At 48.9% G+C, this 72,089-nt stretch overlaps 1 protein-coding gene and 1 long non-coding RNA gene across 2 annotated transcripts; both read right to left on the bottom strand.

Moving 5' to 3' along the window:
* Positions 1–20,949: 20,949 nt before the first annotated feature.
* On the bottom strand, positions 20,950–59,526 carry JCAD (junctional cadherin 5 associated). Its single transcript, XM_032474008.1, is given in 5 exon segments — positions 20,950–25,623; positions 30,435–31,980; positions 31,982–34,133; positions 45,953–46,303; positions 59,369–59,526. Coding segments are annotated over 4 exon segments (4,014 nt in total). The 5' UTR covers positions 46,234–46,303; positions 59,369–59,526; the 3' UTR covers positions 20,950–25,588.
* On the bottom strand, positions 37,664–40,058 carry LOC116661581. Its single transcript, XR_004317525.1, has 2 exons — positions 38,997–40,058; positions 37,664–38,782 (listed from the first exon to the last, which is right to left on the bottom strand). It is a non-coding gene; the product is annotated as an uncharacterized LOC116661581 (long non-coding RNA).
* Positions 59,527–72,089: the final 12,563 nt, after the last annotated feature.

Raw genomic sequence — 72,089 nt, 5'->3', positions numbered from 1 at the left:
AAAAGAAAAGCCACCTCCTATCAGAGCCCCGGGCCTCCAGTGGAACTTCCTTCTGTAACACTAACACACACACATACACACACACTCACACCCTGATGTTGTCTGTTTATCTGCATTTGTCAGAAAACTACAACTTACCCTTTTAGGGAGTTAAAACAACAAAAATCAAAATGATTTGTGCCACACTGAAGATGTACAGTGATGCAGAAGATTGAACAAATAAGCTGTGTGTGTGTGTGTGTGTGTGTGTCTGTGTGTGTTAAAGAAAACCCTTCCAGGAGCACCGCGGATCCTGACAAAGTCATCTGGGCCGTGGTTAAGGCAGTGCAGATGTGGCGTTTTGGAGCCAAATCCGTGGCCGCTGCCCCTGGCACCTGTCGGCAGTGAGCAGCCTCTGAGTGGATGCTGGCATTGTGAATGGCAGCTCTGTCTGTGACTCAGCCTGTGGGCCTAGCTCATCAGAAGGAGATTTATGGGTGTTCCTGTGCTCTGCTATAGATTTTGTTTCCAGGCGTGGAGCCTTCTCTGTTGTAGGAAGGAGAAAGGGAGGCGTGATGTGTGAAGTCCAAGTTGAGCCCTATGAGGATGAAAGACATTCAGGCAGGGGAGGGTACAAGGAAAGGAAGCCTCAGCTCATCCCCCTTCCCAGGGATTGAAAAGTACACCTTAGAAATCAGTAGGCGGCACCCCAATGTTCACAGCAGCACTATGTACAGTAGCCAAGACATACAGGCAACCTAAATGTCCATCGACAGATGCCTGGATAAAGAGGCTGTGATATATTTATACACTGGAATACTACTCAGCCATTAAAAAGAATGAAATAATGCCATCTGCAGCAACATGGATGGACCTGGAGATTATCATGCTAAGTGAAGTAAGCCAGAAAGAGAAAGACAAATATCATACAATATCACTTACATGTGGAATCTAAAAAAAAAAAAATACAAATAAAGTTATCTACAAAACAGAAACAGACTCATGGACATAGAAAACAAACTATGGTTACCAAAGGGGAAAGAAAGGAGGGGAGGGATAAATTAGGAGTATGGGATTAACAGACACACACTATTATATATAAAAAAGATAAACAATAAGGATTTACTGTATAGCACAGGGAACTACATTCATATCTTCTAATAACACAGAATGGGAAAGAATCTGAAAAAATATATACATATAATTGAATCACTTTGCTGTATACTTGAAACTAACACAGTACTGTAAATCAATTATATTTTTAAAAAAATAACAATTGTCACCAATGCAAAGCATTAAGCTTAAAACAGCAATTTTTGGCAATGATTAGGGCATTCTACTTCAGGAGTGGTCTTCATCATAGAAAGTATCCAAGAAGTGCCTCCCGTACAAGACCATATTTTAAACACCCACCTCGCAATAAAACCATCACTCATCCTCAGCAGGGCTGATTCAGTGGCTCAGCGCCTGCAGCATCTGGAGTGGAACTGATTCCACATCTTCAGATGCAAAGGCCCTGCAGGGGTGGGCGCCAGGCCAGGTCGCTTCAGGCCAGACAGGTTGGAACATTTTTCTTCAGAGTTCCTAAGAAGGGAGTGGTAATGAACCCAAGAAAGGAATATTCAGGATGGCTTAAGAAAATTACTCTATCACCTTAGAGACAGATTAAATATACTATGGCAAACAGAAGAAAGAAGCTTGCTTTTTGTAAGACACTGGGGAAAAGATGACGTAGCCGTTTCACAGTAAACCATCGGCACCATTAAAAAGCCAGAGATTAAATCGACAGACACAGTGGAGTATTAAACAAAAAAAGGGAATTTTATGATAGACAGTCCCAAACTGATCAAATACTCTCTGTAATATCAATTTCTCATATGATAGTATTTTTACTGTTTTATTGTGGCAAAATATATGTAACATAACATTTACCACCGTAACCATTTTAAGTGTACAGTTCTGTGGCATTAAGCACATGCACATTATTATGCAACCATCAACACCATCCACCATCAGAACTTTTTCATCTTCTCCATCTCAAATCTGTATCCACTAAATGCTGACCCTTCCCCAGTCCCCGGTAACAACCATTCTACTTTCTGTCTCTGTGAATTTGACTATGAATTTGACTAGTCTAGCTACCTCACTGAAGAGGAATCATGCAACATTTGTCTTTTTGTGACTGGCTTATTTCACGTAGAATAATGTCTTCAGGTTCATCCAGATTGTAGAGTGTATATTATGTCAGGATGGCCTTCCTTTTTTTAAGATTGAAAAATATTCCACTATAGGCCTATTCTGCATTTTGTTTATCCATTCACTTATTGAAGGAAAGCATTCTGACTTTCAGTCTCCTATATGCTAACTACCTGAAAAGGTGGAAAATAAATGAGGTCTGTGAAACACTTGGCACAGCTAGATGGGGAGTCGTTACCCCAGGCGGTTAGTCAGCAGGCAAGCTCATCCAAGACATCACTGCTCAGGGCCAGCTTGAGAAATGGGTGGAAAATGTGACCTAAATATTCATTCATAGAAAAACAGATATGATCAGGGTTATGTGAATGGCGATGTGAACTCTTGTGTTAAGCTCCCAGCAACAGCATTTTGAAATACCAGAAATAACGGTGCTGTGGTATTCACTTATCTGGCAAATGCTTGCATGCATAAGCCTGTGTCCATGGATAGTGATGACAGGGATATTTGGTGTCAATGTTGATGATTCTATTCTCAAATTCATAGTTATGTTTATTTAAGAAGAGGTACCATCTTTATAAATGGTATATAAATGCTTTTAGGATAAAAATGTTCAAAGTGCTAAATCATGGGAGAAGGGAACAGTGCATTTTTGCTCTCTTTTGTTCCGAAGGCTGCCTGATTAGGGCTCTAGTTAAGAGTTAAATTTGTGTTCAACTAAAAGGGAAGTAGCAAGGAGGCGGGCTACAAACAGGCTGTCAGTGGGCGATGGTTTGAATGTGTGTTGATCAATAAACAAGAAGCATCACTATCTCAAGACCTGCCATCCTGTTCAGGGAAAAATCCCAGCTCCCTCCCTTGATAGGAAGCAGAGGGAGAGAGGCTGCTGCCCCCATGCCTCAGTCCCCCGGCCCCTCACACACCAGCTACGCTACCCTTTGGCTCGGGCTGCTGAGTGAATAGGATGCAGGTGTTGTTATTCAGGGTCTGCTTACTAAGCAGAATGAAAGAGAAGAAAAGTTCAGCTCCACATGTGCAAGGAAGCAAATGGCTCTCCAGGGGGAGAGAAAACCCCAGCCAGATTTTGTGTAGGCAGAGCTATGTGCTGGGGGAATATTTCATTACCATGAGCTCGTGAGGCAGCAAGAGAGCAATTAACATAATATTCACCTTAAATTAGGAACCTAAGGAAACCAAGAGAGGCAAATCCCTTTCCATCCCTGATGGGATCCCTGAAAAGATAGGTCTTTTGATTTTTCTTTCTGCATCTATGCTTTATTAATAAATAGCTGGACAGAGATTTCCAGTCAAGATGGTGGAGTAGTAGGACCACGAGCTCGCCTCCCTTCATGACTACAGCAAAACCACAACCGACTGCTAAACAACCATCAAAAAAAAAAAAAAAAAAAAAAAAAAAAAGCCTGGAGCCTAGCAAAAAATATCTTCCAACTGGAAACATAAAGAGGGAACCACAATGGGGTGGCAGGATGGGGCATGCTTGCCATATAATCTGGCACCATAACCCCTGGGTGGGCAACCCACAAGTTGAAGGATAATTAAGTCACAGAGTCCTGAGCCACACGTCAGGCTCCCCAGCCCAGGGTCCCGGCATTGGGAGGAGGAGGAGACCCCAGGACAATCTGGTTTTGAAGGTCAGTGGGGCTTAACTCCAAAAGCCCCATGGGACTCAGGGAAACAGAGACTTCACTCTTGGGAAGCGCACACAGAATCTCATGTGCGCCAGGTCCAAGGGCAGAGTCAGTGATTTCATAGGAACCTGGGCCAGGCCTGCCTGCTGATTTGGAGTGTCTCCTGGGGAGGGAGGGGACGGCTAAATCTCACCCAGGGGACATAAAAGCTGGTGGCAGACATTCCAGGAGTGTTCATCTACAGGAGCTTTCCTGGGAGCTGACATCTTGCTTGGATCATTAGCACCAAGACCTAGCCCCACCCAACAGCCTGCAGGCTTAAGGGCTGGGAAGCCTGAGGCCAAACAACAGACTGAGTGGGAACAAAACCCCACCCATCAGCAGACTTTCTGAGCCACAAACATCTCTAGACGCCCTGCCCACCAGAGGGCCAGGACCAAGCTTCACCCAGCAGTGGGCAGATACTAGCTCCTCCTGCTGGAAACCCTGCATAAGCCTCTAGTCCAGCCTCACCCACCAGGGGCAGATACTAGAAACAAGAAAACAACAATCCCAAAGCCTGTGGAAGGAATCCACAAACACAGGCCAGACTCTACCCTGGGACCAGCTGGACCCTGGCCCTTGGGGGACAAGAGAGGAGTGTCCTGCTGGGACGCATAGCATGTCTCCCACAGAGGGCCACTTCTCCAAGGTCGAGCAATGTAACTAACCTACATAAAAATGCAAATAGAAATTTAGACAATACAAGACAACAGAGGAATATACTCCAGGCTGAGGCACAAGATAAAATCCCAGAAGTACGTAATGAGAAGATAGGCAATCTACCCGAGAAAGAGTTTAGAGTAATGATTGTGAAGATGTTCAGAGAACTCAGGAGAACAGATGCACAGAGTGAAGTTTTCAGTAAAGAGTCAGATAATACAAAGGACACCCAAACAGAACTGAAGAATAAAATCACTGAAATGAATAACCAGCTAGAAGAAAACAAGAATAGACTAAATGAGGCAGAAGAATGGATCACTGAGCTAGAGGACAGATTAGTGGAAATCACTACCACAGAACAGAAAGAAGAAAAATGAATGAAAAGAAATGAGGACAGTTTAAGAGGACTCTGGGACAACCAGAAACACACTAACACCTACATTATAGGGGTCCCAGAAAGAGAAGAGAGAGAGAAAGAATCTGAGAAAATATTTGAAGAGGTAACAGCTGAAAACTGCCCTAACTTGGGAAAGGAAACAGAAACTGAAGTCCCACACAGGATCAACACAAAGAGGAACACACCAGGGCACATAGTACTCAAACTGACAAAAATTAAGGATAAGGAGAAAATATTAAAATCAGCAAGAGAAAAGCAACAAATAGCATACAAGGGAGCTCCCATAAGGTTATCAGCTGTTTTTTAAGCAGAAACTCCACAGGCCAGAAGGGAATGGCATGATATATTTTAAGTGATGAAAGGGAAAAACTTACAGCCAAGAATACGCTATCCAGCAAGGCTCTCATTCAGATTTGATGGAGAAATCAAAAGCTTCACAGATAAATAAAAACTAAAAGAATTCAGCACCACCAAGCCAGCTTGACAACAAACATTAAAGGAGCCGCTCTAGTTGACGGATGCAGTCGCACACTTGGCAGGGAAGCCACACTGGTAGTTCCAAAACCACCTGGGCAAGACACACCTCCCAGGTGAAGCCCCTGGAGACCGCCCCTCTTGCAGAATGGACGGGAGGTGGCAGAACTGGGTCCAGAACACAGCCGTCCAACCTCCCTGGCCTGACCTGCTGTACCCCTCCTCTCTCCCGCACTCACTTCCTTCCACAGCTGGGCCTCCACCCCATGTCCGCTCCCGCCCTCCTCCAGCTTCCCTGGCAGGGCCTGCGGAGCGCAGAGCTGGGATCCAGGGAACCGTGAATGCAGGAGGAGACCTGCGCCTTCCTCCTGGATGCCCTCGAGTCAGATTCCCATTCCCACACACCCGCGTCCTCACTGCCCGCGGCCCCACGTCACACCTACAAGCATGGCTCCCAGCCAGGGCTCGGGTCAGTCACATGCAGGAGCCGGTTCAGAGGAGCCTCGGAAGTCGCCATCCAGCAGAGAAAGGGAGCTTGCGTTGGAAATCATGTCATAGCTAAAAAGCCGGGGCCCCACTGTTAGAGCAGGCAGATAGCTAGATATGAGCAGAGAAAGGGGGACACAGACCAAATGGCAGGGATTGGGCAGAAAGGAGGGGCACAGGCCAAATGCAGGGAACCACACATCATATAAGCAGCAGGGATCCTTGGGCAGAGAAAGAAAAGCAGGAACCTTGGGGCTGATAAAGGATCATGTTTTTTGGAGTGACAAGTGGCCTGGAGAAGAACAAAGAAAGGTGAGAAAAGGCAGGAATTTCCAGAGTCTGAATGTAACCTTTTGCTCATTGTGCCCTCATTTCAATAAAATTAGCCTTGCAGATCAGAAGTACCCATCATGCACTGACGCCATGACACTTCTGATCCAGACTAAATAAGGACAAAAATCCCTCCTCCCTTTGGGAAGGTGGAGTTGGGATGATAATCAGGGAATACGACCCCAAACCCTTCCCTCGCCAGTGAATATTCCGCCCATTCATTTTTACACCCTATGTAGCTAACTTGCCATAGAAACTCAGGGCAGCTGCTCACCTGAGCCTGTCCGCTCTCCCCTGAGAGTGGACTATCCATCCTTTAATAAATCCTCACTTTACCTTTTTAACCACTATGTCTTGTCACTGAATTCTTTCTGGGACAGGACAAGAACCTGGACCACTGGTTGCATCTATCGGCAACACCACTCGGTCCTCACACGCCAGGGCCAGCTGTCTCCTAAATGCTGAGGCGCATGCTGACGCACCCCCATGCACGCTGCTGCACTCCCGCGTATGCTGTCGCACTCCTGTGCATGCGTGCAAGCCGTGGGTGGAGTCCCCAGAAGCCCCCACAGCCCAAGTTTGTTAAGCTGACCAGGGGCGGGGTGGTGGCGGTTCCTCCACAGTCCCGCCCCTTTCCCAGCCCCCACCCACTTCATAGACCCGAGTCCCACCAGAATGAGGGCCCCAAAGGGCTGGCCATTATTAGGGCAGGTGGGCTAGGGGCGTGCTGGACTTTTATGGCTTCCTCCATCCCCATCCAGGAAAACCGGCCAAAATCTTCCTTACCTTCTCCCTGCCACCCACTGCCCTCCACCACTTTCCTGGAATCAGAAAACAGTGAAATAATTTCCAAAAAACACCATCTTGTGTATAACATGGTTTAATGTGGTTTTCTCTGGGGGAAAAAAAAGGATCCTTATAGTTTTAAAAATATAATGAAGCCAAAGCCTCTCCATGTGAAGTAATCATCCACTGAAGTCCACCAAAAATGAATTAACTGACTACTAAAATGAACTAAGTTTTAAATAACAAATAACTTTGACTCAGAATAAAACTTGAAGCCTATTACTAAGGAAAGTTGAGCAGTCTTGTTTATCTGGAGATAATAATAGCGTCCTGTATACAACAGGGGAATGATCATTTGTTATTTTCTATTTTCCCTATCTGTATTCCTTGCTTCTTGTTATGAATTGTAGGAAGCTGTGCCCTGCAAGCTAACATTGCCAGGCTTCCTGGAAATCTGGTTTCTAGGCAGAGTTAACTGGGTAGAGACTCTCAAGAGACTGGAAGACAAGGAGGAGTATCACAGGGAATTCCTTCCCCACTCTGGTTCTTCTCTTCGTGACTCTGCTCCCCTCTGAGTGATTCCAATCCTGGGCTCTGATTCTGTTTTCCTCCAACCCTAGGAAAAACTAGCTTTGTGGCATCGCTAATTCCAGGTTCCCTAACCTCCTCCTGTACGATTTGAAGGTTCTCTCAACATGTTTGTATGCTAATTCCCTTTATTAAATCCTCTCTATTGTTCTGCCCGGCCAAAAAAGGAAAACAAAAAACAAAAAAACGGCTGGAGAAGTGCAGACCTCTCAGGGGTCTTACCACATCTGGGCCGAGCAGGTGAAACTGTTCAGAGTTCTCTCCGATCTGGGACAATTTCAAGCACAGAAGTCAGAACAGTCTGCACCACTCACCAACTGACCCCGTGCAGATCCTAATGCGTTGTGGCAGGAGGGGTGAGTGTTGCCAAGGCAATGTCCTTGCCAAAATGTCTCACCTAGTCTAATGATCAGGGGTCACCACACAGATCCATAATGCGGACATGCCACAAGAAAACTGGCCCAGGCTCTTCAAGGAAATGTCATGGCATGACATTTGATGTCAAGAGAGACCCAAACCAATCAACATATAAAAACAACAAAATAAACCAAAAAAGAAGGCAAGGATGTCTCCACAAGAAAGACTGAAAAAGCAGTGTGGGAACTTTGATGAAACACCTGTAAAGGATATTTCTTAGGCTGTTGAGGATTTCCCTCCCCTCTTCTCTCCCTTCTTTCTTTTTCTCCCAGTTTTATTGAGACGTAGTGACATCCAGCACGGTATGAGTTTAAGGTGTACAGCATGATGATTTGACTTAGATACATCATGAAGTGATGCAGCATCTCCCGCCATATTTGTGGTACCCTGACTGCTCCATGCCTCACCATGACTGTTAAAAGACTTTTAATGGGAAGCTCAATTATAAAGCTTCTTCAGAAGTCTCACAGTTCAGCTTTGCACTGAGTCAAAACTCAAGTACTGGATGTCCCCACAAGTATGTGCAAAAATGAATGTTTAAGTGAGAGTTATTTATCTCTAAGAGTTACTCTTAGAGATGGTCTTTTTTGAGGAATGCCTGTGGTGCTAGTTCACAGTCTCAACCCCCAAAACTTCCAGGAAATTCCAACATTATTAAAGCAAGTGCATGGTTTCTTTTTAGGACAATACTCATTTGATTATATTGATCAAGAACTGATAACTTGATTTTTGAAAATCAGTTCTGCTTCTTTATGATGCTCTTTTCGTGGTTTCCAAGAAGTATTTTCCTGATTAGAGGCAGAAATAAAATGTAGGACAAAAAGAACTATTTGTCCTTTTTGAGCACAAATATTAGATGATTAAATGAATATTTATGTAAGGGAAAACACTGAAGAACTTGAATATGTTGAACTGTTTCCTTAAGAAGTTCAAAGTACTTTCTACATAAAAATGTCATAAATTCCTGAAAGTCTCCATATAGGCAAGAAGTATTATCATTTTATTTTCTGAAGTCTAGAGTTAAAATCATATTTTTAGCTATCCCAGAGAAAATCAAGATAGAATCCAGGCCTCACTCCCAAATCCCGTGACTCTGGGGCTTACAGCAGGGGTTCACACAAGCGGTGACAAGTGAGGGGAACTCACACGATGGCTCTCTGCTGACCCATAATCACTCTTCTTTTGGGGTATAAATCTTCTCTTTTATTCATGGGGAAGGATTAAAAACTCCTGGAGAACAAGTCGGAACCTTTATCGGGCATACAGAATTCATGATGGGTGAATCTATTAGAAACTTTACCATGGGGGGGGGGGCGGGTGTTGGTTTCTAAAGGAAAAGGACAGTCTAGTGGCCAGTGAGACACAGAGACAGGAAGACTGCAGGGAGGTCCCAGGACTCCGACATCCTAATTGTGCTAGCCCTTGACTCCAGATGGATTTCTCTTAATGACTTGTCCACTGATTTTTCCTAATCAAGGACCAGATGGGGTTGGGGCTGCTGAAGGTGGCACTGGGGTTACAGTGAAGAAAGCTGCATCTTACGAAGTGTGAGAGGCCCGGTGAGTCAGGCAGACCGTACACCAAAGCCAGGTTATGAGCACTTGAAGCCGGTCCTCTGCTTTATACAGCATGAATAATGGAGAGAAAGCAGCCTTTTAAAATGCCCATTAAAAATATTACATTGGTAATAGGTATACAGAGTAAAACACAGCTCCCACTTAAATGTACCCATGTATCTATGGAGACATATGTCCATTTCCCATTGTCTTGATTTTCCTAAATAGGATGCTATTATATGTATAGTAACAGCTGACATTTTTTATGAATTAGTCTGGTACAGTATCGTGCGTCCTCAACATGCAGAAGCTAGTTTTAGTCTCACAACTACCCTATAGATACTATTTGTAGCCCCATTATACAGATCAGAAACTGAGGCATGGGGAGGTTAAGGGGCTTGTCCAAGGTCACGGAGTTGGGAAATAGGGCCTGGTCCCCAGCTGTCTGGTTGTAGAACTGTTGCTCATGATTGAGTCAGACCGTCTCCCATTGGTTCTATAACTTAATTTTTATTTTTTCATTTTAAAAAATGTCTCTTGTACGTTGAAAACAAACTCATGGTTACCAAAAGGGGAACAGGGGAGAGGTAAATTAGGAGTTTGGGATTAACAGATATACACTACTATATATAAAATAGATAAATAACAAATACCTATTGTTTAGCACAGGGAACTACATTCACTGTCATGTAATAACCTATAATGGAAAAGAGTCTGAAAAAGAATATATGTGTGTGTGTGTGTGTGACTGAATCACTTTGGCGTACACCTGAAGTAACACAACATTGTAAAGCAACTATTACATTAATTTTAAAAAATGAAAAAAAAATTTACCTCTTGTAGATACATTTCCATGTCCATTCATCTCATTCTTTTTAATGGCTGCATCAGGCATAAAATTCCATCCTATGGATACTCGATATTTATCATTTCCTATTGACACTGAGACTGTTGCTTTTCCCCCTCTTTGATGCTGCAGTAAACACCCTTGGCCCCTGTACCAGGGTCTGTGTGCACAAGGACAAGTCCTGGAACTATAATGGCTGGGTCAGAAGTTACACATCTTAAAAGCTGTGATGGGTAACTGCTAACTTGTCCTCCAACTGACACTCTCACCAACTGTGCATGAGAGCTATCAGTTTGCCCCAGAAATAACCCTGGATGTGGTCAGTTGGAGAGTTCCCAGTTAGCAGAGCAATCTTTAGTCATCGCTGGGCTTCTATCCCTTCCCTCAAGGAGGAGCAGGGGAGGAAGTTGGGTCTGTGATGATCTGTTTCTGGCTTTCCCATTCCTTTCCTCTGATCTGTTTTCTCTTGGACCAATACCACATTTTCTTAATTACATAGCATTGTAATAAACTTGATATTTGATGGTGAATAAACCTTCCACATTGTTCTTCTTCATGACTGTCTTTGCTATTCTTGGCCCTTTGCACTTGCATATAAAATTTATAATGAGCTAGTTTCCACAAAAATGGCTGGTGTTTTAAACAGAATTACATTGAACCTACGGATTCAATTTGGAGGGGATTTGGGTTGACAACTGAAATCTTTATGATAGCCAGTCTTCCAAAACATGAATGTGAGATAGCCCTCCATTTATTTAAGTTTTCTTGGATTTCTCTAAATATTTTGCAGTTGTTAATGTAGAGATACTGAGCACCTTCACTTCCTAGATATTTCACTTTTTAATGCTATTGTAAACGGCATTTTAAATTGAATTTTCTAATTGTTTGTTTCTGTCATTACAACTGCTTTTTAAAAACTCGACCTTGAATCCAGTAACCATGACAAATTCACTTATTTATTCCAACAGTTTAATCTCCAAGTTCAAAACCATAGTACCTGGCAATAATAATAATAGCTTTGTTTCTTATAAACTTTGCTATTCAATTATCAAGTTATTTTTCTTGCCTTATTGCACTAGCTAGGACCTCTAGTACCAGAAGGAATAGAAGTGGTGAGAGCAGACCTCTTTGTTTCCTTCCTCCTCTAGATGCAAAGTCTTCAATATCTGATCAGAGTTACCCATTAGCATATTAAGAAAATTCTGTTCTATTCCTAATTTTCTATTTATCACAGATGGGTGTTGAATTAAAGGACTGTATATTTTCCTTCCCTGAAACACAGCCCCCCTGAGAGAAGGGACTTCTGTCTGCTTTGTTCTCTGTTGCTTCTCCAGTGCAACTCAATACCTGGATTAAGCCTCATAGGCCGAGGGGATAACTGAGATGATGTCCTTAAAGCAGCAGGCACAAAGGACAGGGGAACCCCAGGACCAGTAGCTGTTTTTGTCATCAGCATCCTGAATGTGGGACAGTGGAAGGTGACTTGCCTGTGGCTCACACCCTGTCGGGAGGCAGGCCTAGGGCTGTCCACCACCAAGGGCGCCCATGAGAATTGTGAAATGAGGTGCCTGTTTGAGCTCTTCAGGAACTAACGCTCTCGGGAGCCTCCGTTTTCACCCCCACACTGGCTGCTGTCCTGTGCGCTGCCCAGAACAGGGCTGGAAAGACGCCTTCCAATCGCACTGGGCGCTGTTCATTCACGCCCGGCACCTCATTACCAGGATGGTGCTGGCCCCCTGGAGGGGTTCGGAGAAGAGCCGCGGCTCCAGGAAGGACAGCCAACAGGATGGTTTACGAGGCAAGGCTGGAGGGAAGACCGTGGAGAGCAGAAGGCGCCGCCAGGGGATCTGCTCATTAATGTGGTGTGAGGCTGGTGTGAGGTGGGTGTTTCTTGAAACATTCCAGGATAAAACTCAGGCAAAGCTTTGAGACTGGCTGCTGTGGAGTGTTCCTGACAAAAAGCAGCTGGTCAGTGAGCTTTCTTTCAGCAGGAGAGTCTGAGCCTAAGTTGCTTTGGAAGTGAAAAATCAGACAAGATAAAGCTCTGTTGATGGATTATTGATGAATCTTCCTAAGCCAGCCCAAGAATGACCCAAAATAGGGCATCTTTGGTCTCTAAGACGTTAGAACATCAATTGCCAAGGATCCACGATCTTGACATCTTTATCCTGTCTGGTTTCAAGGAACAGCCACAGCGGTATATGTAACATAGTCACATTAAAATGAAAATATGAATATCTGCACATATATTCATGACTGGGACGTTGTGCTGTACACCAGAAATCGACACATTGCAACTGGTGTTACTTCAATTTTTAAAAATCTAAATAAAATAAAATAAGATAGACAAGGTGCATGTCTCACAACTTATCCAGACGTTCCCCTCAATAAGCCTAGGCCTCAGATAAGCGTGCTCTCCAGCCTCAGAACTACCGACGTTCGTGGGGGCCGCCCTGTGCACTGTAGGATGTTTAGTGACATTTCTGACTCTACCCACCAGAAGCAAGTAGCACCTCCTCCCCAATCATGACAAAAATGTCTCCAGACATTACTACATGTCCCCCTGGGGGGCAAAATCACCTCTGGCCGAGAAGCGGTGCCCTGGAGTGACCTGCTCATTGTTTTGACCATCTCAGAATCTAGCCCCTTACCGTGTTGCACCTTTCCAGGCTGAGTCTAATTCAAAGACATTTCATCTACTACACGGCTTGTGAAGGCAGCCCAGATGCTTTATCTCAGGTGGATGAAGAGCTGGCCCATGCCGGGCCCCTTGAGAGACATCCCTCACACGGTGACTTCCTAAAGGACTTCTCAAAGATTGCACTGACCCTCTGGGATTGTCTCCTTCTGCTCTAACTTTAGACCCAAACCTCTAAGTAAGATGCTACTCCATTGAACACCCCTCTGCCACTCCTGGCATTCCAAGCAAGACTGGGGAAGTTCAAGGGGTTATGAGAACAGAGGCACACAACTTCCATTCTTGACAAGATCATAGTTAATGGTCATTAGAGGAGTGAAACCATGATGGAGAGGATGTGGTCCATGAAACCTACATAGCAAATGAGTGTATTCGGGGAAGGGCTCAGCTGTTGTAACAAAGACACCAAAAATCAGTGCCTCAGGGAAGACGTCTATTTCCACTCATGTAACAGTCCCCACCACTGAGAGACTGGCTCTGGCCCTTACTGGTAAGGACCAGATCCCCATCCTGTGACCCTGCCGTTTCCTTGGGTGTTACCAGGCTAAACCCAGGTCCTGGGGTATCACCGAAGGGGAATATAGTCCAGGACAGTGAATTCCTTCCTTCCTTCCTGAGGCCGGAGTAGCACACAGCTCTCCTGTTCACAGTTCATGGTGAGAACTAGTTCTGTGGCCACACCCAGCCACAAGGAGGGCTGTGACACACAGCTGCGTGGCCGTGCACCCAGGAAGACAGGGACAGCAGATCAGGGCTGGTGGGAGACAGCAACCATTGTCTATCAAACAAGGAATTCAAGTTCAAATTCTTAAGAAGTGAATATCCTTCCAAAAAGGATTCATGTGTTTCTTATAACCTCTCTGGATTGTACTTGATCTCCTTAAATTTCCCACATGTTCCTTGATTTTGGACCAAAGACCATTTAAAGACAGGCATCTGCCATTCCCCGGAACCTCTGCCTGGGAGAAGAGGCGGCCGGGCATCTGAGGGTCTGGGTTCCCTGGGAGGAGCAGGGGCAAGCGTTTCTTACTGACAGCAGGTGATGGTTTCCCTGCATAGCAGGAGGCTGGGGTGTCAGGAATGCCAACCGTGGGCGGAAAGACATTTTCCCTACCTCCCTGAAGAGTTTCTCTGCCGAGGGAATAATCTTCCCAACCGCTCCATCTGCCACCTCTGACAGTTAGCTGGCGCTAACTGTGCATTAACCAAAAGGCCCATGGGAAAAAATTAAAAACACAGAGGTTGTCTTGGGCTTTTGGTCCAAGTACCTGAGCAAAGTCTTGAGGACTGTACAGAGCTGGGCTGGAAACGGGAAGAAAATCAACCCTCCTTACTCACCTTCTGAGCGACCCCAGGAAGAGTTACCCAAGGAAGGGGACCGTGAGGGGACAGGATGGACGGGAGGGAGGCGGAGGGCGGGGGCAGAACCTGCAAGTCCAGAGTGACCGAGGGCTACCTGCTCCAACCACAGGGCTTGTAATCCCATGGGGAGAGTTGGTCCCAATTTAACCCACAGCCAAGACTCCCCTAGACCAGGTTAAGGAAGCGGTCACTGAGCCCCCACCATTTTCTCAAAGCAGCCCCTCAGCCCATTGTCTGCCATTGGAAGTGCACACGAGGACAGGAGAGCAAGAGGTACGTCCACCATGTGATGGGCACAAGCCGGGCACAGCCGGAGCACCCCTGAGCTGGAGTATTTGGTCACTGGCTATTTCCATCCACAGAGAACCAGGTTCTCCTGTTCGGAGAGCTTGCCATGACCCTAGGGGGTGGTTTCACGTGCATACACACACAGTAGCATCACCCAGGAGAGTGTCTGTAAAAACACTGGTGTCTCATCCGACCCCCCCACCCGCGGAATTCTGATGTCTGGAGGGGGACACGGGCTACAGTCCTTCAAAACATGCAACCAGGGCTGAGAACCACTGATACACAGAATGTCAAGCCATCATCCCAGTGATCCCACTGAGAAAAGTAGGGTGTTTTCTGGATAAGGAAACAGTCTCAAAGGTAGGCTGATTTGTTAAGATCATCAACAGGCTAGTCATTAGATTCGTGTCCAGAAACCACAATTTAACTGCCCCCTGAAGGAAAAGGAGAACGCGTTTTAGAGAGGAGTCAGAGGCTATCCCTGCCTTGTGGTTTCCAGAGATGATGTGACTTCATTTTAGCCTCACAGAAGTGAAAGGAGGTAGGCACCCCAGTACCTGGGGTGGGGGGGTCCACTGCACTCTCCACGGACCACACTGGGCTGAGCCCCCGGGCAGGGGACTAAGGACAGTCAGTCACTGGTTTACACGTGTGCCCAACACTGGAACGTTTGCACCATGTGTTTTGGGGATCTCCAGGAAGCTGGGCCATCAGACTTCATGCCTCATTTTTTTCTTGTTGGTTCAAGAGGAGGGCTCCCTCCTCCAGCAACTCCCCATCACTCACGGCAGCCCTCACCGGGGCCTGGAAGCAAGCTGTTTAGTGCAGAGCAGGGAACGTCTGAGCTACACCAGGCTTGAACTAGGATTTCCAGGAACAGAATCCCTTTCGGGCCTTTCTTTGGTGCCAGCCCATTGCAGCAAAGCACCTCGACCCAGATCTTAGCTAGGTAGGTCTGGGGGTTCCGTTGGCAGGAAAAGCTGTCAGTTCTTCGCAGGACCAGGCGGGATCAGGCACTCTGGGCCAGCTCCTTCCTCAGCATGAACAGACGCTGCCCTCTAGTGTCCAAATGCCAGTAGGACACCTTCTCTTAGGATGCGCAGAGTGGTCTTCTCTGGAGGAAGAACAGAGCCCAGGTCTCCAGCTCTGAAGGTTGGGCCACTTCCCAGCGCCTCCCCACGCAGACAGCAAGGGCCTCTGCCTACCCGCCGAGTGCCACTCTGCTGAGCAGGGCTGCCAGCGACCTCCGCAAGCTCTGCTCCACGAGAAGGAATTTTCCCACCGGTGGGGACTTTTGGACACCCTTTGCCATGGCCATTCATCCCTGAAGCCATTTATCCCAAAGGCTAGTGGCCAGTGTTGATATTTGACTGGAATTCCAGCTGGGATTCCAACTGGACTCCACGCACCTCAGTTGTATTTCCTGGTCTCTCACACGTGACCATCTGTCTAGGAATCAAGTCTACTTTCAAAGACACGGGTCTGAACCCTGAGAAACAGTGTGAGGAATCTGGAGCAATATTTGAACGCACAAACAGCAGAGGCGGCCTCTGATGGTTTTTAGCCTTTGAAGAAGTGCAAGATGAAGAGTCTGAGGTCACCTTGACCCTCAGGTATAAACTGGGCAGGGTGAGAGGTGAGAAATCCAAGGCAGCCAGCCCAGGGCAATCAGCATCTGAAATGTTTTCAGGGCAAGCTTTTGAGGGGATCACCTTGAGACCAAGGCACCCACCTCGCTGGCCAGGTCAGGAAGCCGAAAGGGAGGCTTAAAGGATCAATGGGCGTTGTTGATGGAAGAGAAGGCTGAGACCGCTGGCCGGTGAGAGGGACCAGCATGGACAGGCGCTCGGAGCCTGCAGGGACCCAGCGAAGGTCTAGTGTCTGGACTACTGAGCCGCTTTCTGGAAACTACAGGATCTGCATTTGAAAAGGAGAGTCCTTGTTTTCATGCCAGACACCCTGAATCAGCCTCTTTCTCTTTTAACAAGTCCCAGGCATTGGGATCCACACCCAAGTTTGACAGCCACAGCCGGGATCTCCCGGAGCACAGGTCCTCCGGCATCATCCCAGAACCAGCACAGCAGCAGCCTCACCAGGGGAGCCCTGCCGTTGAGAAACCCAGAAAGTGAATGAAGGAAGGTTAGTTAACCGTATTTCACCAACTCTACAGGCACGTCACTTTCCCACCTTTTAACAACCCTGAAATTGGGATACATTTACAATCCAGGGCAAGTGATAATTTTAACTACTGGCATTTTCTTCCTATTTTAGGAAGTGTCTTCTAGGTTTCCTAAAATATGGTAGTTGTCTTCCTTCACTTTCCCCCCAGCCTCTCTGTCCTTGCTCAGCACAGCACACCTGCCCCTCCAATCAGATTTGAACTCTTCTGTTCCCTCTTAAAGAGACCCACCAGGGGCATATTTCCACCTTTCAGAACTTTTGATGCCATGCTAATTTATATTGCACGAACAATGCTACCTGCTGCAACTTTTTTCCCTTACACCTTTTCTTGTGGCTCCTGTTTCATTTTTGCCTTTAAGTCATGAAGTCTGACAAAAAGATTTTAAAAGTTTCTGGGCTGCATCTTCTTCCAGAGATGCCTCTGTAAGTAAAATTCTCAGTAACCAGGAAAGAGGGTTGGAACCCTCCCTTGTAACTGACACCGGCTGAAAGAATCAGAAAGAATGCTCAGCGGTAAAACCTGCCCTCTGAATTGCTCTGAGTCCTGCTCTGATGCCTTTGTGGAAACCACAGGACTTCTGCTGCTGAAGGAGTCCATCTTGGGCAGGAGGGTGCCTGCCTTAGCCCTTCTTGGAGGTTTTCCAGCAAGCTGGAAGAGGCAGGAGGCTGTGCTGCTCGATCCATCCCCGCGGCCCCTGGCGCTCTCCTCCCTCCCCCATCTCATCCACCCTGGGGCTCCTCCTGAAGACTGTTGGGACCCTCAATGCAGACACCCCGAGTTCACAGCCTCTGCTCTGCAAAAGGAGGTATTAGTGTCCCCAAGAGAGTGGGCCAGGGTGAACAAGCCTGTTATTTCCAGAACCCAGAAACTTGGCATCTAGACTCTGTGTTTTCCATCCACCCCTCCTTACCTGTTGTAAGTACCAAGGACATCCCATTCCCTCACCTGAAGGGGCATCTCCCAGGACCCCAAAGGTAGCTGCTTACAGATGGCCCTACTGCCCCCTGGGGTTGTTCCCCCACCGGATTGAAGGCACTATTAAAAACTCCCCTTCCTCTGGGGCAGCATCTTTGGTCTTTGGAGAGTCAAGATCTTCGCTGCTGCCTGAGAGGTTCCTGTCATGGAGGCAACTCAAAGGCTCTACATCCAGCCCGTGAGCATCCCTCTGCCCTGGAGCTGACGCCTGTGGGCGGTTCTAGTGTGACACAGGCTGCTGGTTGCCAGTCCATAACTATTGTCACTTTCTTTATTAGTAACAGAACTCTGATCACATTCAGACCCATGGTGGTGCCCAATTTAAAGGACATTTCCCAGCCTCCCTTTGGTCGTGTGCTAAGTTCCAGCAAATGGCATATAAGCAGGAGTGTAGGACTTCCTGGAACTCTCTTTAAAGGAGGCTAACTCATTGGAGAGGAGAATTCTCCCTCCCATCAGCTACCTGGAAAGTGTCCAAGATGGCTTGCACTCTAGCAGCCATCTTGGACCATGAGATTACCCTGGGGATGGAAGCCACCATGTGAGGATGCTGGAACAGGAAGATACAGGAGCCTGGCTCCCCAGTTGCCACTGACATGCTAGCCCTGGACTCCTTTGAAGTTTGGCATAGGCTTTTATCTCTTTTAAGCCCCTGTTGCTTTCAATTTTCTTATGTAAAGGGCTAAAAACTGATTCTAACAGATGCATTTAGTATTGTAAGATATTTGAATTTCCTGTCTAGCTGGAGGATCGTTCTCTCGTCCTCCCAGGATGCAGTAAGCTGAGATGACCAGCATGCACTTCGGGGTAGAGAAATTGGTTTGAACCCCTGCCCTGCTGCTCCCTGCTTCTGTAAGCAATTATTTGTCTTCCCTGTGCCTGTCTGTCTTTCATAAAGTGGTGTGCATTAAATTAATGCCTATAACATACCTGGCACCCAGCAGGGACCTCTCCCCCTACATTGAGCATCTCATTTTAAATACTCAAAAGAAATGCTAGGTAAACACACATTTGGGTTTATTTCTACCCAAGCTGATGCTGCTATGATAACCTCTGAAACGCCAGCGGGGTCAGGCTGGGCAAAAACACCCACAGCTAATGCAGCAGGAAACACAGGACAGAGGAAGGAGCCGCGAGAAGCAGCAGCAGCAGACGGAGCCTGGTGGGATCCAGGCACCAGCCTCCTGGAGCTCGGAGAAGAGCCGGGCTCTCCTGCTGAATCCAGACCAGACCCCACCAGGCCCCAGAGAGCGGTCGCTCTGTTTTCCTGGGAGCCGTGGTCTCTCAGGGGCTGAGAAAGGGGGTGACCAAGAGCACTTCCATCCTGGGAAGTACAAGCCAGCCGCCTTGGGGATGGCGGCGGGGGGTGGATTTCTGCACCGGGGAGAAGCAGAAAGGCCGACTTGGCTGGGGAGACACATCTCCAACTCTGAGAGCATTTCAATTGTGAGAAAAGCAGTCCACACAGACACCGCAGATGAATGTCTTGGACTGACTGCCAGGCTCACAAACACCCCGGCGCCCGGCTCTAACCTATGGGAAATGTTTGGGAGAATTCCATATTGTCGGTCTCGTGGCTGGTCCGTAACCATCGCAGCGGGGGAGAAGCATGCTAAGTTATTGGAACCGGGGAGCGGACCACCCTGGTGAAAGATTAAATAATGGCAGACCTCCCTACCCCGGCGATGACTCGGCCCTCAGTCATGTACAGCCACAGTTTTCAAATTATTTTGCTTTTGGACCATTCTGGCAGGGCAAAAGATAGTATGGACTTCTGATTGTGCCAAAAAGTAGTTATATAACCTTAGAGTTGGAAGAAACCCTGCCAACTGAGTCCAGTCCCTCTTCTCCACTTGGGAAGTGGTCCAGAGAGGGTAGCGGAGGGGGCCTCGGTCCCAGCGAGTTAAAGGGTCCTCTGATTCCTGGGCTGTTTCATCTTAGTGCATTAATTTGGCCAAGGGACTTTTTTTCAGCTATATTCTAACATGTGGACACAATGACCAAGCCACTGGGAAGGGCTCTGACTTTCAAACCTGCATCTTCACACGATCTGAAATTTCAGACAACTGAGAAGGCCCCGGAACACTCAGCTCCGAGACCCACACACATGGAGCTAGGAAAGAACGAGGGTGACGGTCTGCAAAAGCTAATGGGAAAAAGGACCACACTGTTTTTTACCCCTTTGATTTCTAAGACAGTTTCTGATGACAGCCAGGTTCTCTTGGTCACTGTGAAATGGTATATTACACCAGTATCTTTAGAGGACAGTCTACAATGATTTTTAAATTCTCTTTTTTTGGGGGGGTAATTAGGTTTGTTTATTTATATTTCTTTATTAATTTTTTAATGGAGGTACTGGGGGTTGAACCCAGGACCTTGTGCATGCTAGGCATGCGCTTTACCACTGTCCCCTTGCCTGAGGACCAAATTTTTTTAAAACTCAGAAACAACAGCTTGTAAGTTTCCTGGGCTACAGGAAGCAGACAGAGACCCTGACTGGGGTACAGAATTTGCATCTGCTTCCAACAATGCAATACTGGAAACGAGGAGGTAAACCCCTCAAAGAAGACCAAGGCCTGGATGTTAAAACCTGCAAGATGCCGGGCAGGCCTGCTCCCCTTAAGGGGCAGGACTACGTTCATTCTCTAGGCGGTGAAAACCCACGATGCACTGGCTGGAGGGTGGGTGGGGGGGCGCTTTTCTGTATATTATGTTCAAGGGCTAAGAGATGCACATGGGGAAACAGAATTCAGAGAAGGGATGTCTGCGTGGTGAGGGATGGAGCCCAAACTCAAACTCAGCCCCCAGATTGACTCTTGTCCTCTGTCCACCACGTGGGAGATGCAGAGAGGAGCTCTGACACCCAGGAAGTGCTCGGTGGAGACTGAAGGCGCCAGAACTCCTTGGACTGCCGGTCCATGCATCACCGACACCATTGGAGCTGTGCCCACCTCATGCAGCCCGCTACCCTCCAGGGACCAGCCTGTAAGGCTCACAGGGCAGCCCTGCCCCCACCGCCAAAGACAAGGGACACAGACACTTTCAGGCAAAATCTTTATTTGGAAGACGTGTGCTACTGAGTGGGTCAACCATCCCGAAATAACAATTCTTTACGTTGTGCAGAGATACACCAGAGCCCCTCGAAGACAGTCATCTGAGCCCGGCTGGTGTCCCTAGTCTCCCCTTCACCTCTCCTCACTCAGGGTCTCCCCTTCACCTCTGCTCGCTCAGGGTCTCCGGGGCCAGATACAGAGTTTCTGTGGGGTTACAGGGCCTTGCCTTCACCAAGTTTCCCAAGTTTTTTTGTTTGTTTGTTTCTGGGTTTTTGTTTTTGTTTTTTTGAGATGATTCTGCCTGGCCATCCTGAGGGGTCCCAGGGTGAGAGCTCGGATTCCAGCCGGCCCGGTCGAGAGGGCCTGGCTGATGTTCCTAACCTGTAGGTTACTGCTCCTCTCCACGGCGGGGACCTCTGGTTTTCATGTCTAACTTCTGCCACGTGCGTCTCAGCTCGGACGGGCCCTTGCTTCCTCAGCCCCGTGCTAGTGAACAGTGCACGTCGCGGCCCTGCTGTGCACAGGGTGTAGGGCAGGAGGAAACAGGGTGCTGCCCCCTCCTCGGGCCGAGCTGCAAGCCCGAGGAGGGGGGTCATCTCACGGGGAGAGCGTCTTCCTTACCCCCGGTCAAGGCAATGGGATGAACAGCTCGACAGTCTGGGCTGGCCTGTGGGCTCAAGTTCAGTCGCTGAGCAGGGGCCACAGAGCAAGGGCCTGCCTGTCCTCTGCAATACACACGCTGTGACAGGGGCTCTCAGAGCCAAGGGCAGGGATCTGCAGACACTCCGTCCACCTCCCCACGCTGACCACAAAGCCCAGACCGACCCAGTGGGACAGTTAGCTACACCCTGCCAAACTTTTCAAGAGGCCACAATCTGAATGACAGTCTTCAGCACTCCCATTTTTTTTTTTTTTTTAACAAAACACGCAGGCTGGGGACCCTTCCATCTTTAACGTTATTGTATCACCTCCCTTTCTGCACTTGGTGGGTCCCGGAGAGGACCAACCCACACTCCTGGAAAAGGACCTCCCACCAGGCTGACTCTTAAAGGTCGCTGGGAATTGTCTCTTAAGTCCTGTCTTAAGTGGCCACCCTCCTCCCACAAACAGATGTACAGAATCTGCAGTTCAAAACAAAACGGAAAGAAAATGCGAAAATCCCCCAGGCCTGCAAGGGGTTCAGCTTTAGAAACACCCTCCCACCCTTCCCTCCATTCCTCAAGCTGCATCCCCCAACCCCGCCACACACACAGACGGAGCCGCGGAGCAGGGATGGTCAGAACAAGGGAGCTGCTTACAAGCCCTAAGCTCAGATGTTCAGAGAGAGGGAATTCTGCTGTGCTGGTCAGTTTCTAAGAGATTGCGAACCTGACACTTACTTGTGGATTATTTAGTCATTTGAAACAAAAGAAAAGAATAGCCAAAACACATAGACATAACCTAACCTTTGGTGGTGGGTTGATCTTATCTACCAGCCGCCCTTTCTGCTGGGAGCTGGGAGGCACTTGTGTCAACAGAGGATCCACTTCATCCCTTTCCTCAGAAGCCCTAAACCACGCCTGCTATCGGAGCTGGAAAAGGCGGTCAGGGTCCTGTTTCAGAGTCATTTGAGTTTAAACGCTTGAACTTCAAAACAACAGCCCTTTACCAACTGTCAGATGGAACAGAAAAAAAGATCTACTTAGAATTTCCACGTGAATCAAAACCTAAGCCTCAGATGGGAACCAGGATCTCAGAAGGCACGTACATTTTTAAGGGACGTTTTTAAAAAGGAACCCAAATTGTTATGAACAACGTGGAAAAGAACCCTGAAGGTGTCAGGAGCTGCACATCCTCAGACAGTTCTCTGTGCTTTGCAGAAATGTAAAGTTCAAAACAACAATAAAGACATTGAGTTTTCAGTGGAGGGGGGTGCAGCTCAGGGGCAGAGGCGCACGCTCAGTGTGAGTGAGGTCCTGAGTTCCAGCCCTAGCACCTCCACTGGAAAAAAAAAAAAGATACCTGGTTTTCAATCATTCAGGAATCTTCTTCACAGGAAGGTAATTAGAGCTATATTACCAACATTTCCCCCTTCTTTTGCAAATCAAGAAACACAAACACATCTCAAATGTGATTCCTCATATAATTTTTTAGTCCAAATAGTCAAAATTAGAACTTTTAATTGATTTTTTATAATTATGAAACACTAACAGTAAGTCATATGAATGAGAAAAAGAAGGACAAACACAAAATCTGAGAACTTCTGTTCTAGCCACAAATGAAGAGAGAGTTGTGTATGTATGAACAACAAAATAGTCAGAGAATTATTAGCATTAAGTTCTAAACCTCTGGGAAGGCCACTTTTGATTAGAGACAACAATATTATTTATCTCAGAATATGCAAGTTTAAAAGTTTAAAAGTCAAAATTTCCAACTTACCCCCTCCAAAAAAGGGGCTGGAATCCAGACATTAAGGGTAAAGGTATAAATACTGATCACGTCCATGAAGTTTTCAGAATAGTTTCAGGGATGGACAATACAGCCATTTTGGAAAAAATGAGAATGCCATGTTTTGGTTAGTGATACACACCAGGTACTATAATTTCTTCCCTTTAGTGTCCTTCTCTTTCTCTTGAGGAATAAGCTATAACTTAGTTCTTTTGATGAAAAGACGTTTTAGACGGGATCAAGGAAATCTGAGAGGAAGTCAGAACGTTCATATGCATGTACGTCCTTAGCTCTACTAGGGCACACCAACCACAACAGAGCAAGTGACCTCTTCCCTACTGAATTTTTCCTGGGAAAAACTGTTTCCGCCATTGCTGGCAGAGACCTGGCCCATCTCAGCGGGCTGTGAAAAGCAGAGAGTATTCTAACTTCGCAGGAGCCAAAATCTGGGAAGGAGTGACTGTGAGTAATAGGTAAGAACCAAGACCACAGACAAGAGGGTTTGAAAAGATTGTTCAGAACTGCTTAGATTCTGTGTTGTTTATTACAGTCCAAATACATGAAGTTCTGATGAAATAAAATCATATGGTACAGATAAAAACAGGCCATGAAAGCCCAGAGTCGTTTTAGGGCCAAAATGCAGACCATCCAACAGTTCACATTTTAGGAATTTGAAACGCCTAAAAATAGCTAAGGTGGTTGAGAGAGAGAGAGAGAGAGAGGAAGAAAAACTAAAAGGAGAGGAAAAGGAGGGAGACCAGAAACCATTCAGGAAACGTTAGCTCACAAGAATGCCTTACTTGGAAAGAAGGGACAAATGCATACAAAATGCATAAACTTTGCACAGGTTAATGCAATAGTAAACACAGTAGAATACACAGGCCTCATAGTACTTTTGTATTGGCATACACATCATGTCTAGCACTTCCAAAAATATGCGGACACTAATTAAGGATCATTCTAGATAAAAATACATATTTCTTTAAAGTGGGTGGATATAGTATGGTCTTAGGGCAGACTGCCATAGACGTACAAAGATGAAACTGTTTTTGGTAATTCTAGGGGATATGGCAGCGAAAATTTGTCGTGAGGATGTTGGCTGGTTTTAAGAGGGTTATTTTCAGATATAACCTTAACAGCTACATTTGTTAAAAAAAAAATTTTTTTTTTCTTTCTGAAAAGTTAGTTTTATTAACCCTGAAAAATGTCTGTATTGACATCTCTTTCTCAAATAAAAGTAGCAGAGTTGTGAATGGGTCAGGCGGATATGCTTTACAGCAAATGTGAACCCTCTCTGGGTTCTTCTCACACAAAGGGACACAGACTCTTAAATACAATAAACTTCCTTAAAAATCTGCCACCTAACAACTGTTTACATCATAGAAAAATAGCATTTTTTTGTAAAAAGAAATATAGTTACTTTGTTAAAATGGTTTCTTTTAAACCGGCAATTATTTTTCATATAAAGAATTTCTAAACATCCATACAGGAAATAAAAATAGATAATACTGAGTGCAAAGCAGACGATGGCATGTTTGCAAACGATCAAAGTACTTCACTGCCAGATAAATAACACTCTTAGTATGTTACAGCACAAGGCTGAATCCTTCAGGAACTTAAAAGCTATCGCTTTTATTCTCTGATGGCAAGTGACTTATGAGTAAAGTGACTTCCAGCAGCAGAAGGCCAGATGGATTAGAAGTGGGTCATATATATGCATTCACATTTCCCCGAAACTCAAAAGTGCTGAAACTCCAGCAGCGGCCTACGTGCCAAGCTCCTGAACACGAGTGTAGACCGCGGGCATGGGGCTGCGAGGGGGAACTTCTGACATTCAGTCCTTCCAATATCATTCACTACATTGTCGGCATTTGAATTTTTCACACACAGCCAAGTTAACACCAAACTACTTACCAGCTTGGCTAAACCCACCACTAAGGAGAGTCTCTGTGACTCTTCCCTAAATACAGGTATTAACTCTTCGTGCTATGGAAACAGATGGTTTCAGTGGACTACTGCTTTATTTCCATAAAGCGATTCTGGAGGCCTGTGAGCTTCCTGGCAGCCGTGGGAAAGGATGTTGCAGCGCAGGAAAAGCCAGCGGCTCCCAGCTCTTACAGGGCAAGAGGGGCTGAGGGGCGGACTCAGACCTCATGCCATCGGCCAACCACGGGGGCCCCGCGTTTCACTGGCATCTCGTCACACCCTCTCCACCCTGCTAGGGTCGTACGAATCTGCAAAAAGAGAACACAATGGAAAGAAAATTAGCTGGTCTGTTGTCTGTTTAATCCTCAGCCCATACATAAAGATGTTTAGAGAACAAAGTCCACAAGTCTATAAATGTTAATTTTCTGACATTTCAACAATCTATTTTTCACTAAGGAATAAAAAGCTATCGTCAAAAGTCTGTTTTTAAGGGACATGTGTGACCATTCCTGAATCACAGATGGAAATACGAGAGTCACTTAGTATGTTGCTGGTCCCTTCCTGTTGTTCTTAGTGGAACATAATTAACTTTAAACTCAACTCTTGTAAACCAGCGGTGACGTGCTTAGCTGACGCGAGAGAAGATATTCTGTGTGTGTAAATTACAACTCTGATGACGGACAGCCTGCTTTACAATCCGTATCTTTGTGATCAAGGATGTCCCAGAAGGGCGTGAGGACCCTGAAATCCTGAGTGCTAGGCTGACAGTGAGAGCCTCCTGTCTCTGACCCCTACACGGGGAGGCCCAGGGCTGGAGGCACGCCCGTTGGCACAAATCTGCCGGGCTTTCCACACTCAGGGATGTGTGAAGCTGGGCGGCCACACTGACCCAATCTATAGCCCACACACACTGGGCCCAGGTGGCCTGGGTTTCCAAAATGGGACCGCATACAACAGAACAGTAGTCCTAGATTGTCACCAGGGCTGTCACTGGGTGGTGCTGAATCTGGTCCCCCCCCGGGAGCCTCAGGGGTCTGGGATCCAGGCAAACCTGAAGCTCACACGTGTGCCTCCTACGGCCAGAACTTCCTGCCACGGCAGCTGCAAGGTTTCCTAACGTCTTTAGAGGGAACATGTAAGAAATCTGGAAGGAAGGTACAACTTGATAGTTACTAAAACTGCTACAGGACCATCTATTTCGAAATCCAGCTGGACAACAGTATATTCTGAGGGCCACACGGATTCCGATTTCTCTGGAGCAGAATGTTTTACCGCATTCTCCTCACACCTTCTCAACTCCCCACGGTGTATTTACAACATGATACTGCAACCGTAGCTACTAAGACAGCGTCTGTCGCACTCGGGTCAGATGTTAAAAGCCACACAGGACAGGCTGTGCTCTGAGGAAGCGGCAGCTCCCCACACGTGACCAACCACGCCAGGTGCCCACCTGGACACAGCAAGCAGCGTGCACGGGAGCCAGGACCTTCTGTGGGTTCACCCTTCGCAACACCCACTGTGACAACACGGGCTCCTGGGGGCTGAGCGCTACATTTTTTGTACTCAGTGGGCCTCATTTGGTGCTGATTCCAAGGGACCTCCCATGAGCCAAGATGTCCTTTGCTCAAGGCTGGTGGTCACCAATGGAGGGCTCTGTGGAAAGGGCACACTGTCACCTGGAGAAAGGCCTGGAAGGGGCTGAGTGTCTGTTAAGCCCCAAATCACACAGACACTGGGCACTGACCAGTCCACCGGGGGCAGGTCCCTGGAGACACCTCTGCAGAACATGCCTGCGGCCCAAGCCCCCTGTTGAAGCTAAGGGCCCAGGACCGGGAGCCATGGGGAGGATTCTGGACACAATGGGCTCCTTCTGCAGATCATGGTGGGTCCAGGTCCAATAAAAATGGAACATGCCACATTCTATTATTTTAAATTCTTCAGTACCCATGTGAAAGCAAACAAAAGGAAGCAAGTGAAATTAATTTTCATGATATATCTTGTTTCACCAAATATATCTGAAACTGTACCATTTCAACTGGTAATCAACATAAAAATGATTGAGAAATTTTACTTTTTTTTTTTTTTTTTTGATAATGTCTTTGAACTCTGGTGGGCATTTTACACTAACAGCCCATCTCAATTTGGATACACCACGTTTCAAGTGCTCAGAAACCCTGTGTGACAAGGGCCACTACACTGGCCGGCAGAGGCCTGGAGAACAGAGAGGTTAGTACCCTGAGTCTCTGGAATCCTGGTTCCTGGGGGCAACAGTTCAGGTGAAGACAAATCACTAGAACCCGCCCTGGTGGGTATTTCGTGTACAAACACCCACAAGAACTGCTGCCCCTGAGGCTGTGCTGACGTACAGCCTTCCAGTGGCACGATCTGGCATCATCAAACCGTCCCAGACAGGCTCCCCCTCCTCGTCAGGGACTGGATTACGAGAGCGTGCGGCGGAGGCTGACGGGACCAGCAGGTTCTGACACTCGGCACCCGGGTTCCACTTAAGCTGGAACATTACCCACCCAGCAGCGACGTGATTCCACGACCTGTTCTGAGATACTGATTTCTTAGCCAGAGCCCCAAAAAGACCACTAAAAACACCCTTAGCTGAAGGGACCATCTTTAAGCTGAAGGAAAGACTTCATGATATGAGGGGGACGTGACACAGATACTCACTTTCTAGAAGGGGGCCTGTGTGCACGCATGTGTGTGTGCCTGCATGTGCGCTGGTGCTGGTGGTAGAGAGAGCGTGGTCACAGACATACACAGTATGGTATAATCCTCCGTTAAAATCCCAGAACAAAACCTGAATTTAAGTGGGCTGTCGATTCAGGAGCAGTGGGGTCGGTCCAGCACCCTGGGGTGACAGGGGTGGTTTCCTCCTTACTGCAAAAGGTCGGGCAGGGACAGAGATAATAATTCTTGTGTTTAAAATGATAGAATGTATCCAAAGGAAAAAGTCCAAATGCTTATGAGCAACAAGGCAACACAGCTTTCTTCTTATTGGTGAAGAAACAGTGAGGGGGGAGGCTGACACATGTCAAAAGTCCTACTCCCTCAAGGGAAGACCTCTCAGAGGACTGGCTTTGCGTCCTGAGGCCTGGTGACCAGCACACGGAAGGTCGGTGCAGGGTCCCGTGAGCCGCTGTGTGTGTCAGAAACTATCCAATGTGTCCTGCTGTGTGACTGCTTAAGACAGCCTGAGGCAGCTGTCACTGCGAGGAGCTCTCTGCCTTCAATTTTGGTCATTTTATTGTGTATTAATAATAGAAGCATCAGAGAGGCAAAAACAAACTAAATTTTCGAATTGTTAGAAACTACAGCTAAAAAAAATGGTAAAGTCTCGGGGCAGGGTGGTTTAACGGCTGGCTAAAGGTAAAATCGACATCATGGAGGTGTTTTCAAATCCCATTTCCGTGCCAAACGGTCAGAGCTAGAAACTGAGGGGGTGCTTTGCTGAACTAGAAATTTTGTCACATGTTCCCTCCAATATGTGGCCGTGGACTGAGGCACAGAAATCTGTACAAACTGGTGTTTTTATTGTAACAGGAGGGGTCTTTAAAATCCTTTTAATTTTCAGAACTGATAAAATCATTTTGATTTTATAGATTAAAAAACTCACTTTAAAAGACTATGGTGTCTTTTTAACCAGCACTTAAAAGCCACTGAACAGATTTTTGGTGGGAAGGCTTGTGGAAACCATGCTGCCTCTTAATGAACCCCAACAACTCAAAAAATGGGCCAGGTAGCACTTTGCTGCCGTAACGGCGGAGGCTCCCCGTCCCCAGCATCCTCCTCCTCGGGAGAGACCAAATTTGTCAGCTCAGATGATCCAAGAGGGCCCTGACGAGGGGGTTATTTCAGTAATGTATTCTGCATGAGGGATGGGGCAACGCTGGCTGACGCTCCTAAGAATCGCACTGCATTTGCGGGAAACCTTACAAAGTGCCAAGAATGACTTTTTTGTTAAACAAAAATTTCTGGATTCTTTTCCGTCTACTTTTAAATCCTTGGACTTCAAAATAGGAGGCAGCTGGGGCACTAGTGAGATGGCGGGGTCCGGCTGAGGAGGCCGGACGGGGGTCTGGGGGCAGCGCTGGGGCACTCAGGAGGGGCGGTTTCTGCCTTACTGCAAAGTCGGAGTTCGCGATCAGGTTCCCTTCCAGTCTGTGTTTATGATGCGGACCCTTTGACACCCACCCTCAACTCTTCTCATCACTTCTGGGATACATGATAATCCCCAGCGCCTGAAAGAGGGACGCCAAGAGCCCTCTCGCCTGTCTGTGTCAGCGCTGAGCCGGTGAGCCGGTGTTGGGGGAACCACCGTCACCGTCATGGGAAACTGTTTTGTTTTTGTAAGGTGGAGAAGACTCTGAAGACACATGGATGTGAGAGGGTGCAGGGGGCCCGCAGGGTGCTGCTGCCGGAACTGCCCCCCCCCACCCCACCCTGGGATCTAGCAATCAGAGCTCAGGGGCTGCAAGACACAGAGCTGGCAGGTGAACTTTCAGGGGTGGCCACGGAGAAAGTGCAGGCTGTTGATTCTGTCCACGGAACTGCTCAAGTCTCATGAATGGTGTGGTGGTGAAAACAGCCACGAATGGGGGACAGAGGACTCTGGAAGGTGAAAATGTTAAGACAGCACGAGGGGCAGGCAGTTTACTTAACCAGCCAGGTGTAACTTTTCTCATCTGGTTAATAGAGCAATGAGGGTTATCTGGGTGAATGCTTATTTTGGGAGCAGGTACAGAGCACAAATGCTGTGGTCTCCTACGGGACTGACCAAGGTGCCTGCACTGAAGTTAGAATACTCTGTGGATGCACCTCCTCACAGCAAGAGGCCCCAGGGTTGTTTATACAGGTAATTTTACCTGGTAACTGACACAAATAAGTTCTGTAAAGACAGGATCATTTAAAGTACACTGCAAGATCCTGCTTTCTAAGGAAAACTTCTGGATAGTTCTTGGTAAAATGAAAAGTCTTTGGTACCCTAACTCACAGGCTCAATTTTACCTTTTCTGAGTCTGCAGGTTTCACCATCCACCAACCTGGTATTTTTATGCTCTAAGGACATCAAATGACCTCGGAACGGCCGCCCACCTGCCCGCCTCCTCACCTGGGCACCAGAAGTCCTGCCCGCCGTTCTCCTCCCGTCGTGCCGCCTGGTGCCCGTCTTCTCCCAGCGGGAAGGCGCCCCTGGACTCAGAGAGCAGGTGCCTGGCGTTGAGAGGTCGCACCCTGGAGCTCTTCTCGGCCGTCGGCTCCTCGGCCTCCTCTGCAGACTCAGTGCCACGGGAGGTCAGGAGCCTCAACCGAGACACGGAGCTCACCTCCTTCATCCTCATCAGACGGTCAGGGTCTGCCCTCCTCGGGGGGGAAGCCAGTTTCTCTTGTAAACTTTCAATCACTTTGGAAGTGCTTCGGAGCCTCTTCTCGGAGGCTGCCAAGCTGGGGGTCCTCTCTATGAAATGGAACAAGGTGGACCTGAAGGGTGGCTTTGTCCCCACGTCCTTGGGATGGAAGGGCTGGGGCTCCTGGAGGCTGGGCTGAGGCTCGGGGGCCTGGCTGGGGATGAGGGTGTCCCCGTCCACCCCTTTGGGCTCAGAAGCCTGGGGAGCCCGTCGGGGGACGTCCCTCTCTCCTACGAAGAGAGGGCTTGTGGTCCAGCCGCACTTCCTCCTGCCGTGAAAGGCGTCGGTGGATGCCGAGGGCTCATCCCGGCAGGCCGGGCTGGACACAGACTCCTGCCCAGGGGACTCGGGGCCATGGGTGCCTCCATCAGGTTCGGGGTGCTGGCTCTGCCCCACCCTCCCGGCGCCCGGCAGCAGGGACTCCATAGCCACCTCGATGCCCAGGATCCTGGCAGCCCTGGCTTGGAGGGACTCATTCGGGGGGATTTCTATTGCACTGGCTTCCCCCGAGGACCCTGCTACCGTGCTGGCGCTCCGCTCCTGCGCCAGTGTCAGCCCCACAGATCTCAAGTCCGGTGCTGAGAGGCCTCGGAGTTTGCCAGTAAGAGAGAGGGAGACCAGGACCCCAGAGCTCCCCTGCTCCCCACCACCAGCTCTTGAAGGGCTGGCCTCGCTCAGCTCCGGGGCACTTAAACCACCAGGGGGTTCCTGACTCAGCAGGGGCTCCCTTGCTTCGGCTGGATCCACTGGGGACACTGGCATTGCATCACTTAATCTAGAAGACGTCACTTGTTTCGCAGGTCCTGGGCTGACTGCTGGCTCGGTCACTCCATCCTCCACCTCCTGGTCCCCCTCCCCTGCGATGGAGCTTCCTGGTGGTGGCAGCCATGCGGCTCCTCTGCTGCCCTCCACCTGCAATGGGCTGCGGCAGCGAGGCTGCTGCTCCTCGCTCCAGCTCTCGGACTTACTCGTGACACTTCCCCACCAGGGCCCGGGGTCCTCAGCCACCAGCCTCCTCGGCGCTTCCTCAACTCTGTCCTCGCAGCAGCCCGCGTGCTGGGCTGCAGGGCCGGCACGGCCTTCCCAGGGCTGCCCCGTCTCACCATCCTCACTGCTGCTGCTGCTACGGCTGCTTGCTTCCTCCTCCTGAAGCTCCTTGTTAAAACTCTCCAGCTGGCTGATCAGGTCCCAGGGACGGCGGCTGACAGGTTTCAGGAGGAACTGCCCGAAGAGCTGCTGACTATTGCAGGGGACCCGTGGTCTCCCCCTTGACCACCTCACCCCTGGGCACGGGGCTGGTGCCACGCCCACGGCTGTCCACGCCGGGGTGTGCCTGGCCGGCTCTAGGCACAGGTGCCTGGCTGACACACGAGGAAGCCCTGGAGAAAGCACTGTTGTTGGATGGGCTGAGGGATCCCTGACTTTTCAGGGGATGAGCCCCAGGCCTGTGGGTCAGGTCGCTGGAAGCCAATGCCACCTGCATCTGCACTTCGAAGGGTACAGGGTTCAGACATTTTAGAGTTAGCACTGGGTCAGGCGACCCGCCTGGCTTCTCCCCGGGGAGGGGCCGCGGGCTTCGGGATTCTTCGGGGAAGCTGGTCTGTGTTTGCTGGTCTCTGTACTGGTGCCCAGGCCACGAGCCAGGACACGTGAGCTCTCTGTGTTTTGCAGGGTGAGTGAACCTGAGGTCGTCTGTGTGTCTGTCTCCTCTGGGCCACCCCAGGTCTTGTTTCTGGGGCTCTGTTCTCCCAGCCAGGCCTCCCATGAGCGCCTGCAGCTCCAGGTCAGTGGAGGACAAGCTGAGTAGACTCTGTTCTTGCAAAGCCGCGCTCTTATCAGGCCCGTTCTTTTTATCCATGCTCGGTTTTAAGTCATTGTTGTTCGTATCTGTATCTGGCAGATATGATTCTGATTTGACTGGGACAGAAACCAAACAAAATATCGTCTCGTTCATTTTTTTCTTTGAACTTTTCTTGATCTGCATCCCAGTTTCAAACTTTCTGAGCTGGGTTTGAGTTTCACAGGTACTCTCGCCTGCAGGGTTTAGGGAGGAAACGTGGCTTTCAGGGAGTCCTAGTGGGCCGTCCCCCACATCGGACCGCTGTCTCTGTGTGATAACACAGTGGTCTCTTTGGTCAGGAAAGCCACCATTTTCTCCATCCCTGAGAGGCTGGCCCCACAGCCATGGGGGGCTGGGAGTGGCAGGGGCGGGGTCCCTCTCATTCCCTGATGGGTTCCAACTGGCACCCTCACACCGCAGGCTCCCCAACGCTGGCTCTGGGGCAGGGGCAGGACCAGATGGGCAGGGCTGACCATCAGGCTTCACTTCTTCCCAGAAACCCTGGGGTCGGGCTAGTTTAATGTGTCGTATCCGAGGGTCGTCAAAGGGAATGTAAAGGACGGAGCCATAAGCAGTGGTAGGGTGGGGTTGCGGAGGGACCCCGCAAGGTGAGTGGGGGCCTGGGCTGCACTCAGGCCCAGCACCGAGGGAGCCCGGAGGGAGCCGACCGCCGGCACCAGCTTTCTCCCCAGAATGTGGCTGTGCCCGGCAGCCACCACCGTCATGCAGGGGCGCCGCATCCTCCGAGCAGGGGTATGTGCCAGGCTGGGGCGGGGACCGGTATGAGGGCGGAGGCACATACCCCGGGGGCTCCAGGCCGGGGTCAGGTACCCCCAGCTCCTGCCTGGTGTCTTTAGTCTTCGCTGGGTGGGACGCGCGTGGGTCAGGCGGCTGGCTGGCTGTGAGGTCACTGATCTCCGCTCCGGCCCTGGAGTATTGGTGGGAGTCATAGGATGGAGGCTTGATGGGTCTCCCAAACTTAGGCCGGGGTGAGGGGGCCGAGGAGCCACCCTTCTCAGGGTTCCTGGCGGCTTCCAAGTCAGGCGCACGATTTGGAGAATGAAATGGCCCTTTAGGAACAGCCGCTAAAGGCCCATCGCTTAACGGGATGGGAATGTCGATGCAGCTCAGGCTCTCAGGGGAAAGAACTCGAGGCAAAGACTGGGATTTCCCTTTGCTCAACATGTGCTCCCCACGCACGAAAGGGTGCAGGTCTTGAAACAGCTTCTCCCCAATACCATCAGACATCTGCCTCCCTAATTTCCGCGGCTGGTTCCAGCTTCCGGGGCCTACGTTCTGCCACTTGGCAGGACCCGCCATTCCCAGCTCTTCTTCCCAGACCGCCTTCCTCATCACATCCTCTGTCCTTCCTCCGACTTCCCGGGGCCCCTCCCTCATGCGCTCCGGAAGGCTGTGGGCCTGGGCCATGCCTCGGACCTTGGCGTCTTCCCGGTCCCGTGGGCCCAGCAAGCCGCTGCCCTCCTGATCTCTCCTCCGCCAGTAGGCGTGGCTGCGACCGGCCAGGGGCTGGGAGGACCACGCTAGCACGGGCTGATGATAAAACCTGCAAAACAGAGGCACAGAGGTTACACCAAGGGAGGACCCGCGCAGAACAAACGTGTACTTCTCTGCCTCTGTGACCAGACTTCCAGTCAAACTCCGGCTGGGAATTTTGAAAAAGAGTTCCAACCACAGTGCTCGTCAACTTTAAAGAAAACACAGACCACTAATTACGGCTGGGAGGCGGCCAAGTGTTTAGCCACTGAGAGCCTAGGAGTGGCAGCCACAGGCTGCCCACAAGTACAGCAGGACGCTGGTTGTACTTGAGTGATGTACAAGGGAATGAGGGTGAGCCCAGGAGCCGTGCTTCCCAAGTGCGGTCCTGGGCCCCTGGGGGTCCAGCCCCAGCTCAGGCCAGACCACCGGGCAACCTCTGGGAGTGAGTGCAGGAGTCACTAGAGGGAGGGCCGCTGATGCAGCAGGACCCCAGGACCCCACACTGAGGACCATCGCTGCTGATGGGTGTCAACCATGACTGCGCGTGAACCCGGAGGGACCTCACAACTCCCGAAGCCCAGGCAGCACCCTAGCTCCATCACGTCATTGTCACAGAGGCAGGCGGGGAGCCAGGCACCCTTGTTTCTCCAGGCTCCCAGCTATTCCCAGGGTGCGGCTGAGAAAGACCTGTGGTAAGAACCTCCTAGAGAAACATGGCCAAGTTTCTCTCCCTCTAAAAGTTCAGATTCAGTAGGTCTGGGTTAGGGTCCAGATGTGTGTATTTTTAACAAGCTCTCCAGGTGATAATGTCTTGTCCTCAGGTAGTGTCCGAAACACCACTCAGTTTGACGTTTCGAGACTGATCAGAGGAAGAGAGGGGCTCTGCTGACGGGGAAGAACTTTGCCAGTCTAGCTCCAGGCTGCTGTCCACCACCTGCCTGCACATTAGAACTTCCCCGTGAGCCGTTAAAAAATACCAGTGCCTGGAATTTGGATCTGACTGGCCTGGCCAGGAGCCCAGTACCGGTATGTTCCGAAACCTCCTCAAACGGTCCCAGCACACAACCAGAGTTTAGAATCACTGTTCTAGCTCTGAAGAATCTGAACAACACTGTCAAACTGTGCAGAAATACGAAGCTGGCTAGAAATGAGCAGAGACAGGACTGTAACACAGAAAGCCCACCGAGTGGCAGGAAGCTTGGGGAGGTCATCTACCTTGATTAACCATGGGCTAAGCGGAAAAGGTTTCAACTCGAAAAGTGCTGAGGTTTTTTTTTTTAATTATAAAAGTATTCGTTGTTGAGAATTTGGAAAAAATACAGGAAAAGCACAAAACCCAAAAATTGCTTGTAGTCTTCCTCCCCAGAGATCATCATTTTGATACGTATCTTCTGGTCTCCTGTGTGGTGAGACGTGGACTTCAGACAGCCTGACTGCTATTCTACAGGGGATCTGGTTTTATGTGAACACTCCCTGACGTCTGTGATGCAAACAGCCGAGGCTGACATAAAGGTTACTGTGCTCTAGGTCCCCGCTAAGCGCTTTCTATACGTGAACTCGTTTCAGCTTCACCAGCACCCTAGCCCTCGCCCCTTCCCTGAGGTATGAACTGCTGTCAGTCCCATTTTACAGAGCAGGAAACTGAGGCACAAAGAGGTTGAACAACTCTCCCAAGTCACACAGCTTGTAAGCAGTGGGAAAGGAACTCAAACCTGATGAGTGACCACAAAGCCCTGGTGGCCACTCTGTTTTACTGCTTCTGACATAATGAAAAATTCCTCATGTGCGGAGTTTCAGTGGGTGAGCTCTATCACGTATACAAGATTTATTTAACCATCATACCGCTGTTGGACATGGATGTAGCTTATATTCTAAAACACTCTGAGAAACACTATTGCTCACAAACACTAAGCTCATCTCACGTTATTTAGAATAAACCCTCAGAAAAGGCACTGGCAGATCAGGGAATCACGCTGTGCAGCCTGACCTCGGACCAACCACCCGCACTCCCACGCCGGCCAGGCTGGCGGCGCAGAGAAGAGCTGTTCCCGCTGAGCCGTTCCCGGCTCTGGTTATCTCAGTCCATTTCCCTCCTTATTAGATAAGTGAAAAGAACTTCTCACTGGTTTTCATTTGCATTTCTTTGGTTGCTGGTCATTTCTTCATGTGCTAAGGTGTCATGAAACCACATTTCGTGGTTTTGAACTGACTTCCACACCACAGCCCACTTTTTCGGCCGGGTGAGGATGGCAGAGGATGGGGCGGAGCTGCAGGCCCCTAGCCATGTGTGGCCACGGCAGGGAAGGGCCTGGGAACGGAGCAGCTGTGGGCACGGGCTGGAGGAGGACCATGCCCCACACACGGGCAGAAAGACGAGCTGTGCTTCCGGCACCAGGTGGTAGATCAACAGTAAAAATCTATTACTAATAATATTTCTATTATTATTATTTATTACTACTTGGGAATTCCTTCTTTGCCTTAAAAAGTGAGGGTAGCTCTTCAAATCCTGCCTCCCCCCACCCCCAGGAGCCTGTTAAGCAGCCACTGGAGCAAAGCTGGGCCACGGGCTGGAAAAGCAGGAAAGGTCTGATGTCCCTCTGCGGTCCAGCATCAGCCCCAGAGCAGCCCACGAGCGTCTGCACGACTCCTCGCACGCCGCGCAGCTGCCGTAACGCTGCGCGCGCGTGAAGGTCAAGTGCTTTGCTGCTTGTTGTCATCAAATCATTTAGGTTTTGAAGGCTGACAGAGCGCCCCTCGGGTCAGGCTCCTTCCGGCCCATCTCCCCCCGACCCCAGGTGAGCAGTGCAGCACCATCTGGAGCTCAGAAGCCGAGGTCCCTTCCGTCAGAGATGCCCCTGGGGCTGTCCCTCTGTAGCTGATACAGGCAATGAACCATTTAAGGGTCCTGAGCACCTGCTGGCTTCAGGGTCTTTGACTCGGTGCCAAGTCCGAGGGCAAGACTGCAAAAGTGGCGCTTAATAAGATGAGACAATTGCCACAGACCCAATTAAGAGAGGCCAAAATAAATCAGGAGGAAGCAGGTGGTCGATGCCCAGTGTCAGTGTCTCCTTCATGGCCTCTGTTCCGCAGCTGATGGTGAGCGGGCTGGATGCGGCCGAAGCGGCTTTAATAAGCACCGGCCTTACTCTGTACAGGCCCCTCAACGACCTTCGGGGCCCCTGACCCTACAGAAGAGATCACCCTGAGTGGCGGTGTTAGCTCACTCTCTCAATAGATGCTCTGGCTTCTCAGTAAAGCCTGGTGGGTTAAGTGCTGAAGTCCCAAGGTGCTCTCTGTCCCCGTACAAGCCATGCGCATCAACAGGGACAAAGACAGACAGAAACAGGCTGAGAATATAGACAGGCGGCAGCTACCTACGCAAGTGATGGTGTCAGTTTTCACCCCCCACCCCTGAAATCACATTATCACCTTAACTCTGTCAAAACTGCCATCTGTAACCAATTAAAACGGCTCAGCATTCTGGGCTAAACTTTTTTTCCACTTGCACAATACACCAAAAATCACAATTTAAGGAAAACTCAGATCCACCTAGGGAATTTTAAATACTCTCTCTCTTTTTTAAAAATCTGCATTACATAGAGAACTAGAAAGCATTTATTTCACAAGCATCCCTTTTGTCCCCAGAATGAGCCCGGCTGTGACAGGCACAAGTCAACCCACAGGGTGACGCTGTGGCGAATTTCTCCCTCGGACAAGTTGGACATTTACTGGCTTCCATGAAGATGTCTGTTATCAGCTAAAACGTGTGCTACCTCTTACGGCTTCAAAGCCAAGAATCTGTTTTCTAGGACCTCTGATGAAATAAGCTGAGATCAAATTTTTCTTTCTAAAAAATGAGACTGATAATTTACATTTTAAAAAAGTTAACAATGCGACATTTTACAGAAACGCACTGAGCACGCTGATACAGGGTGGGGAAGAGATAAGGAAAGCGAAGTGGAGGGTGACAGCCCACGTAAGCAGTGTCAACACGGTCACTGAAACAGGCAGGGTCTTTGTGCAGAACTCCTGGGAGAGCAGGTCGGAGAGGAGACAGAAGCTACACTTGGAACCACTCCTTGGCGAATCAGAAGAGACACATGATGACGACAAAAACAGCTGATAAACGGTGTCTGGAAAACATCTGAAATGTGAACATGTGAAAAACAGCATGTCTAAAGAAAAAGAGGCAAGTCTGTTTGCCAAATGTATAAAAGCAGATGATGAAAAACAGTAGGAGAACTTTCTGTTCGTTTAAGCGCCGCATTTTCAACTGCAACGGAAAATACCACCTTCCTTTTAGAAAGTAAAAGCCTACTTAGGAGGGTAATATCCACCACGCCTTTTAATCACAGTCACACATGCTGTAGGATTGTCCTCTCCGAGATCCCCAGGAGCTGCCCCAGTCTGCGACGGCCTGGGCCTAGCTTTGCACCTGACACCCCAAGGGCAGGAAGAGATGCCCTCCCCACTCCACCAACAAAACTCTGAACCCCGTCCCCAAGGCGGCCCCTGAAGTCTAGTCCTCCCCATGGAGGTCCGGGTGGAGGGTGGGAGCCCCACCGAAGTGGTCCCAGGTCCAGCAAGTTCTTCCTGCCGGCAGGGCCGCCAGCCAAGCAGAGGCTGGTGCTGTCCATCACCTTTAGACCCCGGCGTTGCATCCTTCAGAAGCCGCTCTCTCTTCCATAGGTCAGTCGGTCTTGCCCAGAAGCACATCTGAGCATAAAGGCAGAGCGTGTCACTTGAAGGAGCTTCCCCGTCCTTGAAGGAGAGGCTCTCTCTCCTGGTAGGGGCCCTGGGGCAGCATCTCGGGAGAGACACACTCACAGCCCGTGTTAGATGTCTGGTGTGTTTCTGGGATGGGGCCCGCCATCTCCTGCTATAGCATTTACCCTTGAAGCTCTTTGGGCCTGCAAGCCTGCAACTTTACCTTGTAGCGAGCCTTGGTGTATTCAATACACAACACTGTGTGAATAGCCCTCCGACACAGGCAACAGATAGGCTCACTGTGGAAAGGGGACGACAAGGTCAAGAGGAGATTAAGACTGAGGTTTGAGGTTAGCAAAAATTAAGGTCAGTTGGAAAAGATAAAGCTGTTCTGGGAACACAATGGATGAAGACCACTATTCGGCAAAGCTCCACGTGAACCAGGGTTGCGGGCCGCACTGGCACAGATGTAACCAGGGAACGCCCAACCGTCGGGTTGCACCACTAAGGGGCTGTCATGCCTGCCTTCCACAACGTCTCGATAAATGAGTACAAATAACAAATAAAATAGATTCAGCTGAAATAAATTCAGCGCGATCATCTCAGGATGTTACTGTTTTGTTATTTAAAAAAAAACCCACCCACAGCTAACAATGGTCCTTGGAAGAGGAAGCATAATAAATGACTGGGCTTATGAACGATGCTAACTTTAGACCCATGGAGGGGGCGGGGCAGGAAGACAGCTCAGGGCACTCAGGATACCCGCCCGCGCACAGGTAACTAGGCAGATCCACCTGGGGAACGCACCTGCTGATGCGTGGACGGGGTGGAAGCCCCTGAGTACCAGGCCTCCTCCACACAGGGGTTTTGAACACCAGAGCCTGGGTCCAGGCCCCAGGAAGGTTAGCTCGGAACGGAAAGCTTCAGCCTGGAGGCCCTCCCGCCCTGGTGCTGACCTGCCCTGCCACAGACTGTGATGTTAGCCCATATTCTTAGAAACAGACACAAATTGCTCTTTTGTGGTTGCCAGTGGTTTTCTGCACCATCTTTGGGGCAGGACTTCAACAGACTTTTGACTCTTGGTCCAAGTCTGGTAAGGACCTTTCCCTCCTGCAAGGTAAGTCAGAGGCCCTGCCTCAGGGAGGAGTGTCTGGGGTGTCCTTGCTTTTTACAAGTCAGTACCTGGCACTGCAGTTCTCAGGGACACAGGTGGGGCGGACGCCGTTCCCCCCTCCCAGATGTGGGGCCTCGCCTGTGACGGGCTGGCACCCGGCAACCACACGGCACTCACTCCAGGTTCCTGTGCACCTTCTGATCAATTTCCCAGCTGGAGGAAGGAAGGGCTTCCGGGGAGAACAGCACGGTGAGGAGACGGTGCCTGTGGGCAGGTCACCAGTGATCATGCAGCCGGTCCCCGAGGAGCAGGTGCGGGGTGGGGGTCCAGATGCCAGCGCCCTGGCTCTCTGCCCGTGTGTCTTCTGCGACATCCTTCCCTCCTTTTGCCCCGACTCCCCGTCCGGGTCGAGTGGATGGTAATGATTCCTTCCTTTCTAAGTTTGCTGGGGTGGGGGGATGAGATAATATGTTTAAACTGTTTGGCAGAGTGTTGAACACGTAACAAACCCTTGTTTTTAGCTATTGGTACTACTGGTAACCCAATCAAAATCAATTCTCAGTGGGGCGGGTACATTTCCAAACTCTTTCTTCACGATGTCCGGGGCAGGGGGTGAGGGGCGTGCAGGAAAGAGCACAGGAGTGAGCGTTTGTCTCGGCCGGGGGGTTATTTTAGGCCTGCATTGTCCTCTTCTAAGTTGTCACCGGCGGCCCTCACAATAACAGGAAGTAACGATGTCGCTGACTGTCATAACAGGCCCTGCCTTCTGGCGACCGCTGGGCCCTAGGGGAAGGAGCGATGCCCGTGGCCAGCAAATCAGCAGTGAGTTCCTCCCAGCAAAGCAGGAGGAGCAAGCGGGCCACAGAATCCAACAGGCAAGGCCGACTGTGTGGGTCTTTTCCTGTTATCTGTCTTAAAGACATATTCTATTTCCACCAAGGGACAGTCTCTCTCCCCTGGTGTGGTCCCTTCACCGCCACCATCGGCACCGAGAAAAACAACCAGCCCAAGCATCCGCCTCCCTCTCACACACCTCTGGCAGCCCCTCCCTTTCACTGTCGCTCATCTATTCAGCGAGCACTGGGGCTGCGCCACGTGTTCTTTGCAAGCTCAGCTTAGCGCCGCCGTGGAGAGGTGGGGAGGCAGCCGCCAAGGACGGTGATGGAGGGCCCGAAGGCACCAGGAGAACCAGTCCATTCTCTCCCGGGACAGGCCAGGACGCTCGCCCTTGGGAAGGGAGCAAGGGCCCCGAGTCCCACGGCCGGGACTCATCGGGACGTCAACCAGACTCCAGTCTTGGCTCGCTGCACTTCATCAAGATCCCAGAGGTGTATCCACCTTTGAAACAAAGTGACTGGAACTCAAGACCCACCCAGGTATTTTTTAGGCCCCCGTTTCACACCTGGGTATTTCCTAACTGACCTGACTCTCTAGCTAGAGAAGAAACTCATCACTAACAATTATCCTGTTGGTGATGACATGGCTGCCAAAACCAGTGAGGTTCCAGGCCGTGCTGCACCTCCCAGTCCCTCAGCACTGGCCCTCCTGCTGCCTCACGCACGAAGGGAACAAAGGCTCTCGGTAGAGCAACCCGGGAGTGTGTGCAGGAGAGACGGACGGTGTCCAGGCACTGCTGGGGAATGAGGACAAAGCACCTCAGAAGAAGGGGTGACAACAAGAAGATGGGAAACTAGGCCTCATCTCCACGTGTGCCCATGAGCACACCAGCTCACACGACTCCTCCTTCTTTCCGTGAAGAGGTCCAGGTAGCGATGCCTCACACTCGTGACAGGAGGCGAGCAGCTACAGGACACATGACGCTCGTGGAAGGTCTGATTCTGTGGAGCACGAGATACATGGAAACAGATGTCAAACTTGAAGAATTCCTCTTTTTAGAAAACCATTATAAGCAGGTTATGATTTGAGAGAAGCTTAAAAAGCCTCTGAAAATGAACTGTTTGCTGTGCCCAGTAGCACGATCCTGATCGATGTTTCCTGATCACATGTGAGCCTCCCAAGCTGGGGGACCCAGACCCCACATCAGAGATGCTCTTAGGCTGCTAGGTCTCTCATTAGTTACCACTGCACTGATGACAAGAGATGATTACAAGCTGTTGCCCAGTGAACTAGCACAAATTTCACCCAGGACTTCTGGGGCTAAGCAGAGAAGAGCCGACTACGGTATGACTTTCAGATTTGAACTGCTGCTGTGTTACACTATTTTACAGCTTCCTCTGATTATAACATTTCAAAGGAAACACACTAAGGAAACAGGGAACGCCTGATAACAGTGTTTCACATGTTTAATGGCAGCTGAGGACTGTTCAGTGATGGCTACTTGCATCCAAGCCTGCAGTTTCCTCCACGTAGAGATAACAGGGGAATCGCTCCCTGTTTCCCCTGGATCGTGTGTGTGCGCACATGTGTTTTCACAAGCAAACCTTGCAACAGGGCAGTGGTGCACAGACAGTTAAACCTGGCGCCATGGATGGACTGCAAGTCTCCTCCTCGCTATAACCTCTGAACACAGATGTAAATTTAACATTTTCACAGGTGTGCTTTTCACGTTGCCACGGGGAGGACAGAGATGCCACCTGGAAGGAGCACGCAATAGGTCCCTGTTGTTGGTGACACAGCCCAAATTGGGACGCAATAAACACCCAGCTTTAAATCATCTGATGCCTAGAATGCCGATTGTGTGCAGCTTCACGGACAGTCACGGTTTTCCCACTATAAACCTCCAAATGCAGCAGTGACACTGGACATGCCCTGTGAGCATTTTTTCTGTACCACGTGGGTGACTTTCATGCCAAGCCTACAGCCAGTTTCATCATCCCAGCCCATGACCTGAGACCCTTTAGAAGTGGTCGAGCACCTAGGTGAGCTCTGTGCGGAGTGAGTGGCTTAAGGGGGCAATGCCAAATCTTCAGGCTTCGTAAATGACCGGTCAGGGAAGAGAAAAGAAAGGATGTTTGGGATGCATGGTCAGCCCCTACCCTGGGCCTGGAAAGTGCCCTCCTCCAAAGCCCCTTTGCCCAGAGCAGTGGGGCTCAGACACCCCTGCCATCCAGCCTCCCTCCCCGCACCAACCGAGCAGGACTGACCCGCGAACCAAGCCAAAGCGCCTAGGGCTGCCCCAAACCACGGATTCTCTCTCAAAAATGTCAACTCAGACATAGGGTGGAAATCACAGGGGGTCTGGAGCTAAACTGCCACATAGAGGCGGCAGCATCACGCAAGCGCCCAAGCCAAAGATGCTGGGAAGTGGTGCCCACTGGGGGAGGGGGAAAGGCCAGCAGAGGAGCAACAGGGCCAGGAGGTGCCCTGACAAGTGACCATGTGGAGGGAGATCGGGAAGGTCCTGCAGGGGACAACCCAGGGCCCAGGCAGACATCGGCTGATCCATTCTGGGGCCCAGCTGCCTCATCCCTACCTGGGAGGAGACCCGCCAGTCTGCGTGTCCCACCCATGGACGGGCCACGAGACCCCCGCTATATCCGCACCACAACCTCCTCTTCTGTGCACCCAGAGGAGCCACAAGGAGGGAGACCCCCCCGCCCCGGGACCAGTCTGCCCCCTGGGAGCTCTGCTGTGTCTGTGCCGGTCCCCCACGCCTCCCACCCTGCTCGCCCCCCAAACTTAGCCCATTCAGATGCAGCTGCCAACACCACGACCTCAGTGGCCAGCTTGGAAGCCAAGCCTCCTCCTCACGCCAGAACCTTCCCAGACTCGCCTCCCACAGGTCCTTGCACTGGAAACTTCTCCACTTCCCACCGACCATGAGCCAGCGCTCCGGAATACTCCGCACTTGCACGGCCGCCTTGGCTCGTCAGTACTAGGTCTGATCCAATGAGTTCACATGTGTTTAATAAATGCCAAATTCTTTTACAGGATTTACCACAACCAGGGAGAGCTTTAATATTAGCACCTGCTGATTTCCTCTCAAAGCACTTTTTTTCTGAGGAGAAAAATAATTCTCCTCCCACCAACCTTTCCGTTTGCCTCTTGCTTTTAGTTCTCTGTGGCCACAAAAAAAAGAAAACATCTTTTCATTTCAACCCAGGAAGCCGGGCAGCTGGTCTGTGAGGCCCTGGGCACTGGCGTGGGTTTCTGCAGACACGTGTGCGTGTCCTCTTCCCAACCTACAAGGCAACCTTCTATCCAGCAGCCACTCTGCGCCTCCCAGGTCAACCAGCCAACCTCAGCGATGCCAGGATGCGGCCAGATCTGCTGAGAACTCTGCCCAGGGCTGCATGCGACCACTCATCTGAGCACGTCACTCAAGACAGAAAGCAAGCCTGCCGGCAGGTCTGATGGAGGCCAGGCTGGGGGCCCTCGCAGTCTTCAGGAACCTGTTACCACATAGAGGCTGGAAGGTCCTGAGCAAGATGTGGACAAGCTGGGAGCCTCACTGCCCACACAGAATTCTTCTGCCTCCCACTCGGGACCCAAATCTGATCTCCTTCAAGCCTGGGACAGACCCCACACAGCCTACGGGACGCGTTCGCCTGGTTCCACAGCCACCGTCTTCACCTCGTTAGACACTGAGCCTTCTGCTTCTCAGCAGCTGTTCCACGGGGGGAGAATGAACTGGATCCCTGGGTATGGTCACTGTATGCCCGGCAAGCTCTGCAGGAAACACGCAAGGAGGAGCAGTCAAGGCCCAGCCTCGGTGCCCTGTGATCTAAGGAGGAGGTAGGCGTCCTCGCACAAAACCAGGACCAAGGCAGGCGGGGTGACATCGAGCAGGGGTCTGTGTAGTGGCAGCCAGGCTGTCCCGACCCTCAGCCATCGTGTTCACAAGCACCTTCTTCCAAAGTCCTCGGCGGGGATGCTTTTCAGGGACTATGGTGGCAGACAGAGGCCCAAGACGGTGGTGGACACGAGTGTGAGATTAGAAGGCCAAGCTTAAATAAAAGTGGCATCAAGTCCTTCTCCACCCTGGGTTCCCTCCTGAACGTCTGCCCCTCGCCAGAAAGGTGGTCCTCACCTGGACACACAAACCTGCTTCTACTCCACCGGGCATGAGGAGGGGCCACCACCCCAGCTTGCACTCAGTCACCGAGTGCTGAATGCTCCAACTTAGAAGAGCAAAGTCCTTCCCATCTTCGCCTGAAAGCTACAGACCAGCGAGGAAGAGCCTTCCCGTGGACTGGCGACTTCTAACCCTGGAAGCCTGGTTCCTTCCCTCTGGGCTCGGTTCACTCCCCTTCTTGTTTGCTTGCTTGCTTGTTTCCCGTAAAGACAGGCCTCTGCTCTCATCCGTCTCCTTGGCCCGTCCTGGGCCGGTTACACGCAGCCTGTGGCACACTCTGCAGGGCAGAGCCCCTGCCCCGGTCTGAGCCTGGTCCCGACGCAGCACTGAAGACAGTTTTACAGTGATAGCAAAGGTTTCCTCCAGGTTGAAAGTGCCTGGCTGGGGGCCGTGGGTCCCCTCCTGTGCTGGCTCTGGGGCAAGCTGCCGAAATTCCTTTATTTACCTCCCTCCCCATCCCCCTGGCCAATCCCCCCTCTTTTTTCCGTTGTTGCTGTAAGAAAACACCCACAGACGCAGCTGTATTCAGATGGGATACCCACGCTGGGGCCAGTGTGAGTGTGGAAGGAAGAGCTGGGTTGGAAGCCAATGGAACTGTATGAACATATGAGAAGAAAGGTTTTCTTTTTTGAAAGGGGAGGGGAAGACATACCTCTTTCAACTCTGCAACGTACAAAACATTGAAACATGTTCATGAGAGAGCTTAATGTTCTAACAACATGTGCCTGACATAAACTGGCTTTTACAGAGTTTCTAAACAAGTCCTGGCTGAAAGATGTGAGAGATTATCAGGGAACAAAGAGGCTGAGTATTAAAAGGCGGTGCTGGTGGGACAGAGTTCGTTTACTCGCCGCTATTTCCTGAAGGTCTGTTGCTCTAAGTGCATGGAGCCTCCCAAACGCTCCATGGACAGAAGCATCCATGTCGCCCAGTCTCCCCTCCCCCGGGGCCCCAGCCAAATACAAGGTATTGCAGGATGTACTTACACACCCGAGTCAAAGGCAAACAGTGGGTCCACCACCAAGCTTACCCGGCCTCAGAGATCCTGGGAGCAGAAGCGTCCGGGGGCTCCCCGTGGACCCTCGGTCGGCGGCGACTGCTCTCAGGGTCGCTCACTCGCCCCTTTCCCAGCGACGTCTCGCCACGGGGGCGGCCGGCGGGGCCATCCTCACACCCGTTCAGCAGCCCGGGGCCGGCCTGCGCCCTGGCCCTTGCTGGCTGGCGGCCCTCGCAGTCACTCTCGTGCGGCGCGGGGGGCTTCCTCGGCAGCTTGTACCCGTGAGAAACCAGGAGGTCCTCCACGCTGTACATCGTGCACCGGCCGCATCAACACTCCGCCGCTGGGACTGTGGTGGTGGCGGTGGTGGTGGCAGGACCCACGCTGCAGGGACAACAGAGAGAGTCTGTGAGCAGTCGCCGAGTCCCCCTGTCCGACACCACCTCCCCCCACCCCCGGACCAAACCCGACCTTGGTTGTGGTGTCTGCAGAGAAAGGAAAGGAGCTGGACTCCCCATCCCATTCGAGCAGGGGGTCTGAGGGTGCTGGAGGGGCTTGGCAGAGTGTGGCACTAACTCTGGGGGCCCTGCCCTCCGATGGCCGCCTCTTTCAGGAGAGTCTGGAATCACGTTTAAGCCACGAAATGATTAACATTGTCCACCCACTCCCTGCCCCAGACGTCTGAAAACACCACACACAGGAGTGAGGACAAAATAAATACACACTCTGAAGCTGCAATCACTACTCCACGTTGCTAAACCGAGCAACTGCCAGCGTCCAGCTTAATCTGATTACACTTCCCTGCTTTCATCTTGTAGACACAGCTTTTGCTCCAGCAGAGCAGAGCGAGGTCTCTCATCAGCACAGGGATACACTTCAGTGGAAGCAATCTAGGTGGTTATCTAGCTGCTAAAAATAGATCTGAAGTCTTCAGGCTCATAATGAGAAAACCCACGACACACTGACCAAGTGTACACCCCCAGCCCACCACACAGTCCCAAATGTCTTTCCACGGGAAACTTTTGAGCGTCAAATTTCTCCCCAATATATCTTGGGTAAACAGTCTGTGTCTTTGAGCAAAGGGTGTTCACAGCCCAATCCTGCCATGGTACAAGAATTCAACAACAGCAACTTGCCAGCCAAACTGCCCTAAGGCAGCGGTACCAACCAAGACGGGTAAAGATGGACAGAAGCCTGCTGGAAAGCACATGTGTGCAAAGAGGTGGGGCTGTCTTGTTTATTTTTACACAAGAGCATCTTCTTTCCTGTGTCTTCTGGTTGTTAATAGGCAGTTTGATCATACAGATCTGCTGCTGCCTCCCCAGGGTCTGCAATGCTGGCCTGGATGACAGGCACACCGAAGGCCAGCCTGGAAGAGCCCGGCCAGCTCCAGCCCCGCTTGGCTGGTGGATGGAAATAGCACAGTGGCAGCCCCGGCAAACAATGGCCAGGAAATGCCTGCCGGCCCGTGTGCAGGTGAAAGGGAGACGCATGTGCTTCCTGCCGGCGGGAGTTCTCAGTGGGGCCCATCTCACAATCCTGCTGACCGTGCAGGACCTCGCCCTCATCACACGCCAGGCTGGGGCAGCAGCAGAATCTCCGCTGTCAGCACGGATTGCGGGGGGATATCCAACTCTGGAAGGTACCTGCACCGTATGGAAGACTCCCAAGCTCCGGCAGTTACTGTGCCGGTAGAACACTCTCTGTAGCAACTCCGCTGTTCCTGACGCCACCGCCCTTCGTCTTCCAGGAGCTTGTACAACACTGACATAGAAATGGAGGCACCAGAAAGGCAAGCATTTGTTCTTTGATGTGACTGAGCAAGTCACCAGGCTGGGGGCTGCAGAGGCAAGAGATTCATTCCAAACCCAGGGCTATGGGACATGGAGGCAAGGTCTTTGTTTTGCATCTGGCACATAGTAGGCTCTCAATAAATAACTGGATGTGGGAGAAAGGGACATTTGGGCTAGGTTTTGAAGGATGATTAGGAGTTCACTGCATAAACCACATGTGTAATGTGGATGAGAAGGGGAACTGGAAAATAGATGTGGGGTACCATTTATCCCAGGAGTAGAGAAATGACACAGCAGTGGATCCCTGGTAACCTGGACCAGGGTCCCCAGACTCTGGCTCAATGGCACACATCTGGTCAGCACCGCAGTTCAAGTTAGAGTTTAGGTTGAGGACACTGAGTTTCCCTCTGCTATTACGTCAGGCTCTTTAAAAACCAAGCAAAGTGCACTGCACCCAGCTGGCCACCCAACACACAGAGGAGCAGGCCGGTGTCCACCACAGGGGCCACTGTAGGGTGCTAAGCAGCGATGACCTTCAAGAAAAACATACAGGAGTCATGTCCCCTGGGGCTAGGAAAGTCAGCCGGCTATGGCTACGTCTGCGTGGGGGCAGATTCAGAGAACCCTTAAGTGGCATGACAATCAGGCCAAGCCATAAACAACTTTCAAAAAAGATTCAAACTCGTAAGTGCTGTAACTTGACGTCATAGGTCTGAGGTCCGAGGCGTACTGACTTGGGGGAGCTCCTAACTCGTCTGGTATCTCGGGGGCCAGCAGCTTGTGGGGAGCAGGAGAAAGGACACCAGCCTCAAGCTTCAACACATGGGCCGAGCAGCCCTACGGGAAGCGAGGGGAGCCCCACGGGCCCCACAACCCAGAGGGGTTCCCAGCCATCGTCTGACCCCCGGAGGACCCTTCTCCAGCAGACTTAGACTCCTGGCCTCCTCGACCCCAGCTCAGAGCCTGGGCTTCTCCCTCGCTCCACACCGAGGCTAAACATCACCTCTCCTCTCCCACAGAGTCCTCAACAGCCACACGGTCTTTCTAGCCCTTTGGATTGGACTGAACAGCCCCGCACAGTTCAAACCCATGTTGTTCAAGGGCGCCTCTTCGTAAAACAGCACGATATCACGCGTCGTCCTTTTAGTCCCGGCACCAAGCCTCAGTTTTCTGATCTGCAAAATGGCAACGCCACTATATTCCTGTCTCATCAGGCAGTGCTGAGGGCCAAACAAGCACACGTAAAAGCGTTAGTCGCCCCACGAATGTACGCCCATGGGTTTACCGTGCTACTCCGTCTCTGAGGGGCTACCTGCCCTCAAGAAAAGCTTTCATATTAGTTATTCACCGTGACCATTAGACCACGTCCTAACTTCTTCTGTGTCATTTGGGATGTAACTCTCTATTTCCAAAGTCATACACGCTTTGTATCACCCAGATACCTGTCTTTCATGAATGGCCACTTCAGTCACCACCCAAGTCACTTCCAACAGTGCATGTTACTTACATCAAAACACGATGCCTGGGTGCCTCTGATGCACCAGGCACTGAAACTCTAATAATGAATAAGACACATTCTTTACTCTTGAGAATCTTACTGGCTTGCTGTAGCGACAGCTAGAAACCAGGTCACTGAAACATAGCCCACGCGTCTATTAGTGACAGCAGCCTGCCACTTCTCCGGAGTGTCACGGCCCTGCGACCGGGATGAGGACAGGAGGATGCAGATGGGACCCGAACCCAGTCTCAAGGGGTCAGGAAGGCCTCTGGAAAACCGCTTCTAAGCCAAACAGATTGTCTCCCTCCGGGTGGAGCGGCACTGTGCGATCACTCTGCAGGTATGATTTTCCAGCCAGTTCACGTATGAATTCTTTCCCTCGCCCCTTTGCTCATTGTCTTGTATCAAATCCAGTGGAACATCTAGTGAAAGGGTCGAGTCCGTGCCGGCACCAGGTGCAACCCCAGGGAGGGAGGGACTTGGAGCCCCGGCTGCCGGAAGTCCAGGACACAAACGAGCCCACTTTCAGGATCTTTTTTCATTCTATGGGTATCTAACTACCAGTATGCAAAGGAGACATTTAAGATAAGAACATACATGTTAACAGAACAGTCCCTCACAGAGGGAGGCGCTGGGAGATGTCCTCGCTAGGAGAGTCTTAAGCAGGGGTTGAGGCAACGGGTTTAGAAGCTCTGTTGCTTTTCCAGGAACCCACTGAGGGTGTGTGCACACATCAATCAAAACTTGAAGGGAAAAATATTTACTTTCACAACCTGACAGGTGCTCCAATATTTTCTATTTGATTTCACTTTTTAAAAATGCTGGTCGCCACCCCCCTAAACGTCATGTCGCCCTCATCGGTCACAACCCACAGCCTGGAAAGCACTAGTGAAGAAGTCCATCCTGTGCTGGTCTGGATGCCAGACTAGATGGCCCCTGAGAATTCTGTCAAGTTCAAAGAGCCCATCAATCGATGAGAAATTGCTTCGTCCGACAAGTTCCTTGCTGTGTTCTCAACAGCACTGTGGCTCTTCCAGACTATCAAAAATCTCCTTTCCAAGAAAAGTCATGGCAACTAAGTGAAGCTACTTTCCTATTCCTCAGGGCATAAGATGAAAAGGAAGAAACCTTCCTAAGGGAAAGTCCTGTCTTCTGCTTCCTTCCTCACCCTACACCCGATCTACCTGGGACCTGACACCTGAGGCCTCGGCACACCGCATCACTGGTTGACAGATAAATCTGGCATCTCAGAAGTGAAGAGGGACAGGGACGCCAAACAGCCTTCAAAATGAACCGGGTCTGCGGTGCTGCTGCTTGGGAGAGCCATTCCTGGCGGGGTTTTTGTTTCTTTTGGGTTCACTATGGTTCTTTTCATCTTTCCCTACTATTTTCTAACCCACATATTCCTAGAGTAAGTCCAGCAATCCAAAGACAAAATTTATACAGCACTTTAAAAATTCTACCTTCCCCCATAAAAACCTGACAGTCTCGTAAAAGGGACTCGTGTCCTGGCGGGGCTCCTTCCCTGGGCAGCGTGTGCTCAGCTGTTTCTTCTCATCACAGGTGGGAGCGGCTGCAGACCTTCTACCCCGTCACCCCCACCCACCCCGACAGAGAGGGACCAGAAGCACAGTAGTAAGAAGAGAACGTGGGCTTTCAGGACAGAAGGGCCTGGCTTTCCAGCCTGGCTTCCGCTTGGTCGATGGCCTTTACCAAGTGACTTAACTTCCAAGCCTCAGTTTTCCAATCTGTAAAATAGATCTGCCAATTATTCCAAAGAAAAGTACATGGCCTCCAGGAGCCATTAGCGTGTCGGGATAGTCATTTCTACTGGACTTTGTGATGTTGCTCGATTTAACCAGAGAGAAATCCGGGCTCAACCTAGTCACCTGGACTCAGACATCTTCTCACCAGGCTGCAGCAAAACAAACCGTGTGATGAAAGCAAACTCTGTCAGGCAGCACACAGAAAGGGGAAAAACTGGATTTGTAACACACCAAAAAACGGTGAGGCTAAATGCAAACTTCTGGGGTTTACCCTCTGTTCTGTTATGAAACTGCATACTCACAAGTATCAAAACTCATAGTGTGACCAAGGAAATGGTGAAGGAAGACAAAAGGTAACACTGAGCTGGGTAAGAAGTCTGGGTTCAATCCACAATTCTCTTGTTCACCTCCACAGGACTGGTCTAAATTAAATTAAATTCATGAGATGAGACCCCAAAAGAAAAGCTGATAGCATGCAGGCTCTAATCCAGTGGGGTTAAAGGGGGCAGGGTTGGAGGAACAGCAGGGCTGAAGAGCCTGGCTTCCCAGGCTGGGCCTTTTGACAGACTCATGACATCGCCAGGTTTCTATGCTACGACTTTTTTCCGCTTGAGGATGCTTGTGGTAGGTGGTGAAACGCTCAAATACTCTCCAGCAGATGCATAACAAATTTACCAAGAATGTCTTCCAATTCGTGGTTAATTTATCCTCCAGCCACGCTGCCCGCCCCAATAAACTCTTCATACAAAGCAGAAGCTCAGAGAAGCAGCACAGGAAAAGAGAATTGCATCAACCATCCATCCACTGAGCACCTGCCATGTGCCAGCTACTCTGTTAGTTGCTTGGCACATCTTACTTCCTTTCCTATTCCCAGTAAACTTCCTGCTGTAGATACAAATGTCTCCATTTTACAGACGAGAAAAACCGAGGCTGAGAGTCCGAGGTCACACAGCTCATAAGTGCAGACCCCAGGGTCAAACCAGGCTCTGTCCAGCTTGCTACTATTTTAGGCTCTATATTTCCTTAATAGCAATGAAAGTTTCCTAATCTACTAAATAATGCATAAATATAAACCGAAAAAGACAAGAAGCCATGGTGGCATAAAAATTTTAAACTGCATATTTAAAAGGAAAAAATTTCTCCTTTATTCTCTGGGGTTAGGATGGCACTTCTAGGTGATTCTTTCCTGGTACCCACCAAGCACACACATACTCCATGCACGCATGTGTGCACGCACGCACACGCCCACACGATGGCTGATGCCTGGCTTGACTGTCTAGCAATGCTAGCATTGATTCCTAAATACTCGGTAATGGGATTCATTCCCAGATACAGCACTGAGGTGCTTTGTGACCTTCAGCAGACCTCATCAATCATTTTGGGTTTCAGGCTCTTGGTCAGTGACCTGGAGTTATCATAAAACCTTGAAAAGCAGACACACCGCATCTATGAGAAATGGAAGAGGATTGAGTTACTTTCAGGAAAAAAAAAAAAACTAAATTCTAAAAGAAAAAAAAAGATCTATATAGAAATAGCCACTTCTATCTGCAACATGATAGGAGTCTGGACTTAACTGAGCAAACAATGCGAAACCACAGAAGGGTCTGGGCAGGCAAAGGAGAGATGTTTTGACGGTGAATCGGGAAAGAGGGGGACTGACGTGGTTAGAACAAGGACAGATGTGGACAAGCAGTCACAAGTCCCCTCCACTGTAACACGGAGGGGTGGCAACAGGGGGGATAAGAAAAACAAAGGGATTAAGAGCCATTTTCAAGGGAAGAGGTGCAGTGGATCTCAGTCTTGGTGACTAAGGTGCTGGTCCTTTCATTATGAGAAACACAGAGATTGGAAATAACTCTTGGCTGAAGGTGACAGGTAATTTGATTTTGATTTAACTAGCTTATTCCTGCAAACGTTTCTTGTGCCCAAATCAGTTTCAAATGGGTTTTCATCAGAATTTTTGTCGTTTCCAAAGAACCTGAGTGAAACTACATAAAGTCATCTTTCTGTGTGGGAGACTTCTAAGTTCTTTAAATATTAGCTGTGTCCTTTGCATTCAGGCTGAAGGGCCGATAAAGTTAGGAAAGCACCAAGAATCCATTAGGATTTGAGCATGGAGTGAGTGGTCCACCCCACCCCCTCCCCCTAGGGATGATTTCTGTTTCCCCTCATCACTCAATACACATCGGCTGTGTGGGACTGAGGCTGAGACAATGCCTGAGAGAAAGGGGGAGAATCCATGGGTCTCAGTCTTCCCCGGAAACAGCAAAATGTGAAGGCTGAGCTGGAGGTTCGTCAGGTTCCTTCTCGCTCTAGAAATCGCCCCTTTCCCTCACCTGCTCTCCCCGGTGACCAACAAGCACGCACTTCCTAGTCAGCTGGCCCCAGTGAGGAGAACACAGCTTGTGGTTGTGCCACAGAACACAGCTAACTGGGTCATGTGAAGACGGACCCTCTGGCCTTGGCCTCGTTAGTAGCAGCCATACGAGGCCAACCAAGGGAGCAGAGCTGAAGAGCCATGCACTGATTGGAGGGGGAGGAGGGGGCGGGTCAGGCCAGGGAGACCATCCAGCAGCTGTCCCTCCCAGGACCCCCAGAGCGCAGGCGCCGCCCACTGACTCTGGGGACATAAAGACACAGGAGCGCCATCAACACCCGCCCCTGAGGATGGTGTCGTCTAGGCGGTCACTTCAGTCACAGGCATCCTCAACACTAGAGGTTGAGACTCGCCCACGAATGTTAATGAACAGGTGCCACAGACTCCTCCCTTTCCATTTATAAAAATATTCTCATATTTACAGTTACCAGGCTCCCCAAGACAGTGAAATGAAACAAAATATTCATAAACCGATTAAATCAACCAAAACTTGTCTTCCTTTTTAATGTGTGCCCAGAACACGAAAGCTAATAAAGGAAAGAGACAAACACCCAACTAAAAATACGAAACAAATGTTCACCCCTACCTGTGATCCAGGACATGTAAATTAACCCAAAATGCCATTATTCACCTCCGAAATTATTAAAGCTTCTAGAAAGCAGGATCTGCTGTTGGTGAGGGCCTGGTGAGTGAGCTACAAAGGTTCTCCTGTTTGTGGGTATATGAATGTGGGGGGCGGGTCTGTAGGTAAACTGGCTACTTCCTTTCTTAAAAGTGATTAATATTATAAGATCTTTAAAAATCTGAAAATTTGTGGACTAATAATCTCACTTCTTGGGATCCATCCTCATGAAATAATCAGAGATACACACAGAGTTTTACATAAGGATACGTATCTAAGTTTTAATTATGATAACAGAGAAAAAAGCTAGAGTAAATGTTCATTTAAGAGATGGTTAAAAAAATCCTGCGGCATCCACGTGGTAGGCTAAAATATGCACACATGTGTATCCAATTATGTTTTCAGATACATATTTCTTTTTTTTTTATTTTGTGTTTTCAGATATATCATGGTACAGGAGAAAATGCTCATGGTACCATGTTGAGTAATAGAGACGGGATATAAAGCCTAGATGTAGTGTGTATAAGACCAATTTCATTTACATACACACACACACACACACACACAGAGCGGGGAGAAACTCCAAAAGGAAACAGACCAGAATATCAACAGTGGTATTGGGTTCTGAGTTTTTCTTTAAATGTCCTTATTTATACTTTGCTGTATTTTATGATGTTCTGTCATGAAATATACTAGATTGAACCATATGAAGTTGCTATTTTGCAGGTAAAAAATGGTCAAATATTGGTACTTTCTTGTTCTTTAGCTTAATATCTTTTCCTCATCAGGGGATAAAACCTTAAAAACAAAAAGTTGCTTAGGTAGGATCAGGAAAATGTATCTGCAAAAACGTATCACTTATTTGGAAGACTCGATGAGAGTAAGACACAGAAGAAAAGAATAAATGAATAGTAAATTACATCAGGTTTGAAGGGTCTAGTACATGCTATGTGTGTCTTACCTGCTACAGAGATATTTGACCAGCCTCTACTAGGTTGAAAATCACATGTTCTGCTGACAAAATTGAATATAAGATTACAAGCAGCATTCTAAAGGTCTTGATGAGACATTGGTACTCGTCTAGAAAACCTAAACTTCTCAGTTATACTCGCTGACATTCCATACTTAAGATGTATTTAGTCCCTCAAATTGTTGGCAGTTGACTGTAAATATTTCTTCAACTGACAATGTCTTGGTCTAATGTTATGATTAATATATAACAAAGTACTTTTTTTAAACAAGAGGTAAATAGCCAAGACACAAAACAAACCAGATTGCAGCACTTTGCTAACTTGCACAGACTTTTAATGCTTTCTCCAGCTTTTTTTTTTTTTGATGGCAGAACCATGTATTTTATTATGAGCAAAAGGGTTGCTATTTCCCTTCCCAGTCTTAATAATTAAAGAGCTCAACACTTCCAGTCTGAATTCTGGTACAATAAGTGCTCACACTGTCATTACCACACCACAGAGCAATGACCATCTCCTTCAGGGCCCTCAAGTGGTTAAAACTTCCTAAGACAGAAAAGCAGACTGATTCACTGAGTTGAGTTTCTTTAAGGTGACCAAAAAACCAACCAACCAACCAACAAAAAACCCTGAGATGGAAAACTTGGGTCTAAGATCAAAAGGCTTCAGGAATGCTCACCTTGCTGGGTTGGGTTGGTGTTAAGGCACTGATTAAAAAAGAGTAGAAAATAAAGTAGCAAATATTATGGACTTAACTTCTTTCATAAGTATTTTTTCTTCTAATTTCTCTCTTCTGTCCTTTACCCCACAACTTGCATGAACACAGTCACACTCACACACACTTTCCTGTCTTCTCTCTCACTTCTAAATTCTGTCACACAATGATTGCTCTGGAGATCCCACCCATTTTTATGAGACCCTAAGTACCTCATTAATGTTCCTGAAAGATTAGCGGTCACTGAGAAAAGGACTGACATTGGATAAGATAGTTGGCTATTTGCAAAAACAACTATAAAACTTATAATAGGTTAGAATTAAATTCCACTATCACCACATGGGTCAAATTCCACATACAGGTTAGAATTAAACTCCACTATCATCATATATGTCAAGCTCCACATATAAAGATTCCTAAAATTGTCTCTTGAACTTACAACACATTAGCTTTGTTTTTAAATGTCTTTAGAATAAGAAAGCCAAAGTTTTACAAAAATGGTAAAGTTTAAATTATTTCACATAATTCTTACATTATTTTGTAATTAGGAAAGTCTCTATATAAAGTTATTCTAGAAGTAAGCACTGAAAAATTCACTGTTTAAGTAAAAAGTAAAAGTTCCAAATAATCCCACTGTGTCGAGATAACCATCTGGTTTCCATTTCCCCAACTAGTCATCCTATACATACAGTTGCTTTCTCTCTCCTTTTTTCCCCCTCTTTGAAATATATCTTGGTGTCCCTTCATAATAGTACCTGAATTCTTGCATTTACACACAGAAGAAACAAGCTTAATACCCAAGCTCGAGAGAGAGAACCAAAAAGCAGCAAACTACGATGATATTCAGTGGCCTGATAGTAAGTCTTTGCCAGTTTAGCCAGGCTGTTCCTAACTATATTACCTACAGAAAGTTTTCGGAAAATACATTTAAAGAAAGTAAAGGTAACGAGCCAAATTTTAAACAAGATACCACAAATTCAAACCAAGATAATGAAGCTTTAACACCAAGGTGGTTCCTGTATTTTTTAAATGACAAGTAGAGTTTAAAAAATATATCAGAGGATTGGAGACTGATACAGCCCACTCTGGGCTGCTGGCCTTAGCAAGTGGGTGTCCCCTGGCATTCCTTAAGTCAGCTGGCCCTTGAAACAAAGCACCATGGCAAAGTCTTCTGCTAACCATCTGCTAAAAAAAAACGATTCAACTGCAGTAATGGGTTCAGCAATAGACCCGGAGGATTTCAGAGACAAAGTCTTTGCTTATCAAAATAAAAACCACAATAGAACAATTGTTTCAATCCAACGCTCTGTTTTCCAAACTCTCTCTAGATTGATTAGTGTGAAGTCCGGCCAAGCTCATTAAGGGAGAAAATTCTGGACCCTTACAGCGTGGCTGGTGTCAACTGTCCTCCCAAACTCCAGGGCTCTCCAGCTAGGACCATGAGAACTTGGTGGAACCACAGACTCCTGGGCTTTCTTTACTGATAGCACTTCCAGGACTGATTTTTAAAATGTATTTTAAAAATTAGATTCCCAGGATCTTTTCAAAGCAATTGCTTTTTTTTTTAAACTGAAAAACTGGCTCTCATTTATTCTCCTTGTGTACCTCCAATCTCCAGTTACCTCTTTCAGCTAAAATTTTACAGCCAAATGCCGCTGGAATCTGTGACTACTCAGATGTTATTAGATAACTCTGATTGTGGACACTCGGGCATTTTAAGTTATGTTCCAAGGAGGTGGAAAGACAAAAATTCTTTTTTTTTTTTTTTTCTGGCACAGGCTTCCTCCAGCCACCCAATCCCCCTAAATCTCTTGGGCCTGCCAAGGGCCTGACCTTCCAATCTCTGCAGCAGAGGGTGACGTTTGGCGGGAGGAAAGCACAGAAGATTAAGGCCTCTGTTCAACAAATATTTGCTCACCCACTCCAGCGGGAGTGAAACAGTTTGCTACGTGCTGCCTGCCCTGAGCAACACTTAGAGCCCTTCAGGAAGCTTGTTCAGCTGTTGGCCAAGAATTAAGACACCTAACATCAAGGTAAATATAAAGTCCAAACCCGTAGAACATTATGGAAAACCAAATGAATTGACCAAACTCCCAATTCCGTGTGAAAACCAACACAAGTTCCCAGAAATAGAATCTGTGGATGATTTCCCCCCAAAAAATTTACACTCACTTTTCTTGCTGGATGGTCTTAATCCAGTCATGTTAAATTCTAAAACTGCCTGACGTAAAGCAACATGTCCCTGAAGTTTTACCTGCACAGCCTGCACCCATTCAGGGCACTGAGTCTGCAATTTCGGTCAAAGCATTTCTGGCTGCCTGAATCCCTGACCCACTCCCCTCCCAAGAATCCCCTCCCGTCTTCCAGTCCTCCTCTCAAATCCCCGGGATATCTATTTGCTAATCTGAAAAGACAAAAGAGCCAGAGAAAGGAGAACATGTCCTAGTTGGGTGGTCCACACAGCTCCACCCTCTCCCCCAGGGCCAGGCAACCAGATCTCCCGTGGGGGCAGGGGATGCCGGGGGGAGGAAGAGTGGGTGGCAGCCGCGGGTGTGTGTTGGGGGACGGGGAGTGACCTGCCTAAACTAATTCCCCAAAGTCCTCTGCTCCTAGAAAGCGTGGAGGAACAGGGTCTAGGGCATGACCAGGTTATGCTGGCATAAAGTTCCCGTTTTCCCTTTTTTCTTCAGTAGTGAAATCACAGCTTCTTTTTCAACCCCCCTAGAAGAATTCGAGGCGCTCGGCTGCTGTTACCAGTGTCAGGGAGCAAGAGCGGCGCTTTCAGCTGTAAGCTCTGAGCCTCACTGCGGTCAGGGCATCTAGGAGAATATTGGCATTCCGGGGTGAACTGACGGCGATTAGGGATGAGGGGCGCAGAGAGCGCGCGCGGAGACCCCGGGCCGGCAGGCGGGCTCCAGATCCCATAAACCAGCTGATTAACGAGATTTACAGCGCTCGCAGGCGGGGCTCTTTCCTTTCTCCCACCCTTTTTTCCTTTTTTTTTCTCTTTTGCTTAACCGCAAGCAGCCGGGGGCCGGGCCGCCGCGGGCACTGGCTGGGCGGCGATTAGCGCCCTAATCCCAGCGCTGACCCGCCGCGGGGTGGGCGCGCGGGGCTGGGCGGGGCCGGGCGGAGGCGCGGCCCCGAGCTCCCAACGTCCTGCGGGCAGCTCCCGGCTGCCGGGGGCGGGGTAGGGTGAAGAGGAGGCGACTCGTGGGAACCGGGGATCTCGGGGACCCTGCGCAGCGGCTGTCAGTTCCTGGGGTGGAGATACCCGCGAAGTCGCGGCGCGCAAGCGAGGGAGGAGGCTGGCTGGCCCCGGGCTGTGGCCAGCACGCCGAGAGGGGGACAGCGACCCCCGCCCTCTGGGCCCTCCCCGCGCCGAGGGACTATGAGAGCGCCAACGCCAGCAGCTGCCCTCGGCGCCGACCCGGGAACGCGCGCCCGGGGCTGGGCACCTGAGGGCGGGGACTCGCCCTCCCAGCAAAGGTGCGCCCCCGCCCAAGGCTGCCGGGCTGGGGATCGCGCGGGGTCTCCGGGCGGGATGCGGACATCCCCCAACGCTGAAAAGGGCGCGGATCCGAGCAACGTCCGGGCTGCAGAAGTTGGGGGGCGAGCGGGAGAGGCTGGGGGCGAGGCCCGCGAAGCGCCGTAGGAGGAGGCCAAATGGACGGTTGGAGTCAGAAGCGGCGAGAGACGCGGGGACTTACCGATCGGCTCCCTCATGCTGCCCGGAGCCGCCGCCGCCGCCGCCGCCGCACCGGCCGGCCGGGGACCAGCGCGACCCGCCCCGCTCGCAGCCGCCGCGGCCGAGCATGCCCGGAGCCGCCGCCGCCCGGCTCCGCCCACCGCCGGCCCTGCTCCACCCCGCGCACTCGCTCCGCCCCGCCCGCCGCCAGGCCTCGCCTCGCCCATCTCCACGCTCCGCCCCGCCCGCCCCGTGGCCTCCAGGCTGCACTGTCCCGCGCGTGGGCTGCACCCGGGCAGACTCGTGGGCAGAGAGCCTGGATCACCGGCCTCCTCCGGGCCCCGCCTGGGTGGATTATGCCGAAGGCACAGGTGAACTGGCTACCCTTCCCTCTCTTCCTGTCATTTGGGTTTGGGCGGCTTCAACCCTGTGAGAATGTCCCCCCGACGCACGCACAAACACGCACACAGATACGTGTCCGTATATACACAGCCACACATAGATGCACACAAGCTCTCATATACAGTCACACACACACTTTCACAAAGCACACACGCACCAAAGGCATGAATAGCAGAGGACAGTGACAGGGACAACAGCTTAGTGCTGAGATCTCCTTTAAAAACAGACATCTAAGAGTCTTAGCTTTAGGCTGGAGACGTCGCAGGTGACAGATGAAGAAATTGTAGTCCTATGAGGTGCTGCCGCTGGAAACTGGGAGGCACTAGAGTTAGCAAAATGCAGAATCTGGCCCAAGACCCTCGTTCTGGACCCTAACCACAAATTGTGTACAGTCTGAGAGAGGAAAAAAAAAGCCCAACACGCTAGTGCTGGAAAAGAAAAACCATATAATCAGGGCTGTGTGGTGCATTATCTGCAGCGCATCCCAGGAAACCAGTGGGAGAGGCAGGAGTAGAAAGCATGATCTGGATGGAGTTCAAGGGGCAGATGGCTTGGGTCCTGATCTTGGATGCTTCTGCCACTTTCTAGATGTATAACCTAACTTTATTAACCCCAATTTCCTCTCTAACAAGATAGGGACAATGACGGTGTATAGGAAAGCCATGAGAATAGGAAAGCCATGAGAATTAAGTGAGATAATTCCTTTTGAGCACTCAACACAGTCCTAGCACATGGTAAGAAAGCAGACATGTTAGCTTCTCCCACTAACAGTGGTACTAACACTGGTACCCTGTGGGAAGGCTTCCTGGGGAGTCCCCTGAAGGCAGGTGGGATGTACTAAGCAAAGACAAAGTTGATCATCTCCAGGCTGGGAAAATAAGATGGGAAAACAGAAAAAAAAAATGAAATGCATAAAAGATGAAAATTAGAACATTTTCTAACACCATATACAAAAATACAGTCAAAATGGGTTAAAGACTTAAATGCAAGACCAGATACTATAAACTTCTAGAAGAAAACATAGGCAGAACACTCTTGAACATAAATCACAGCAATATATATTTTAAACCAACTCCTAGAGTAATGGAAATAAAAGCAAAAATAAACAAATGGGATCTAATTAAACTTATAAGCTTTTCTACAGCTAAGGATACCATCAACAAAACAAAAAGACAACCTACAGAATGGGAGAAAATATTTGCAAATCATGCAACTGACAGAGGACTAATTTCCAAAATATACAAACAGCTCATACACCTTAATATCAAAGAAACAAGCAATCCAATCAAAAAATGGGCAGAAGACCTAGACATCTCTCCAAAGAAGACATACAGATGGCCCACAAGCACATGAAAAGATGCTCAACATCACTACTTGTTAGAGAAATGCAAACCAAAACTACAGTGAGATATCACCTCACACCAGTCAGAATAGCCATCACTGAAGAGTCTATAAATGATAAATGCTGGAGAGGGTGTGGAGAAAAGGGAACCCTCCCATACTGTTGGGAGAATCTAAATTGGGGCAGCCACTATGGAGGACAGTACGGAGATTCCTTAAAAAACTAAAAAGAGACTTACCATATGATCCAGCAATCCGAGTCCTAGGCATATATCCAGAGAAAAATACAATTCAAAAAGACACATGCACCCCAATGTTCACAGCAGCACTATTTACAATGGCCAAGACATGGAAACAATCTAAATGTCCATTGACAGATGACTGGATAAAGAAGATGTGAGATAGATATATATATGTATGTATGTATGTATGTATATACAATGGAATACTACTCAGCCAGAAAAAAGAATAAAATAATGCCATTTGCAGCAATATGGATGGACTTGCAGATTGTCATTCTAAGTGAAGTAAGCCAGAAAGAAAGAAAAATGCCTTATTATATGGCTTATATGTGGAATCTTAAAAAAAGGACACAAATGAACCTATCTACAAAACAGAAATAGACTCACAGACACAGAAAACAAACTTATGGTTACCTAAGGGTAAAGGGGGTAGAGAGGGGTATATTGGGAATTTGAAAATTGCGCCTCTTGGGGAGCGATGGAAACGTCAGCTATCTTGGCTGTGGTGATGATTTCATGGTTGTGTACAGCTATCAAGATTCATCAAACTATACATCTGAAATATGTGTAGTTTACTGCGCAGGAACCAGACCACAATAAAGGTGTTAAAAAAAAAAAAGAAAAATGCGGAGGCTTTCCTGCGAAATCACAGTTATAGACAGTGGTGACGGTGCTTCTTGTCATAAAAGCATCTCTCAGGGATAGGTTGCTTCTTTGATACACCATTCCCTTGTGTCCTCAATTTGTCAATGAAATAACTCAACGAAATAACTTTTTTTTCCCTTTGGCTGTGAAGCATCTGTATGTGTCCAGTACTATGCATACACATGAAGCCAAATGTTCCCCCAAGATCATTTCTTAACCTGCCAACTGAGATCAGGACACGGTTCCCCATAAACAATGTTATATTTTTGGGTTTCTGGGTCAAACCCACCAAAGTTTCATAACGTAGCTGTCGAGTTGCAGCAGAGAACAACACTGAAACCACGCAAGGAGCAAGCTAAACCAACCCTTACAGACAGCGTATTTCATAAGAAACTGGGCAGAAAGGCTGGGAAGGGCAGCTTTAATGAGGGGAAGGTAACGAGACTGAGCCAGTGGAGATTCCGGAGAAGATGACTTCACAGTTTCCGAGATTTTTGTGGTTTCTTGACACTGGCTCTTTATCGTGACGACCTCATTTCTGAATGTTTGGCTTCCCTCTTTCCGCAGCTCCAATACAGCACTGGCCCTGCTCTAATGCTTTCCAGCCATGACTAAGGGCCGATTCACATGAACAAGCAGGATGAAAAAAATGAGGCTAGAAGGTGGTGGGGGGGCCAAGGAGAAGGGGGGGAAACTCTTCTGCAGATTCGGGGATACAATTGTGAAGAGGAAGACCGGCAAGATAGCAGAGGTACATCAGTATGGGGGGGAGGCGATTGTCTGATTCATAAATATAAGAAGATAGAGGTGGGGTACGGGAGCGTGGTGCTTCCCCAAGTAAAGATACAAGTGGATGGTAAAATTCAGTGCACCCATCCCCCACCCTGGTCCCCGGTACACAGGCCTGGGGTGGCGGCATGAGATGTGAGACCCAGCTGTGCGGCCATGTGCATGCATGTGGTCTTCTGCCTTTTGTATACACACACGTGTACAGGTATACATCTGTTCCTCATTATGTTTTTAACTAAAAGGGCATTTCTTCATTAGTCATAAGTCTTTGTCACAAAAAGCACCTGCATACATTTTATTTTGGCCATAAGAAGAATGACATCCCTCCTTGTCCCCTCCCACTCTCACTTTGATGTAACTTCAGCCCCTCCCTCTCATCTGCCTCATTTGGGGAGCATTAAACCCAGGGGGAAATAAATCTATCCACTCCTAAAGTGATTGATAGGAAACAGAAAACATGATTTAAAGCAACTCTGAGCTGTGATGCTTTCAGAAATCCAGGGCCGCCCGGGACCATGTGGCAGGATCCAGACCTGATGGCCCAGTGTCCCCACACCTCTCTGGGTCCTGGAGAAGGGATTTCACAGCCTCAGGAAGGAACATGGATTACTGAGTCATCGGGGCAGATGTGCACTGACCAGGGAAAGAATGCTTAACAGCCTTCCTAAGAAAAAAAGAAAAGAAAGAAAGAAAGGACAAAACCCTTGTTTCTTTGACTTGCTGCCTTTTCAAGGACCTAGGAAAACCCTCTTCCCTCCTGGCTTTAGGGCCCCAGTGCTGACCTACCACAGGGTTTCCTTGAACTGACTTAATATTCTTTGATGTTTTTCTTAGTCTATAAAAACTCTAGCCGCTCTACTATTTTAAAAAGATGAATGTTCTTGATAATATCTTCAAGTCCTTCTAGTTGGCTTGTTCTAGAGTCAGACAATGATAGTTACACAAAAACTAGAAAGGGTTTTAGGTCAACAGATGCTTATAAACCTTGTTTCTAAATATTGACATACATTCTATTAACTCAGAGGCTACAATGAATAATTACTTTTAACCACGAACCAGAAATCTGTTTTGCAAAGTGAGCTCCGTGGACCACTTCCTTCAGAATCAACTTGGGAGTCTGACTGGGAGCCAGACTCCTGGGCCTCAGCCACTCTGGCATGATCAGACTGTCTCATTCCTACAGTTGAGGCCTGGGATCTGTACTTTGAGTAAAGGGCCAGATGATTCGTACCCATGGGAAAGTTTGAGAAGCAAGGCCAGAGCACAGGGAGAGAACTAATGTGCCAAGGGCCCAACAGAATGACAGGCGCATAGTAAACATTCAAAAAACAGTGGCCGTGGATGTCCTTGCACAGTGCCGGGGGGACGCCTACGGGGAACGAAGTGCACCAGGTGTCTGTTAACTGTTGACTTAGAAGATTTGGCACCAACCCCAACAGAAAACTCACAACCCTGCGGATTAAGAAAAGGGATGACAGGCATAGTGTGATCCTGTACGTTCACTCTAAGGAGAATGGATGTGCTGGTGGTTGAATGAGAAAAAGCACTGTGCGCTGTCCTCTGTCTCTCTGTCCACCCTCCCCTCCATCAGGCTGCACATTAATGTGAGAGCCTCTGGGCCTCTCCCCACACCCTGCAGCAGAGCTGCTGTTCGCCAGTGGCTGACAGAACGTTCCAAGCACCCTCCTGCCCACAGTCTACAATTCTTTGCCAGGTTTATAAGGAAAACCCAATTTTCCTGTCCTCCAGGGAGTGACAGTGGCTGGCTAGGATCGCCAGGGACAAGGGAGACACAGATGTGGGCCAACGCCAGAGTGTCCGGACAGGGACACCGGCACTTCTGGGCCACCTCTCACCTCTCATCTGACACCAGCTAATCGAGAATTGGCCAAAAGCGAGTTGAGTATTTTCTTTAACCCTGTGTGACTTTTAAGGTGAAAAATGGGCGACATGTGAGTAACTATGAAACAAGTTGGTTATCAAAATTAATCGCAAAAAAAAAAAAAAGCTTCCATTTGGGGAGAGAATACTATATGGGGCTTTTATGAAGTCCATGATGGCTAGCAATACAAAAATGACGTTAGGCTGGGAGGGAGAGTCAAGAACTCCCTTTTACTTAATGTTTGTGACGTGTTAAGTTCTCCCACATATTTGAGGGTGGGATTTATTTCCAGGGTCATATGATTTTGAAGGAGTGATTCTAGCTGAGTGCTGAGAAGACTAAGTCCCCCCCAGTAAGACAGCTTTCCAAGTCTTTGCTTGTTTCCCTCCGTCAAACTCCCACCGCATTTGGTTTAAGCTGCTAGGGTGGCGTTTATCATGATACACCTTGGATTTGCTGCATCATTCTACATATTCAATTCAGCTACTGGAGCCTGAGTTCCTGGTGGAAGGGCTTGCCCCCCTCCCGCCCTAACTCTGTTTCCTTCGGCTCCATGTTTATCTATTTGGCATCCGTCAATCATGGGGCTAAACCAACGGCCTCAGCAGTTTACAACTTTTCTGTGACCAGGAGCCCATTCTATAAACCACCTCCTTATCTCTCTCTCGCACACCAAGCCAGTATTTCCCCTGCCCTAAATCAACCCAGACAACCAGGGGCAGCCCTGATGCCCCAAAGCCCACCACAGTTATTTAAACCAGCCAGTCCCAAGCTGCTTCCCCAGCCCTGCCCTGCCTTTCCCACTGAGACCCCAGTTAAGGCTGTGGTGTGTGCTTTCCCCTTCCTCCTTTTTGGCCCCCAGGGGACATTGGTGCCTACCCTCTGTGGCCCTGCGTGGTGTGGTGTGCCTCTCCTTTCTAGGGGAACTGTGAGTGATATTCAACTTTTCTGTCAAAGGCAGTGACCTCTCTGAGTCATCACTCACTCACCTTTATAATCTAAGACCCAAATCAACCTCTCTGTTTACCACAACCTAGCACCGTATCTTTGAACAGGTAGATGAAATTGAATTGTTGAATCTCTGAAGTGAAAAATGGCTATCCAAACTCACATTGTGCAAACCCCGAGTTATAAATCCTCATCCTATGAGTGGGGTGAAAACAGTGAGCGGAGAGCTGAGGGTTACTGAAGGGAAAATGACCAGTACTTTCAGAAAATGCCTAGTTTTCTCGATATTTTTGTCAATTTGTTTCAAATCTGTCTTGAGTTTTACTTTTGTTCTTTCTGTGTTCTGTCGTAAACCCAGATGATTGTTCTTAAACTTTATTAGCCCCTTACGTACCCAGGTAAGGGATAGATAGATAGGATAGATAGATAGATAGATAGATAGATAGATAGATAGATAGATAGATAGATAGATAGATAGATAGATGATAAATAGATATTGATATCAGATTGCATGCTATTTGGTTTAACCCAACAAAAATTAAACTTAAAAGCAAATAATGTAAAACATGCAAAGAAGAGAGTCAAGGAGAATAATCAGTGATTTGCAGGCAGAGAACTGGTAGACATGAAATGTTAAGTCTGAGAAAAGAACGTAAATCACTGGTGAAAGTCAGATTTTCATCACCAACAGTTAAAAAACAACAATAAAAGTCCAAACCCAGTGTCTCACTTGGCTGGAACAGTTGGTTAGTAAATTCCTGGATAATTCCCGCAGTTTCTTTTGTTACCTACCATCCCCTGGAGAAATGGATATCCCTTGGATAAAAGTGTAACTTGGCCCATTTTTCGTGGTCACCACTGATAAGGCCCAGCGACACCCCCATCTCAGCATGCGCCTCGGTCCCCACACGGGATGCTCCCCTGGGAGAGGATGGATTGAGTGCAGTTTTCAAGCCAGCAGGGAGCTGTGTGTACATTCTCATTTTCCCAAACGAGTAAATGTATTCATTCTTTGTCTCCATATTTTTACAGTCTTCCCTATGGTTCTTGATGCCTGGAATGTGCATTAGAACTTTTGCTGAAACCACCAAATACCTAAAGGTTACCATAAGTAACCAGTCACAGATGTAGTATTAAATCCACCCCTGGTTTTCCTCCTTATACAGCACACACTGGAGCCATAATATTATACATTCTTGGAACAGGTGCTATTCATAAGCAAAATTAATATCTTTTCCAGAGAACACTGCCTTATTTGTGGTCAGGGCCCACCTGCTTATCAGCCAATCTACATATGAGGTTAGGATGACTTTTATATGTTGGAGGATTAATTTAAAATGTAGAACATTTCCTTACTAACTCTTTGCTGCCATCTCACAATAACTTGTTCCAATATTATTATCATCATCATCATCATCATCATCATCATCATCATCTTTACTTCCCCCCACTTTCCTAATGAACTGTAGTATGAACAGGGCACTAGCACATGGGAACGGAGATGGTGACAGGCTGGGGAATATGAGGACCAAGATCCTAATGCTGAAGCAGTTGTAGGATGGAAGCAGTTCAGCCTTTGGATGTAAAATTTTAAGTCTTAATACCTATGTTTAAGGGAATATACTTAAAAGGTAAAAGACAGACAGGTGTTCTTGGATGGAGATTTGAAACACTAATATAAAGACAGTAAGAAGGAACCCCAGCCAATACATCATTGCTTTGGGAGAACAAAATATTCCCCTCTTCCTCATAAAGGCAGGTGACCAGACGCTAGTATCATAAAAACTTAACCTGGCATTTAAATTAAAGGCCATGAAACATCTTTAGTGCACTGTTAACTCCCACTACTACTCAGTAAAGTGTATTTAACATTCCAATTTTCCAGGTTACAGGCTATATTTTGTGCACCATGCCATACTAATATCAATACCATTTTTACTAATATCTCAAAATAATCGCACGCCTTCCTGCAATATTCCTATATGCACAAGGTGAATCACAGCAGACGGTGAATCTTCTCAATGACAAGATACCTGATGACAACTGCCATTCACAACAGGTGCCATTAGGGCTGGAAATGCCATCAACTGATTTAATTAAATGTATGGGCCATCTGGGAAAAAAAAAAAGTGGGTAGTGATCACTGGGTAGGAACCCAAAGGTGTGGCTCAGAAATCTGCATTTTTTGGTTCAGATGAGCACCAAAAAGTCGCAGCTTGTGGCGGCCCCTGGAATCGACTGGCTCCTGATGGGACGGGACCTCTCAGTAATCATCCTCCACTTGCCCTGTCGACCTGACTCCATGGCAGCCGGCTGGCTGCCCCATGTGGGTTCTCTGTGAAGTGCCTCCCAGCTCCCCCTCTGGTCAGGAGTTAATCTCACCGAAGGAAGAGGCGCCCAGGCTGTGGGGTCAGGCAGATTTCAGCTGGGTCTCCAGGCTGCCATTTTTTTAACTGTGTGTCTCCAGGCAAATCACTTCAGTTCTCTGAGCCTTGGTTTCCTTTTAGGATAATAAGCCACATCCTGGTTATGAGGATCAAAAGAGATCTTCCCTGACACAGCATTGTAAAATGACTATAACTCAATAAAAAAAAAAAAAAAAGATCTTCTCTGAAAGCATCCGGCACAGAGTTGACGTGTAATAAATGTTCACTGTCCTCAGGCTGCATCCCTCCTGGGGCTCATGTGAGAATGAGTGACAGGAATGGCAACTCCTGGCATGTGACGGCACTCTGCCAGCAAGACCCATGAGTGTCTTCCATTTCTGGGGACCAAATGTAACTTCTGAGCACAGCCCCCTCATTTGATGAAAATCAAAGGGGAAAGTTATTTCTCTACAGGCAGACTTCGTTTTAGTGTGCTTCACAGATAAGTGTGTTCTGTGCAAAGTGAAGCTTTGGGGCAACCCTGCGTTGAGCAAGTCTGTTGACGCCATGTTTTTTACAACAGCGCTGGCTCACTTCCTGTCTTTGTGTCACATTTTGACAATTCTCACAGTATCCCAAACTTTTTCATTCTTATATTTATTCTGGCCAGCTGTGATCAGTGAGCTTTGTTACTACAACTCACTGAAGGCTCAGATGATGGCTAGTATTTTTAGCAATAAAAATACTTTTAATGAAGGTATGTACATTGTTTTTTGAACACAATGCTATTACACACTTAATAGACTACAGTGTAGGGTACACATGACTTTTATATGCATTAGGAAACAAACAAAAAAATTGTGTGACTTGCTTTATTTCTTTTCTTAAAAAATTTGGGGGGCTGGGGGAAGCTAGGTTTATTTATTTATTTGTTTTAATGGAGGTCCTGGGGATTGAACCCAGGACCTCATGCATGCTAGGCATGCACTCTACCACTGAGCTCTACATCCCCCTTGCTTTATTTCTATATTCACTTTATTGATGTGGTCTGGAATTGAACCCGCGGTAGCTCTGAGGTCTGCCTGTATTCGTTTGCTTTTTGTAGGAGAAACGTTCCAGAGATATTAGATGATTTGTTCTTAAGAAGGACTGTTCCACTTAGCCTTTTAGTTGGAAAAGCAAGATTGTGCTTTCCTTCCTTCCTTCTTCCCAGACAAGAGACCGGTATCACACAGAGCAAGTTAAAACAAAGTGTCAGAGCTCCTTAAAGCTCCTCAAATGTCATTAAGAACTTAGTCCAAAGGCCATGTCAGGCAGGATATGCAGAGGTCCCTTCATTCTGCTGGGAGCCCAGCTATCACAGGATCCCAGGAGGACGCTGCAATGAGAGGGCTCATATTTAATGTGAAATGTGAAAATCTCAGAGCTTAATCTGAGGATCCGGCTCCACGTGTGTGTGTGAAGAGGCCCGTATAAGCACCAGCTTTCAGGATTTAGAAGAGTAGTTTTAGCCCAATGGTGAGGGGATGAAGAAATGTGTTAAACTTGACCACACATACTGGGACAAAACAGCTGTCGGGTACGAAATCAAGGGTACCCTGTGAAGCATCTGTGACATGAGCCAGATCAATCTGCATGATTCTTCCTTTGGATACCCCCCTATAACCTCCTGTACCTGTGGCTGGGACATTACTTCACCGCCTTTCACCCTTTTCTTCCAGATTTAATGGGAGGGCACCAAGCAGGCAACTGGATGAGATGCACATCATATGACCATTACTATAAACTCACTGAAAGTTTCGGTGATTTCGGTTGAAGTCCTCTTTCTGTGTGTCTTGAGCCAAGTTCTCTGGCCTGGACGTTCAGAAGAGCCAGCCTGGCTACCTGGGCCTGGCTTCTAAATGCTCCCAGGTGGATGTCTCACAATGTGTGCAGGTGGGTCACAGCATGGGAGGGCGGACGGGCCACCTCTACCTCTGCCCAAACACACCACGGCAGTGATTTCCAGGGACCTGCAGTTGTGATCCCCACAGCAGCGAGGAATCCGTAAAGGATGTAGAGGTTGTGACCACAATCCTCAGAGCAGAGTCATGGTGGGGCACAGGTTACCTGCGTCCTACCCACAGCCCCGGTGTGGTGTCCATCCCATCCCGGACACAGAACGCTTTCAATACCTGCCGACTTTAGAAGGCAGGCCCTTTTTTTCCATTTCCCACATCTGACCAGTTTTTAAAGGCTTTAATGATTTTATTTAAATCTTGGTTACACAAGCAGGAAATCTCTATAGATTTCCAGAAGCCATCTTCTTCTCCAGAGTGGAGGGGGTCAGTGTGAAGGGACTGTCTGAAAGGAGAGATGTGCTTTGGGGATGGAGGAGAAGGCGCAAACACAGTTCCCTCCAAGACAAAGAAAAAGCCCACGAAACAGACTGTTACTTGCTGCTTCCGGGATGTTTTACTGGGAAACCTCAGGAAGGGTGTGCTCTCCTCATTAAATCCATTAGCCTGGTGACATTTCACGCCGCTTCATCCCAACTGCAGGGAATGGCCTAACTGATGTAACCTCCCTGTGTGGAGCGCTGACACTGGGTAATTGTTCTATAAGAAGTGAGCCAAGGGCCAGTCGAGGGACTAGAGCCCCCAGGTTTGCTCTTACTTTGTTGGATTTTGAAGGCAGGCTGTCCCCTTCATCCCCGCCTAGAAACTTACATTTAATCCCGATAGAAACTCTTGCTGTGAAATGAAGCCAATGTCGCATCAGAAACACCGAACATCAGACCCCAGCAGATGCCAGCCTGTCAGCATCATGCCGTCAGATTAGGAAGCAGCTCAGTGGAAAAGCTGGAGTGTGTGGGAAGGGAGAAATGCACTCGGAAGGAGGGCAGTTTGTTTCAGAGGTATCTGTGAAGGGGTGGGGGGTCCCTGAGATGAATTAGAGGGAAAACCAAAGTGCCGAATGTGCTTCTGTCGGCGCCACCTGCCCCTCCTGCCTCCTCGTTACATTGTGACACCCTTTGCCCTGCATCATTTGTTCTGAATCTTCTCGGCTGAGATGACAAACGGAGTTAGCCTGATGCTTCCTGGGGCATCCGTGTTTTCACTTCTCATTTATAAATATGGTTCACGCAGGGACTTTTTGAGCATGTGGTACCCACCCTGAAATCTGACAGGGTGATTTCTTTCTCCAGGTTGCACACCAGTGTTTGCATTGTATCAGAATAATCACACTGCCTGGGCAGTTGTTGTTGGCAGAAACCACAGCTGGGGCTCAGCCTCAAAGCTGGGTGGTCCTCTGCGGCTGTGGGGCTCACCCAGCCAGATGCAGAAGCCAGACTGATTGCCTGTGTCGGCAAGGGACACCATCCCCATGCTGCCCACTTATCTTTTCTCGAATTATGTGGTGGGATCAGGAAGGGCCATCTCTGCATGGTCAGGATGACATGAGGACACATGTGTAGCCTGGGGAGTGTGGCACTCCTAGTCACGAGTCTCAGCTGAACTCTGGTATGATGCGACCAACAGACGCCTGCCAGCCTCAACTTCCCAGCGATCAGAATCAACATCAGAGCAGAGCCATCCTGCTTGCCGAGGATGGAACAAAACAAAAGACATTCTGTAAGCTGGCGAGAACCAGCTGCTCAGGCCGAACTGCTCAGGCCTATGTTTTATTCATTTGAGAAGGGTTTCTCAGGGAGAGGAGATGGCACATTCTCCAGCCAAATTCACTTGCCCAGAATGGCAGGCAGAGAAAGGGACGTGGATTTGATTGAACTTGGAAAAATGGAAGAAGATGTTTGGAACTGCAGAGAGTATTAACCATGCTGCTGGAAGGCAGCTGGAAGGGTCCCATGCCGCCTGCCTCCAGACTGGGGGCTTCCAGTGATCTCTGTGGCCAGGTGACCACAGATGTGGGCAGAAGGCAGTACATGGAGCTGAGTGGCAAAGAACTGAGAAAAGAGATTTACTTTTCCATACTTTTTTTCTTAACCATTTGAACGATTTTTAAGTGTACTATTCTGTGGCACTAAGTACATCCGCAATGTTGTACAAACACCACCGCTATCCATTTCCAGAACTCTTCCATCTTCTCTAACAGAAATTCTATCCTAAAACAGTAAGTCCCCATCCC

This window comes from Camelus ferus, chromosome 35, assembly GCF_009834535.1.
Source record: "Camelus ferus isolate YT-003-E chromosome 35, BCGSAC_Cfer_1.0, whole genome shotgun sequence".
NCBI lineage: Eukaryota > Metazoa > Chordata > Mammalia > Artiodactyla > Camelidae > Camelus > Camelus ferus.
The sequence above is the reverse complement of the archived record's forward strand: the minus strand, read 5'-3'. Positions and strand labels throughout refer to the sequence as shown.